The sequence below is a fragment of the Leucopleurus acutus genome (genome assembly GCF_964270905.1).
Source record: "Leucopleurus acutus genome assembly, chromosome: 5".
Taxonomy (NCBI): Eukaryota; Metazoa; Chordata; class Mammalia; order Artiodactyla; family Delphinidae; genus Leucopleurus; species Leucopleurus acutus.
The window spans coordinates 11,789,347-11,860,309 of NC_139147.1; the positions used below are offsets into that span (position 1 = coordinate 11,789,347).

General features: G+C 45.3%; 2 protein-coding genes and 1 pseudogene across 6 annotated transcripts; 1 reads left to right on the forward strand and 2 right to left on the reverse strand.

The window, feature by feature from the left end:
* Window positions 1–6,057: 6,057 nt before the first annotated feature.
* Window positions 6,058–28,356, reverse strand: IL10RB (interleukin 10 receptor subunit beta). Of its 3 annotated transcripts, none has more exons than XM_082840321.1 (7): window positions 28,228–28,356; window positions 26,837–26,960; window positions 23,535–23,692; window positions 22,123–22,223; window positions 18,194–18,341; window positions 13,409–13,566; window positions 6,058–6,908 (listed from the first exon to the last, which is right to left on the reverse strand). In XM_082840321.1, the coding sequence occupies exons 1-7, from the start codon at window positions 28,274–28,276 to the stop codon at window positions 6,627–6,629; spliced, it is 1,020 nt and encodes a 339-aa protein (XP_082696447.1). In that variant the 5' UTR covers window positions 28,277–28,356; the 3' UTR covers window positions 6,058–6,626. The 3 variants fall into 3 exon arrangements, with proteins under 3 accessions (XP_082696447.1, XP_082696445.1, XP_082696446.1); XM_082840319.1 differs by having other exon boundaries at window positions 22,123–22,289; XM_082840320.1 differs by lacking the exon at window positions 28,228–28,356 and adding an exon at window positions 27,334–27,433 and having other exon boundaries at window positions 22,123–22,289.
* Window positions 28,357–28,998: 642 nt separating this feature from the next.
* Window positions 28,999–55,326, reverse strand: IFNAR2 (interferon alpha and beta receptor subunit 2). 2 transcript variants are annotated; one of them, XM_082840317.1, is made up of 9 exons: window positions 55,093–55,326; window positions 48,932–49,023; window positions 47,419–47,460; window positions 45,892–46,015; window positions 44,369–44,541; window positions 42,179–42,339; window positions 40,613–40,781; window positions 35,112–35,242; window positions 29,000–30,617 (listed from the first exon to the last, which is right to left on the reverse strand). In XM_082840317.1, the coding sequence occupies exons 2-9, from the start codon at window positions 48,984–48,986 to the stop codon at window positions 29,910–29,912; spliced, it is 1,563 nt and encodes a 520-aa protein (XP_082696443.1). In that variant the 5' UTR covers window positions 48,987–49,023; window positions 55,093–55,326; the 3' UTR covers window positions 29,000–29,909. The 2 variants fall into 2 exon arrangements, with proteins under 2 accessions (XP_082696444.1, XP_082696443.1); XM_082840318.1 differs by lacking the exons at window positions 45,892–46,015; window positions 55,093–55,326 and having other exon boundaries at window positions 28,999–30,617; window positions 48,932–49,014.
* Window positions 55,327–57,788: 2,462 nt separating this feature from the next.
* Window positions 57,789–58,660, forward strand: LOC309962009 (mortality factor 4-like protein 1; annotated as a pseudogene). The gene has a single exon. The product of its transcript is annotated as a mortality factor 4-like protein 1 (transcript).
* The last annotated feature ends 12,303 nt before the right edge of the window (window positions 58,661–70,963 follow it).

A 70,963-nucleotide genomic window follows, 5' to 3' on the forward strand; every position in this document is an offset into this window, starting at 1 on the left:
GTGTCTTTAGATCTGAAGTGAGTTTCTTTCAGGCAGCGTATAGATGGATCTTATTTTTGTATTTGTTCAGCCACTCTATGTCTTTTGATTGGAGCAGTAAGTCCATTTACATTTAAAGTAATTATTGATAGCTATGTACTTAGTGCCATTTTGTTAATTGTTTTCTGGTTGTTTTTGTAGTTCTTTTTTGTTCCTTTCTTCTTTTGCTCTCTTCCCTTGTGATTTGATGACTATCTTTAGTGTTGTGTTTGCATTTCATTCTCTTTTTTTCTGTGGGTATCTATTAAAGATTTTTGGTTTGTGGTTACCATAAGGATATATATAAAATTATTTTAATTTGATGCTCTGTTAAATTAGAATACACACCAAACCCTGCATTTTCACTCCCTTCTCCCCTGTTTAATGTATTTGACCTCAAATTGCATCTTTTTGTTTTGTGTATCCCTTAACTATTTATTGTGGATATAGATGGTTTTAATACTTTTTTTCTTTTAACCTCCTACTAGCTTTATAAGTGGTTGATCTACTATCTTTACTGTATATTTGCCTTTACCAATGAGATTTTTCTTTTTATAATTTTTATATTTCTAGCTGTGGCCTTTTCTTCTCTGCTTAGAGAAGTCCCTTTAACATTTCTTATAAAGCCAGTTTAGTGGTGCTGAACTCTTTTAGTTTTACTTGTCTATAAAACTCATTATCTTTCCTTCAAATCTGAATAATATCCTTGCCAAGTACAGTATTCTTGGCTGTAGGTTTTTTCCTTTCATCACTTTAAATATACCATGCTACTTCCTTCTGGCCAGCAAAGTTTCTGCTGAAAGTCAGCTGATAGCCGTATCAGAGTTGTTTTATATGTAACTAGTTGCTTTTCCCCTGCTGCTTTTAAGATTCTCTCTTTATTTTGCCATTTTACTTACAGTGTGTCTTGGTGTGGACCTCTTTGAGTTCATCTTGTTTGGGACTCTGTATGCCTCTTAGACCTGGATGTCTGTTTCCTTTCCCAGGTTAGGGAATTTTTCAGCTACTATTTCTTCAAATAAGTTCTCTTCCCCTTTCTTCTTATCTTTTCCTTCTGGGACCTTTAATATGCAAATGTTAATATGCTTGATGTTGTCCCAGAGGTCTCTTAAACTATCTTAATTAAAAAATTCTTTTTCTTCTTTTTTGTTCTGTTCAGCTTGGGTTATTCCCACTACTCTTACTTCCAGTTTGCTGATCCATTCCTCTGTATAATCTAATCTACTGTTGATTTCTTCTAGTGTATTTTTTATTTCAGTTACTGTGTTCCTCAGCTCTGTTTGGTTCTTCTTTATATTTTCTAACTCTTTGTTAAAATTCTCACTGTGTTCACTCATTCTTCTCCAGATTTTTTTTTTTAATATTTATTTATTTGGCTGTGCCAGGACTTAGTTACAGCATGTGGGATCTTTGTTGCCAAATGGGGGATCTTTAGTTGCAGCATGTGGGATCTTTTAGTTGTGGCATGCAGACTCTTAGTTGCAGCATGCAGGATCTAGTTCCCCAACCAGGGATCAAACCCGGGCCCCCTGCACTGGGAATGAAGAGTCTTAACCACTGGACCACCAGGGAAGTCCTCCAGAGTTTGTTGATCATCTTTATGATCATTACCTTGAAATCTTTATTGGGATTGCTTATTTCCACTTTGCTTATTTATTCTTCTAGGTTTTTTTTTTTAAATAAATTTATTTATTTATTTTTAGCTGTGTTGGGTCTTTGTTTCTGTGCGAGGGCTTTCTCTAGTTGCGGAGAGCAGGGGCCACTCTTCATTGCAGTGTGCAGGGCCTCTCACTATAGTGGCCTTTCTTGTTGCAGAGCACAGGCTCCAGATGCACAGGCTCAGTAGTTGTGGCTCACGGGCCTAGTTGCTCCGCGGCATGTGGGATCTTCCCAGACCAGGGCTCGAACCCATTTCCCCTGCATTAACAGGCAGATTTTTCAACCACTGCACCACCAGGGAAGCCCCTTTTTTTTAATTTTTAAAAATTTTATTTATTTTTAATTTAATTTTTAAATTTTAATATTTTTTATTGGAGTATAGTTGCTTTACAATGTTGTGTTAGTTTCTGCTGTATAGCAAAGTGAATCAGCTATACATATACATATAGCCCTTCTTTTCTGGATTTCCTTCCCATTTAAGTCACCACGGAACACCAAGTAGAGTTCCCTGTGCTATACAGTTGGTTCTCATTAGTTATCTATTTTATACATAGTAGTGTATATATGTTAATCTCAATCTCCCAATCCATCCCACCCTCCATTCCCCCCCTTCTCCCGCTTGGTATCCATACATTTGTTCTCTATGTCTGCGTCTCTATTTCTGCTTTGCAAATAAGTTCATCTATACCATTTTTCTAGATCCCACATATATGCGTTAATATATATTTGTTTTTCTCTTTCTGACTTAACTTCACTCTGTATGACAGTCTCTACGTCCATCCATGTCTCTGCAAATGGCACAATTTCATTCCTTTTTATGGCAGAGTAATATTCCATTGTGTATATGTACCACATCTTCTTTATCCATTCCTTTGTTGATGTACATTTAAGTTGCTTCCATGTCCTGGCTATTGTTGAATATTGTAACTAGTGCTTCAATGAACATCGGGTGCATGTATCTTTTTGAATTATGGTTTTCTCAGGGTATATGCCCGGAGTGGGATTGCTGGGTCATATGGTAGTTCTATTTTTAGTTTCTTAAGGAACCTCCATACTGTTCTCCATAGTGGCTGTATCAATTTACATTCCCACCAACAGTATAGGAGGGTTCCCTTTTCTCTACACCCTCTCCAGCATTTATTGTTTATAGATTTTTTGTTTTTTGGCAGTACGCAGGCCTCTCACTGCTGCGGCCTCTCCCGTTGCGGAGCACAGGCTCCGGACACACAGGCCCAGCGGCCATGGCTCACGGGCCCAGCCACTCCGCGGCATGTGGGATCTTCCCGGACTGGGGCATGAACCTGTGTCCCCTGCATCGGCAGGCGGACTCTCAACCACTGTGCCACCAGGGAAGCCCAATGCTGAAGTTTTATTTGACCATCCAGAAAGTGTGATTTGGGGCTACAAACCTAGTTTTGAGATTGTAACTTCTCAGGAAAGATACTATCTTGCCTCTCCACTCAGAAATAAAACCGAAACCAAAAAGGTTCGCTTGTAGTCCCTGGCGAGGGTGTGTAGTAGGCTGAATAATGACCCTCAAAAGTACCAGGTCCTAGTCTCTGGCATCTGTGAATATGACCTTATTTGGGAAAAGGGTCTTTGCAGATGCGATTAAATTAAGGATCTTGAGTTGGGTAAGTGATCCCGGATAATTATCTGTGGGGGCCTTAAATGCAATCACAAGTGTCTCTATCAGAGAGAGGCAGAGGGAGACACACATACAGAGGAAGAGCAGGTGATATGATTATGGGACAGAGATCAGAGTGAGGCTGCCGCAAGCCAAGGAATGCCGGCATTTGGATGAGGCGGGAACAGGTTGTCCCGTAGAAACTCTGAAGACTTTTTCGACGCATTAAATTCAGCCTAGTGTTACTGATTTTGGACTTCTGAAGTCCAGAACTGTGAGAGAATAAGTTTCTGTTGCTTTAAGTCACAAATTTTGTGACACGTTATTATGGCAGCCACAGGAAACTGATATAAGGGTGGGATGGGATTCACTTATTCCTGGTTCACCTTCTACAGGGTAGCGGACGCTCGTTGGGATATCAGATTTATGGGGAGGCCTCCTTTACGCCCCACCTTGAGTGAGCCCAGAGCTTTGTCTTCCGTCTCCTGAGTCCTTGTGAGGGGCTGACATCTACAGGGTTTGTCAAATGCCCTCAAGGTGAAAGGTGGTACTTGACAAACTTCTCTAGGTTTCGGCCTCTGAATATTCCTTCCTTCCTTGCTAGGAAACATCTGAAGTGTTGTTTTTTTAAACATAACATCCAGCATTTTAGTTGACTTCATCTGAGGGTCAGGGAAATTGCCATCCTGCAGGACAAGGAAGTCTAGATGTAGTTCCCTAAGACTGCTGACATCGTGGGGGCCAAATGGTAGACATGTCTCCTTCTTATTCATCGTGCAGAGACATGAGCAGATTTCATCATTAAAGAGGCGATCAAGAGACACACGGAGTCATGAGGAGGATAGAATACGAGGGAGACCTCAGCAAACATCCATCAGTGGTGGGAGTTGGGGATGTATGCCGCGGGAGCGGGGGAGGCACTCAGACAGTGGACAGTGCATCTCTCAGTGTGGCTAGAGACCCTGGTGGCTGAGATGCCTCTGATTCCACTCCCACAACACAAAATATGGGGCGGGCCAGGGCAGCACCTCGGGTCAGCTCCCGGCCCTGGAGGGCCTGTGCCTTTCCTCGCCCCCGTCCTAGCCGCACCGTGTCTCCCACTCTTGGTAGGAGGTTGTTACACCTGCAGTCTCCAGCTAGTCATTCTCAGGCTTCAGCTGGTCCCCCGAAGGCCTCCAGGATCTCCCAGCCCTGGGGGACAGGTGTTGCTAAAAATCCCTCTGCTGGGGAATCATGCAGAGATGTGATGACTCACTCCTGTCTTACTCCTGTGCCCGCCTGGGTGGGCTTTTAGGACTGGGAGATCCACATCCACTCTGTTTTGCTTTTGGAGGCCTGCTCGGGGTTTTAGTTTGCAACCACTGGAAACTGACTCTGGCTGATAGAAGCAGGAAGCGAGTGTCTCAACCTGATCTTGGGGAGCTCACAGCATCTCAGGAAGGGTTGGAGGAAGAGCCTCGGGAGGACGCAGGCAGGAACAATGTCCAAATCAGACCTAGTCTGTGGCTGATGCTAGTTCCCCCTGGCTACTGGATGCTTCTACCAGAACCCCTGCCTCTACTGCTGCCCTGCACCCACCTCCCCATCTTCCAACTGAAAGCTGGGCTGGAGCCCCGGTTGTGTGCCTATAGTCCAGCAGCAAGGGGGCTGGAAAAGAGCAGGTGGCATTTTGAGCCCTTAAAAAGGGCTGGAGGGGCTTCCCTGGCGGCACAGTGGTTGGGAGTCCGCCTGCCGATGCAGGGGACGCGGGTTCGTGCCCCAGTCTGGGAGGATCCCACATGCCACGGAGCGGCTGGGCCCGTGAGCCATGGCCGCTGAGCCTGCGCGTCCGGAGCCTGTGCTCCGCAACAGGAGAGGCCGCAGCAGTGAGAGGCCCGCGTACCGCCAAAAAAAAGGCTGGAAATGGGCAGGTGGCATTTTGAGTCCCTTCACACTTGCGAAGATGGAGATTCCTCAAACATATGAAGAGGGGTTTAGGCAGGGACTGGATGAATAACGGGGTATCTCCTTTCCTTCTCTCCCAAGTCAGGTGCATCTACACGTGTACAACTTGACAGCCCTCCCGTCACACCTCCTTCAGGGAGGAAGAGCTGAACTGCGGAAGAGAATTAATTTCTCCCTTGTCATAAGACTAGCCCCAGATTACAATCAGGGGCGCTAAGAACCCAAAACATGGTGATCTCTCCTTCACATTATTGAAAGAAATTTAAAAATACTGAATGGGTCAACAAACTTCTGACCTTTTCCCCCATGTTGTCTCTTTTAAAAAATGTCAAATTATTTCAAATAGCGGTTTTTCTATTCTGGGGACTTTTGATGAATCTGCTTTATTTGTCTGCTAGGACATTTGTTGCTGACCGAGGTTTGTGAAGTCAGTCACACCCATGAGATTATGTAGCTGGTAAGGCCAGCTACCGTTTATTGAGTGACTGCTATGTGCTGGCACTGGGGTGGGCATTTTTCACCAAGTGTCACTAATCCTTACATCCCCAGGTACAGATGAGGAAACTGAGAGGTTACAGGCTAATAAGTGTCCGAGGTAGAATTCAAAGCCCAGGGCCTTCTATTCTCTGAAGCTTCCCAGATGCTGTCGGGCCCCTGCGCCTGGCACAGTCCCTGGCTGACAGCAGGCAGGGACTGAGGAACACCCGCTGAATCAATGAACATTAAAGATGGCACACGAGAGCCTGGTTGACTCTGACAATCACACAGATGTAGTGTCATTAAACGAACGCACACGGATTAAACGGAGAATAAGACTTTAATTGAGCACCAGCATTATATACATAAAATGTGTCCGCATAGAAAAATAAATCCAGTCGAAGTGTCCCTGAGAATCCACAAAGTCTGTGCTCTGTACATGTACAGTGTTTGCTGACGGTTACTTTTGAGTCGAGGCCATTTTTCACATCAGTCTATCGGCACTCTGGTCAGGTTTTACAGCATCTTGGTTTTTATTCCTCATTTTAAATATTTTTGTTTCTCACCATTTAACACTTGTTTTTCGTTTTGTTTGTTGGGCCGTGTGGCTTGTGGGATCTTAGTTCCCCAACCAGGGATTGAACCCAGGCCCCAGCAGTGAGAGTATCGAATCCTAACTACTGGACCACCAGGCAATTCCCTGGAACTTTTTTATATTGAGTGAGCACATGAGGCTGAAAATCACACCTTCAGTGGCTAACTATTTTTTCAAATCATTAAGGCCTTTATAAGGTGGCTAGTTCCCAAGATGGAGTATTTGTGCCAAGTAAGCCTTTAAAATCCAGCTCCTTGGTGGTGTGGACGTTGTCCCAGTGTCTGAGGTTCTCAATCTGGGGGTTACTCAGCTGGTCTCAGCCCTTGTTTGTCGGTTGCTCTGATCACCCTCAGAGGCAGGCGTGAGAAGGAGGGGGTCGCTGTGCCCGGCTGAGTGTGTTTCCTCCTTGGAGGCCAGCTCAGAGGACCCCTGCCCAGACAAGGTCCTAAGGCTGCAGCCCGCCCCAAGGTTCGGCTTGTGGCTTTCACACACTTCTGTGATGACGCTCAGTTTGTCAAAAACTTCATTCTCGTCAGACAGTGGGAAGGAGAAAAAGAGAAGTGTGCTGTGATGAGGGTGGTTCAGAAACTGCAAGAGAAAAAAAAGAGTTACTTATCAAATTTCCCCATTTCTTTTTCTGGGCTCACAGTTCTATACAGAACTCCTGGCTGGAAAACGCTGTTTTAAAAATGGGACAATTACCATATGATCCAGCAATTCCACTTCTGGGTATACACCCATAAGAACTGAAAGCAGGGCCTCAGCTCTCTCTCTCTCTCTCTCTCTCTCTCTCTCTCTATATATATATATATATATATATATATATACCCGTCTTCAGAGCAACATTATTCACAATAGACAAAGATGGAAGCGGTCCAAGGGCCCATCCATGGAGGACTGGATAAACAGAACGTGGTCTAGCCATACAACAGAATATTTTCTGCCTCAAAATGTAACGAAGCTGATACATGTTACAACATGGGTGAACCTTACGCTAAGTGAAATATGCCAGACAGAAAAGGACAAATGGTGCGTGATTCCACTTACACGCGGTACCTAGACTAGGCAAATTCACAGACAGAAAGTGATGGTGGTGGCCGGGGCCAGGGGCAGAAGGGAGATGGGGAGGTTTGTTTATCGGATACAGTTTCTGCCTTGCAAGATGAACGGAGTCCTGTGACTGGAAGGTGGTGATGGTCGCACAACAATGTTAATGTACTTAATACCGCTGAACTGGACGCTTAAAAGTGGGTCAGGTGGTAAATTGTATGTTATGTGTATTTTACCACAATTTAGAAAATGCGACAATAAACCCGCATCTCATTTGCTGAGTGATCACAGGTCCCCCTCTGAGAGCTCCTCTTGTAAACCCAGAGGGAGAATTAGGATGGTCCCAGAGCTGTGGGGCTGATGCCACCTGGGCATCCGTGCCTCTAGGAAGCTGGGATGCTGTGAGCACGGCGTAGATGTGTCTTGGAATAACAGCTAGTCTCCTGTGCGTCCTCAGGCTGAGCTGGGGGCCCTCTTTGGTGCTCCCCAGCAGCCTGTGTGTCCCTCTGTTTCAGCCAGCTCCGTGGCGTCCAGTGTGGCAGCCACCAGCCACTTGAAACCTGGCCGGTCTGGATCTACGTGTGCTGGAGGTGTAAAACACATACCTGATTTTGAAGACTTCGTATGAAAAAGAGAATGTAAATATTTCAACAATTGAAAAAAATAATTGAGTGCATACTGAAATGATATTTGGGATATATTGGGTTGCATAAAATGTATTATTAATATTAATTTCCTCTGTTCCTTTTTACTTTAAAAATAACTGTGGCTACTAGCAAATTTAAAATCTATGTGCTTTGTTTCCATCTAGCCCGTTTTACGAATGATGACTCATGGTGTGTCCCTTCCAGCAGACGGGCTAGTTACAGACAGGAACCAGAGTCTAATCGTCCTTGTCGCTCCAACACTTCAACCGTGAAGATGCCCATGTACGTTTCCTGAAATATCTGCCGAGCGCACATTCTCCGCTTTTCATCCTTGTAGGTTCACCGAGGCTCTTAAATCTTCAGGACGAGGTGCAGAAACATTCCTTAAAGCGTGGCATTCATTTTTAACTTCTTCCCCTCAGTTGGTTCCACCTTTAAGGGATCAGTTAAGCCTTCTGAAAGTAACTTCCATACCTCAGCCCTGGGAGATGACTTAACCTAAATTCTACCCTCCCCCACCCCCACCAGCCAACCGAAGGGAAAGGCAGGGGTCAGGAATTTCGCCCAGGTCCGTTGTGCAAAGGCGGTAGCTGCGGAGAGGAGGGACCTCCCCAAAGGCTCGGGTCCAGTAGAGCCACGGGAACACACTGGAAGCTACCCCTGACTCTCCTGGGAGACAGGAGAGGAGAGGACAAAGCAAGACGCGCTAAATGTCAAGAAAGCGAAGAGCAGGCTGGTGGCAGGCTCAGAGTATCCGCGGTGGGTAAACCTCCCTATGGCTTTTTCAGCTAAACGTCTCCATCCCCAGCAAATCTCCCTCAACTCAAAATTAGCCTCTGGGCCAGGGTTAATGAATTCTCTGCATTTTGAGTCAAACTGGAGAATTTCATGATCTGAGGACCCTGATCTGCTCATGGGTTCCTGGTGCTTCCTTCGCCCTCACTCCGCTGGCCCCTCTCCAGCCTCCCCCGCCCACCCATATTTCTCACTGGCCCACAGTCAAGCCTGCCAAGTCTTCCAGCCTGGGAGGCCAGAGCTCCTGCCATCTGACCCCTTAATTAAACTTGCCTCTGGCTTCGGTTCGCCTGGTCCCACACTGTCCCATCTGTCCTTTCCTGTCTGATGAGCCCCTCTGATGGTGAAGCCAGAAGCAAAAAGCAGGTACACAGTTTGGCTTCCTCTCGGCTCCCCACGTACAGAGCACCTCCTACGCTGAGCGAAGGGCCCGCCCGTGTGTCCTTCCTGCTGCGAACAGGCTTCTCAGAAGTGCACCTCTAGAAGATGCGCGTCTCATCCTGCTGCTGCTGCAGTCTCGCTGGCACTCTCGTTAGGAGGTTCTGGCCGCTCTGAGTCTCTTGCCTACAGTCACGCGGTCCACATTCTATCCATGTCAGGAGCTGTGCTGCCCACACTTGTTCACTGGAGCTGAAACAGCTCCCAGCCAAGTCCCTGTCCAGGAACTGCCCTCCGCAGAAGGGAGCTGCCTTGTACGAGTCCTTCCCAGGGGCAGCCCGGACAATGGACTGGCTGGTGTGGGAACAAAGGCCCGACGTCAGCTACCACGACAACACATTAACAGGCCCAGGAAAGCAAGAAGTGGCAAGGCCTCCCTAAGAGACGCACTCCAGAGGGTGGGGGAGTCACCCTGTGAAGAGTCAGGGGCCTGTCACATCAGTTTTAGGGATCCCACGGAATAGGGAATGCCAGGACATCCTCTCCAAAGGAAGGGACCGTTATTGTGTCTTACCCGCCACCCCTGCCAGGGAAGCAAGATGCGAGGTGGGCCTCTGGGTTCTGGGGGGGCAGCACATTCCACACCAGGAATATGGCTCCTGGTGTGAGTGATACAGAAGGCTGCCGGCTCTGAGGGGGGCCTGGAGCAGGAAAGGGCCCCCAAGAGGGTACGGGCTTTGGAGCAAGCCGTCCTAGCCACACCTCACGCCGGCTGATGCTGGGGTACGGAGGCCTGGCCTCACCTCCCAGTGACATCTCAGCTGAACCCAGTGAACATGAAGAGGCCGTGAGACCCGGCAGATCCTTGGAGGGTCTGCGGTGGGAAAAGAGGCTGAGTGGAGTTTATGGCAAATCCCAAGAGGAGCGTCACTGTGTGGCCACTACAGTTCTGAGGCCAGGCTGGCCACCTGCAGCCGAGAATTATACGCTGTTTGAAAACAGCTCCGGGAGTATTGGCCATGGGGACTTGGGAGAGACAGAGCCTTGGGCCACAGGACACCAGGTGACCGTGCCACCTAGAAGTGACCCTCACGAGGCCTGTCAGACCCACCAGGTCCTGAGGTGGGGTCAGAGGGCACGCGTGCAGGCGGCCCGGCCTCCCCTGCATCTACCCCTGCTGCACCAGTACATCTGCCTCTGTTCACACCATGACCGCGCCGGGGGATGGGTCCTCATGACCAGGAGAAGCGGGAAGAGGTCAAACGTGGCTCACAGGGAGGTCAGCGTGGCACACGGGCACAAACCAAAGATGGCCCACAGCTGCACTGGAGCCCCAACTGGGGGCCCTGATGGCAGTGGGGGGGAAGCTCCCAATAGGCAGAGCTCCGGGCCGTGCATCTGGTCATCCCCTTTGTGTGGAAAGAAAAGTGGTCCAAGATCAGGTACTCATGGAATCCGAGGCAGGGGCCGACGGCGAGGCTGGTGGTCAGGGGCCAGAGGAAGGGAGACTGGAAGGCCAGCACAAGGGAGTCCGGAAAGAGGCGCGTGGATGGACTGTGGGAGCAGCTCCAGGTGGGGAGGTCTCTGGACCACATATGAACTCCGAGACCCAGAGCGGGGCCCTCTGCCAGTGGAGCTCTGTCAGGCCTCAGCAGTGCCAGCCACGGCCCTGCAGGATAGGGACAGCCGATCATTCCCGAAACAGGTGTCAACTCCAGCCAGAGTACACTGGTGCCCCTTCCAGAGTCCATGCCTCAGAATGTGACTTTATTTGGAGATAGGTCTTTACAGAGGTACTCAAGTTAAGGGAGCTCATTAGGGTGGGCCCTGATCTGATCTAAGGAGATCTGGACACAGATGGGAGAACGCCATGTGGCGATGAAGGTGAGATGGGGGGGCGCTTCTACAAACTAAGGAACCAGAGGTTGCCAGCAGCCACCAGCAGCCTGGGGAACGACCGGGAACGGCTTTTCCCTCACAGCCCTTGAAAGGAACTGACCCTGCTGACACCTGCATCTTGGGCTTCCAGCTTCCAGGAACTTGAGACAATACGTGTCTGCGGTTTAAGCCGCCTAGCGTGTGGTAATTCTGTTATGGTGGCCCGTGCTGACTGACACAGACCTCACATTACATCATGTCAGGCCATGGGACCCCATGACAGCAGAGGAGGCCAGGAGTGCAATACCCTGATGGTATCGCATGCGGGGCCACCCACCCAGCGTCTGCCAGCCTGGAAGGACGACGGCTGGCCCGCTGAAGGTACGGGGGGAGGGGGGGACTGGGAGTGGTACCAGCTTGGAGACGGTGCCCTGTGAGGACCGGCCATCGTCCTCCAGCACTGGGCACGCACTGAGAATCAATGACAGTGTGTGATAGTGTGTCCCCAAGAAGTAGAGTACAGGGGCTCAGGGACCAAGGGGTAGAAGTAGGAGTGGCCCTGCCTGCCATCACTCCCGCTGACCCACTTGGGGAACTGGTATCCACGCAATCTTAGGCTCTGTGAGCTCAGAGCAGGGGTCAGCAGGCTATGGCCAGGGGCCGAAAGCGGGTTTCTTTGTACGGCTCAGGAGTTAGGCACGGTTTTAGAGTTGTAAGTGACGCCATTTAAGTGGTTACGTAAGTATCTACATAATATCTCAATCTTGGTCTCAAAGCCTAAAACAGTTACTATCCCAGTGGGGGACGTTTCCACCAGGAGACACAGTAGGGATCCCATCGAACTTTAAGTGATAGCTGCCACCTCGTCATGCCAGGATCCTTGTGCCGAGAAACTAGCCAGCAAGGAAAGGAGTCGCCACACGGGTCATAAGGAGGAGAAAAGGCTGCTGCTACGTGATGGGAGCACCCAGCTGGGTGATGGGGCATCTCATGGTATTGGGACTTCCCCTGCCCAATTCTGACGGCAAGTGGATAAGCACAAGTGCCCAGATCCCTGGTGTCCTGTGACCAGGGGCTCAGTCCTCGCAGAGCGGAGGGTCTGAGTCACCCCATCAGGTCAGTAGCCTATGTCAGCAGCGGCTGGTCAGGGGAGAGGGGCCTCTAGAAGGGAGAGCCGAGCAGCGGGTGTTACTTGTGCCCGTGGGACCAGCTGCAGTGATGGGGCTGGACCCTGTTCCGTTAACCTTCCTCTTGTAAGCTAAGAGATCGACTTAGCTCCTCGAGAAGCTGCGCCCGTGGGCCCCGGTGGTTTATGGGGTGGGCTGGAGTGGACGCTGCAATGCGCCACCCAGATGCCCTTCAGGAAGGAGGAACTTGCTCCCCTGGCTGCTGGGAGTGGGGCTGCCTCCCCACTGAGCGTCTCCCCCAAGGTTCCCGGGGCTGAAGGAGCTGCCACATCTAGTTACACCTCCTTCCTGGGGGCACCCACACCCAGCCCAAGGGTAATGTGGGCCCGCGGGCCCTCTAGCCTCAGCCCTGGACATCTCTACCACAGCCCCTTCAGGACTGGCATCGTATCCCTCATCCCATCCTGCTGCCCTCTCTCCCGCAGAGGTGTTACTCACAAGGCTAGCTCCACTAAGACTTCTGAATGCAAATCTCCATTTTAGAGTCTGTTTCCTGGGGAATGAGACCAAAGACAGGATCATTTGGGGCTGAGCCTGGCACATTTTCATTTCTAAGTGTGAGAGTACAGGCAGGATGATTTCATTTCTTTAGGTCACTTCCGTCCTACAGTCTCTATCCAGGTACATCCTTTCTTCTTCCCAAACCTTTTGAAAACAGCTTTCTTGAAAAAAAAAAAAATTGCTTTCCTAAAGTCTCGGACACACGTCCCGTAATTCCAGTCGCTCTCAGATGCCCCACAGCTGGAACCGCTCTTGCCCCTCCCCCCATCCTCTGCCCATGGCTGTTCGCGGGCACTCAGCCTACAGTTTTCCCTCTCTCATCTTTTCTGCTCCGAGCTCTGCTTTATCTCTTCCTGTCCCAGGACCATCACCTTTGCTCCCTGATGACTTGGGGCTCGGGGAAGGGAAGGTCGGAGAAGGAACAACGTCCAGGTTGGAGGACGGGATTCGGAAAACAAACCTTTACCCCCTCCCGTAGGGCGGTTCCATGAGCTCAGACTTCCCTGGAGTGGCACCAGGGATGGCACCAGCGTGCAAGGCGCGTGTCATTCTCCAGGAAACCACGCTGTGCTGAGTTAGGCGGCCCTGACTTAGAAGGACAACTTCTGGTCAGCGTTTCCGAATCCACACCTGGCTCCATCCTGCTACCTACCTCTTTCAGGTGCTGTGGAAGAGAATTCCTCGGGGGGATGGCATGCTTGGCCTTCCTGTAAACGCACCGCAGCAAGACGAAGCAGCCAGTGAGCGTCAGGAGGGCGGTGCACACCGAGGCTCCCAGGACCCCGGCCACGATCCAGGTGGGGGCGATTTCTGCAGGGACAACGGGCTGGGTCATGTTCTTGTCAGGCACAGATTGGCTGACAGTGACCGAAACACTATTTTCACCATCACAATCCAATGGTAACCCCTGACCGTTGGGGGGACCCACACGTTTGTCTCGGAAGGCGTGAGGAGGAAACCCAGCAGCTGTTCGAGGATCCAGAGGTTTTCAAGTCTCACCCTTTCCTGTCTTCCTCCAAGCTGGGTTTCTGGCATGATTGCTGGTACACACACAAAAGCAGCGGCCGCAAGAACTCTGACCCACTTTACCTACTCACAGGGTAGCAATCAGCTCCCTGGTGGGGATAAAGCTCTTCTGCCTTGAAGCAGAAAACACGACTCCCTGGGCCCCAGAGCCCCGGTGAAACACACGCGCTACAGCGTTCTGAACTGAGAACTGCACAGATGACCCCACCTGATGCCCTGCACTCAGAGACCTCCCCCAACAGTGTGGTCGCCAGCAGCCCAAGGCTGAGCTCTGGGACCGCCCAGCACCCCCTTGAGCTCCTCTCTGGAAAAACTCAAGGCTACCAAAGGAATTCACCTTTGTTCTGCCAACTCTTGACCTTCCTTTCTTAGTGCATTTTCACAAAAAGCTCGGGACTGTAAATCTTTCCTCTGTCCCTTTGGGACCTACATGTATCTCCTACAACCAAGGAGCGTCTTTCTCAAGGACCTGAAGGCCATTTCTTTGAAATGTCATCATCGGGAAGGAGCGAGCCCCCGTCTAAGAGTTCCAGTGGGACCTACCCTGGCATGGTTGGTGACACGATGATGAACCCCTGGGGGACAGTGCCTGGGTCTCCTTGGGTCTCCAACCCAGACATTTGAGCATCTTAGACAAGGACATTCCACAGGCACACCTGGTTGATGGTGACAAAATTCAAAGGATGCTTTTGTGACTCACCAAGAGGGGGAAATGGGGAAGGAGAGCAGACACTGTTTTACACAGGCTGTGAATTGTGGGAGAATCTAGTGATCAACACCCTCTATATAAGGCTCTCTAACTTGTTTCAGTCTGTCTGATCATGCTGTCAGGTGGACTCCCTTTCTGTTTCACAGGGAAATCGTGCCTTTGCTTACCTATGGGATTAATCTGTAGGCAGTGGGCTTAGATATTACTTCCTTCCTGTCATTTACTAGCTGAGCAACTTTCGGCAAGTTACTTCACCTCTCTGGACCTTCATCTTCTGTCTCTGAAAGGGGAGAAGAGCCTTTCAATGCTCTCATTGAAAACTTGTGAGGTTTAAATGAGAGAACTATGTTTAAAAAAACCTAAAATGATGTTTGACAAAAGCAGATTTTCAGTGGGCTATACTTTTCCTTTCCTTTTTTTAAAAAAATTATTTATTTATTTATTTTTGGCTGCGTTGGGTCTTCGTTGCTGCACGCGGGTTTTCTCTAGTTGCGATGAGCGGGGGCTACTCTTCCTTGCGGTGCGCAGGCTTCTCATTGCGGTGGTTTCTCTTGCTGCGGAGCACGGGCTCTAGGCACTCGGGCTTCAGTAGTTGTGGCACGTGGGCTCAGTAGTTGTGGCACGTGGGTTCAGTAGTTGTGGCACGCGGGCTCTAGAGCACAGGCTCAGTAGTTGTGGCACATGGGCTTAGTTGCTCCGTGGCATGTGAGATCTTCCCGGACCAGGGACCGAACCTGTGTCCCCTGCATTGGCAGGCGGATTCTTAACCACTGAGCCACCAGGGAAGCCCTACTTTTCCTTTTCTTTTAAAAAATGTTTGGGGGCTTCCCTGGTGGCGCAGTGGTTGAGAGTCCGCCTGCCGATGCAGGGGACACAGGTTCGTGCCCTGGTCCGGGAGGATCCCCCATGCTGCGGAGCGGCTGGGCCCGTGAGCCATGGCCGCTGGGCCTGTGCGTCTGGAGCCTGTGCTCCGCAACGGGAGAGGCCACGACAGTGAGAGGCCCGCGTACCGAAAAGAAAAAAAAAAAGAAAAGTTTGGATTTTGTCAGTTAATAGGTGATCACTTAAGAGTCACGAAATATTTGAAATAGTTCTCTTTTCGGTAAAAGTGTGTGCCTCATGCCATGTTTCATGACATAAACCTTAAGGAATATTTAAATGCATGATTTTAATAACGTCTTTATTAATAACGGTAATGACATTGAACCCATATTGTGGGCTCACCCTGTGCCTGGCGCTGTCCTGGGTGACACCCTTTGATTCCCCTCATTTTGCAGACGAGGCGGCCAAGGCATCAGGCAGTTCAGGATGCGCCCCACACCACTCATTACGTTGGAGTTCACAGCAGGGAAGGACGGGACGCAGGACAACCGGGCATGTACTCAGGCTTGGGGAAAGCAGTTGGCAGGTGTTTAGAGGAAAGAGGGGTGATTCCAAGGTCAGGGATTCTAGGGATTCAAGCTGGATGAGGATCCCCAAAGCACAGAATTCTGATTCAAGCACAAATGATTCATGAAAGGAATAAAAAGATAAGCTCTCGTTATTTAACGGTGCTGTTGAGAGGCTTAGCCATGGCAGGAGGAACACAGGCAGGTCGACTCAGCCTCAGATAGAGGCGTGGCACTGGACAGGGAACTACAGAAAAAGAAAGGAGACTGACAGAGAATTCCCTCCAGAGAGACAGCAAGACTTTCCATCTTCTATATGGCTCTGCATTCCTGAGAAAATGTGCTTAATATGATTGGAGAACAGCTTCGGATGGCACTGAAAAGATCACGTGCCTGGGTGAGGTGAAAGATTCCTAGATTCAGGCAAGTAATTCGTGCATTTACAAAACGAAGGGAAAAAACCCAACAACAAGATTCAGGAAACTCCAGGCTGGAAAGCTGGATGTGATATCCAGAAAAAAATACAGACATTCTGGAATGGATGGTTAAGTGGCTAATTACAAATACTTAAGAAAGATAAGGACAATCACAAAAAATAATGACATGAGGCCACCGAGAAGAAATTGGCTCAAAGCGGCTGCCTTTCCTGTTTTTGGATAGGGTTACTTGTTGGTAAATTACGGCACATTATGGGCTGTTTTTTCCCAAGCTGTTTTCCTTGGAATGCTCATCCTCAAAAAAGATGTTGAAAGATCAAATATGCTAAAAATGCTAATATATAGGGTGACTTTTCTGAGAGAGAAATGCGGCGTACCATCATTTCCAAGCACATCTGACTACCGGGCTCTTGTTTTGAGAAATATCCCATAACCACTCATGGGACACGGTTGTGACAGTTGCGGCACTTGGCACTGGGTGTCAATTTCAGGTCATATTTGCCAAAGTCTTACATGGTGACTTTGTGGACAGTAAAACCAAATAGCTTACATAATAGTCCACTAGATTCAGATGGATTGGTGACCAGTAAGCAACTAGTTAGGCGGTCTAGAGGGAGGTATATCCTAGACACACCAACAGTTTAAACAACGAACTGGTAAGGATCCTGAACCTCCTACCAGCAAATCAGTTGATGAGACAAAGCAAAACAGGGAGAGAAATATGTTCAATGGCAAAAACCAACATTCACGAAGAACTTGATAAGCTGAAATGATGAATCACTGTGGCGGCAGCACTGCAATTGCCTCAGAATGGCAGTGACACAGAAGATGAAAAGTTTTACTCTCTCTCTGGAGGGAATTCTTCATTACGCTCCTTTGTACTTCTGTAGCCCCCAGATCAGCACCTTGCTTCCAGGAGGGCCTCCGTAAATGAAAATGGTCAGGAGCAGACCTGCATGTATGCATCCTTTTGTGGTCTGAGCTGGCGGAACCTCTGGACATCTTTAAGTGACAAAAAGGCCCCAAAGGGCCTGACGTTTGTACACAGACATCTAGGCCACAAGTTTTTATCATTCTGTACGCCAATGCAATGCATCCGTACAAAATTACTCAGTGTCTAGGCCAACTGGTACCCTCCCCCTCCCTCTTTTCCTCCTTCCCTTCCTCCTTCCCCATGTTTTTTTTTTTTTTAAGAAACACCAAGCGTGGAGGCACTCTGCTAGACACTGCGGTACACATCATATGTGGGGGACTGTGTTGAGGTCCTGAATTCACGAGGAACCCTAAAACCAGCTTGCTGAGGACAGTGAAGGGGTTTCCAAACTCTTCCCATCACGTGCCTGAAGGAACTGGAGATGCGCAGCCTCGGAAGGAAAGGCTTCTGGCGGGGGGTGTCAGGGCTCGACCTTGGCTGGGTGGGCTTGGGAGGACTGAGACTTGCTTCAGGGAGCCCAAGAGGACAGAACGAGCACACTGGAGGCGGACGCGTGGAGGGAGACCTCAGCTCCCCGGACGGAAGGATCTCCCATCCATCCCTTTGGTCTAGGAGTGAACGAGCTGCCTCAGAAGGTGGGGTCTCCTTCCCAGCATGAGGCGGTCAGTCGCGGCTGAACTGGGTGGGAGTTTGAGCTGGATGACGATCTCTAAGGAGCCTTCCGGCCCTCACACTCCCGGGGAGTCTCTAAAGCTACTTAAGATGCTCAGAGGAGGGACTTCCCTGGAGGTCCAGGGGTTAGGACTCTGTGCTTCCACTTTAGGGGGCGTGGGTTTGATCCCTGGTCGGGGGGCTAATATCCCACAAGCTGCATGGTGCCCTCCCTTCAGGAAAAAGATGCTCAGAGGAGACAGAACTGTAGACGGTGCATCTCGAGACTCACCGTCAGCGGTTGTTTGCTCACAGACAGGCTCACTCCACTCCCCGGTTTTGTTCCGATCAGGAAGAAACCCTCGAACTTGAACACAGTAAGTTGTCTGTGACTCAAGATTTCGGAGGACCTCGAAGTCATACTGACCAGTAACTGGAAACTAGTAACAGAGACAAAAATAAGAACATGCCTCAGCAGTGAAGGGACATCATCTATTCTCCCCCGCCTCCCCGCCCCACTTACTCGTTATAATCTTTCCTTCAGGCTCAAAATAGGAGGATGAAGGAAGCAGGCGCTCCACCTGGGTCATCTCAGGGGCCCCGGAGACCATTCTGAGGTCGGGGTGGGCAGGGCAAGGACTGACCATGGTCCTGCCAAACCACCTCATGCCCTGAATTCTCCAGTTGAAATGACACACAAGCCATCCCACTTCCTTTTTTAAAAAAAATAAACCAGTTGTATGGGTTGAATTTCGCCCCTCCCAAATTCGATGTTGAAGTCCTAACCCCTAGTACCTTCAAAAGTGACTTGGTTGGATAGAGGGTCTTTGTGGATGTAATCAACATAAATGAGGTCATTAGCGTGGGCCCCAATCCAATACGACTGGTGTCCTTATAACGAGAAAATTTAGACACACAGAATGCCACGTAAGGATGAGGCAGGGATTGGGGTGATGCCTCTATATACTAAGGACCCAAAGATTGCCAGCACCCACCAGAAGCTGGGCGAGAGGCCTGGAACAGATCCTTCCTCATGGTCCTTAGAAGGAACCAATCCTGCTGACACTTTGATCTTGGACTTCCAGCCTCTAGAACCTTGAGACAATACATTTCTGTTGTTTCATCCACCCAGTTTACAGTACTTTGTTAAAGCAGCCCTGGCAAATGAACACACCGGTCATCTACAGTAAGACTCAGTGTGATTTTCTAAGTCCAGAGCATGTTCCTGACAAGGCTGCCTGGGGGTCTCCCCTGAATCACTTCTCCATTCACGAACCTGAGCTGCCCGCCCCCAAGCGGCTCGACTCCCCTCGAGGGCACGCCCCTCAGCCTAACTCTGGTGGGGGCGTCCCAGACTCATCTTAGTTTAATTTAAATATATCATAATTGATGATGTATTTCTGAATTTGAGAAACCAAAATAGTTTACAGCAAAATCAAGGGAATTCAAAGAGTACATACTGCCTGTATTTCCAGCATGGTTACAATTTCCTCACCGAAGGGCCTTATGAAAAATCTGTTACGTGAATAGGAGCTGCAATAGAAAGTGAGCACAGACTCTGTTTTTACTTTAGTAATTGGTTACTTTTCTTTGGGGGCTGGGCCTGCTGACAGCTTGATTCCTTTATTGTATAAGAAGCTAAGCTCACTGAAGGCGAGAATTGGATTTTACCAATAGAAAACATGAAGAGTACAGTATAACTTCTAATCATTAAAAGCAGAAATAAAAACAAAAAACCCCTGGCTTTCATTTCCAGGAACCCAATATTTCTAAAACCTTACAATGCATTTTTTTCAAGGCTAAACTCAGAGGTTGACACGTCAGAAGCATACATGGAAGAGGGTGGCACGGATGTGAGGGCTTTTCTAGCCTTTTTTCGCTTCTGGGCAACTTCTGATTTTTTCCCACTTTCTCCCATCAGGAAGAAAGAATTTCTAAAAGCTTTTAATGCTCTTAGCTCGGCGACCTAATATGGCACTCTCTCAGAGACACCTGCATTCTAAAGGGGAACCATTTAATCTTATTTCTTTCAGGCTGCTGTACCTGAAAGAACCTGGTATTGTACCAGTCAATACCAATGACTGGGTGGTTTATCAACATTTACTTCCCACGGTTTTGGAGGCTGGGAAGTCCAAGGTCAAGGCACTGGCAGATCTGGTGTCTGAGGAGGGCCTGCTTCCTGGTCCATAGCTGGGTCTTCTCAGGAGTCCTCACATGGTGGAAGGGGCAAGGGAGCTCTCTGGGGCCTCCTTTATAAGGGCACTAATCCCATTCACGAGGGCTCCACCTTTATGACCTAATCACCTCTCAAAGGCTCCGCGTCCTACTACCATCACATTCGGGATTAGGTTTCAAAGTATGAATTTGCAGGGGAGTGTGGGTGGGGTGGGGAGAGGGGGAAGGGAACACAAACGCTGAGTCTACAGCACGTATAAACCGGTAAAGGTGACCCTGCAGGCACAGTGAGGGAGGCACTGGGGAGCAGGCAGCCTTTCCAACACTCCGTGTGTCACACCAAAGTCTTCCACACTGCAGGCAGAGTGAAGGCACAAATATGTAACCATATGCCTGTCCTGAGGGCATATTCTAGGTAAGAAGCTAGAGAGATAAACTGGGTTTTGAATTTCATGCCTGGGGCAGGAGGCACTCAGGCCTGGTAACTGTGGAATCTGATCCTTAATCACAGTAGGCTGCAACCTCCAGGAGTCACCTTCGTACCCCAGACTTTGGCAGGGACACTTGCATTTGATGTGACCATAAAACTTTCTGTGTTGCTTCCTAGGCACACAAATCCTGGGGCCTTGACTATAAGCAAAATCATCTACTCTGTGAAGAAGGCAGATGCCCTGCGTCAGTTAACGAAGCATTTCTAAAAACTGAAGTATAGTTGATATACAATATCTTACTGGTTTCAGGTGTGCAACATAGTGATCTGACATTTATATACGTTACGAATTGATCACAACAGAGCATTTTTGGGGGAGGGAGATTAACTTGAGATTTTTGGGGGGCTACATAGTATGTAGATATAAATTTAATTACATCATTCTTCAGACAATATGCATGGGTGACCCTTTCTTCCCAAACGCTTGAGAATCAGTGATAAAATCAACATTTAATGCAGAGGAGATAACATACGCATAACTTAACTTACATAAAATATACGTAAGTTAGTTTAGGACCACAGATGGCATTCAACTCAGAAGCACTAAGTGTAAGAGTTGAACAAAGATGAATGAAAATAGTCTTGACACGTCTACACAAGGGCACGGGAACCTCACGTATTGACCATACCCAGTGTTCAGGTAATGGGACAAGCTTACTTTTTTCATTATGTCATTAAATTCCTCAACAATCCTATAAAGTAGGTTATTATCCCCACTTTATTAATGAAGTGGATTATATGCTCATTTTGCAGACCTGAGAAGCTGAGGTCAAGAATGTGACTAGAGTCACACAATGGCAGGGGCAACGTTCCAACAGGATCTTTCCACTCCCAGCCCATGTTGTGAAAGGCACTGTCCCTGGAAGAGGAGGAAAGCAATGGGGAAAAGTGGGGTCAGTCCAGTAAAATGTGACACCCACCATTCATCCAGGGCTGGGACTGCCCTGGACACGGACTTGACTATTCTGTGGTGTACTGGGGCCTCATGCCATGCAACAGTAGACATTCACTGATCACCTGACTCTGCTGACTCCAAGTTCCACCAGCCAACAGCTGAGTCAGCTCTGCCTTCTTAGGCAACTTCCCTTTGGGGAGAGAAAGGCCTGAGCTCCTGCACCAGCACCCAGAAGTCTGCTCTGTGCATTGCCCTTGTGGAATGGGAAGCATGACCTGACATACCGGCCATCCCCCACAATGGGAAGCTTCTGGAGCTCAAAGGACCAGGCCTGAGATCCTCTGGACCAGTGGTCCCCAACCTTTTTGGTACCAGGCACCGGTTTCGTGGAAGACAATTTTTCCAAGGACCAGGGGCAGGGGGGTGGTTTTGGGATGATTTATTTATTGTGCAGTTCATTTCTATTATTGTGCAGTTTATTTCTATTATTATTACATCAGCTCCACCTCAGATCATCAGGCATTAGATCCTGGGGCTGGTCCCCAACAGACCCCTGCTCTGGACCATAAGGTGCTGCCACCTGGCAAAGCCTCCCTCCGACCGACATTGAGCAAAGGAGAGGGAGCTTACATCTGCAATGCATGTGATTCGCCGTGCTTACCTTTGCGTCTGAGCCATTTTTCCAATATTGCACATGATAAGTCCATGAGTTATAAATATTCCTCATGCTCCATGTTTCAGGTTCATTCTTAATTTTCGGGGCTAAGAAACGCATATGTAAAGAATTAGCAAGTGCTTCTACTTGGATTCTGGGAGGTCCGATAATGGCTAAGTATGAGAACAAAGCAAAATGACAATCAAAATTCACATGTTAAAAACATCAACATTTACTTTTCGTAACTGGGCAGACCAACTGGGCTACTGAAGTACTCTGCCCTGTGATACACTGCTGAGGTGATGCTGACAGACGTGGCTAAGGAGGATTCTTGGATTTTGTTTCTTAAAAAAAAAAAAATCTATTAATCTTTGCCTTCATTAATCAGGTTTAGTCCATTTATGTTTACTGTGATTTGATATATTTGTAATTATTCCAACTACATTACTTTGTGTTTTCTGTAAAGAGTCCCATTTTTTTTTTTTTTAATTCCTCTCCTCTTTTTTTCTTTCTGTTGGGTTGAATCTTCTTTATTTCCATTGTTGGGTTGGAAGCAACAGATGGTATTTCTATTTTTAGTGTTGAACCTATATAATTAAACCACTTTCCAGCAAATACATTTTCCAACAAAGTCTGAAACTAGATCTTCCCAGACCAGGGCTTGAACCCATGTCCCCTGCATTGGCAGGCGGATTCTTAACCACTGCGCCACCAGGGAAGTCCTGGGCAATCCTTCTAATGCATCTCTCGATCTGCTCTTTGGAGGGCTGCACTTGAGTTCTGTTCATGAGATTCTTCTCCTCCTTATTCTCTCAATTGCTATCTGGTGGTTTAATTAGTTTTCAATTCCTGATGTTCTAATGATGTTCATTTTATGACCTCTGGTGGGTCCCCATGACCTTCCAGCTCTAACCCGGGAATATTTGTTTCAATGCCGACCAGCCAGCCTGACCCAACCCATCTGCCGTCAGCTGTATCCGTCCCTCTGTCCTTCATTCTGGGCCAGCTGGTCCTTCTGTCTCTACACCTGCCTCAAATCAGTCTTTATTCTTCTGCTGATTGCATCACATTTCTTTAAGTCATGATTCCAAACTGACTTCCTCCTCCAAAATTCAACACACAAATCCTTCTAGTTTTTCTCATTAACAGCGCTGGCTCCAACTCGTTTTTACCCTCGAGGCATTAAAGTCATCAAATTTATATTTAATTATCTTATTGCTTTATGCCTATCCTGTCCTATCTCTCCCACAAACTTCTTTAAGGCCACAGCCCTTTTTATTACATTCCCTGAGCTCCTTGTGCAAGGCCATCCACTTGGTGGGCACTCAAAGAACTCCTGCTGACGGGCCAACCAAGGGGGAAATGAAATCAAGGCAAGATGATGACATAACAACAAAATCAAAACCAAGATGGCTTACTGTCATCCACAGGACAGAAGGTGATGTTTATCCAGTCTGAATGCTCGTCTTCAAACTGAGCCCTGACCCTCAAGGTGTGGTCGCCATACTTGGAAAGACTTGAGAAATCACATTCCGTCAAGGCAGTACTTGTGCATATATCTTGGAATCTCCTATAACTACAAAATCAGAAGAAATCATGAGAGTTCTAACCTCAGTCGCTCTGAGGCTGACTGATGCTTTATTCTTCTGCGACCAAAGGATAATGGAGGATAACGTGAGGAGAATAAAGCAAATTCTTTACTGTCAATTTCAAAGAATACTAGGTATCGTTCACACGAGCATTTTCCAAACTGTGCTCCATGGAACCTTAATGATCCTTGAGGTATCATAAGACATTTCAAAAACAGTCCATCCCACAGTCAAACAATCTGGGGCAAAAACTGGGTGAGACATGAACAGGTGTCTGTCTTCACAACAGAACTGCTCAGAGACTTTCATATCCTAGTAAAACGTGTCTTTCCAAAAAGGGGTTGAGTATTCAACATATTTGACCAAGGAAGCTGCCTTCTTTAACTATGTGTTTCTGAAACTTGTGGGGCATGGTTTGTGAAATGTTGATATTCACAGATTAGCCAAAATAAGTGTATCATAATGATTTCAAATAATGTCTTGTAAGTGACTATTGTTCAGTTACGCTGGAAAAATTATAAAATTCGTTGACCTCAGATCTCCAGCCCTGGCACCAACCCCTGAAGGGAGGGTGGCAGAAACATGAAGTGGGAGGAAAGGAATGTCTGAGAATACCTACCAGGTACGTGTAACTTAACCTCACAACAGCCAAAGGAGCTATAATTAGCTCCGCCTGAGGTAAGGAAATCCAGGCTCTGGTCTTGCAAAAAGTAGGAATCTTGTCTGACTGGCACCTTCCTGTCTTTGTGCCAAAACCAATCTGGCTACCCTAAGAGGTAATAATGAAGATGACGGTGATAACAATAATAACAGCCAACACTTGTCAAGCACGTAGGTGTCAGGTGGGGCACTGATTTCGCAGTATTATCTCACTGAATTTTCACAACCCCAGGAGGGCGGAAGTGACATCACTCCTATTTTATAGGTGAGGCCCAGGTGTAGAGAGCCTAAGACGCTCCCCCATGGGACTTGGGTCTGCTTGACTTCAGAGCCCATTGCCTCAGGCACCACTCCACAGTCCACGGCACTCTTAGGAGGCAGAGATAATTGGGCTTATGCTATTTCACTGTCTGCTTTTTTCACTTAATAGACCACAAACATTTCTCTAATCAATCAAGTCTCCGTGGCTGCCTAACATCCCATCGTTGGGGAAATCCAAGGGTCATTTCATGAAGGAGGTTTTCTCACATGCGGCCATTTCTTTCCATGCATTTAAACTAATGCATGAATTGGGTGGAACACAGAGTATTGCAAGAGTTGTTCTGCAATAACTTCCGTTTCACTAGGTCATTTTTATTGCACCTACAGATATTTTTCTTCCCATTAAGTAGCTAATAGGATCTATTCCCCATATTTACATCTAAATGTTTTAGATGTTTCCATATTCAAATCACCAAGCCATCCTCTGAAGTTCCCTCCACCACCGGCCAGCCCTACCCAATGTACACATACAACAAGAATTTGTACTGTGCAACTGCTCAGGTTAAATGCTAATCAAACCTTTTCCAGAGCCACAGAAGGGTAATCAGATTTTTCAGGATCAAATTTCTTCCACACCCAGCACGTGTTTTGTTTTCCCCAGCACAGGCCATGCTTGGTCTGCAAGTCTATGCTGAGGAGACCTGGAACCCAGGTATCCATTCTTGGTTATTGGGAGCTCTCATCTAAAAGACAAACACCTAAAACCAAACGCCTCTACTCCAATGGCAAAGAAGCAAAGAACAGAACAACAAGAAATAAGCCACAGGGGAGAGGGACAGACAGAGAGGGAAGCTCATTTTCCACAGTGAAATCCCTAGAGCTGTCAAGACAGAGTGGAGAAAACACAGATGAAATTATAAAACCAGTCAGTGCTAGAAAATACACCGCAGGAGAAAAATAAATCTCAGAATGATGCTTATTAATTAAGTCCTTGGGGAAACTGACAAAACTGGAATATGGACTTAAAGGACTGTATCACTGGTGAAGCTACCAAATCTTGATAACTGTACCGCAGCGATGTGAAAGGTTATCCTTGCTCTCATGACGTACACAATGAAATATTAAGGGGCAAAAGCAAGAAAATGTGGCGAGCCTTAAAAATTGGTGAATATAGGCTCTTTGGAAGTTCTTTGTATTATACTTGAAATTTTGAAATGTCTTGTTACCTGGGAATTATTTCGAACTAAAAAGTTTAAAAAAAATGTAAACGAGGATTATCTTATTCATCTTTCTCCTTCTTCTCTGACTTAGCAGGCCTTGGATATGTTTGTAAAATAAAGGCCGGGTGGGAGGAGTGTGGGATCCGTGGCATCTGAGACCCCCAATTCCTCCCTCCTCGCTGAAGGAGCTGTCTGCCTTTGACGAAGTTTCTGAGTCACACGGGAAGCAGGTGTGCAGCTCACTGGCCTTTGGCTTCCTGTTGCTGTCTGCACCTGGCACAAAGGTGCGTCATCTGCACTCCAGCCTGTGGTGTACAGTGGCAGGCTGCCAAGGGAGGGCTGGCGACAGGCTGGGCAGGTCCTGGGAGGTCAGAACACCACTGAGGCAATCGTGGTTGGCGATACCCTTCCTTCATAAGCGTCTGCCCAGCAGCTGTCTTACATTCAATTTCAGAGTAACTGAGTGCTCACTATGCAAATGACCTGCACCCCCCCCAGTACTGGGGTGTGCAGTTTATAACCTACTGGAGGGGGTCGGCGGTAAGCGAGCAAGGGGCTTCCTGCCTGCTTTGAATACCTCAGTTTTCTTGGATGGCTTCCACTGTTGACTTCTCGCAATACTACTCTAATAACTGGAAGATGGTCACCACGGGCATTTGTCTCTTAGAAAACATTCATAGTGACAAGCCCGATATGTTTGCATTGCGGTAGGCTGCCACTGTGGCCGATGACACTCGCCATCTACATGATAAAATGTCTGTCACACCATGAACCATCACAAGAAAAAGGAAAAAGGAGTTTACTTGTCTGTTTTCAGAGAACAGCGCTTTCACAAGAATTTCTGGGACAGAAAGAAGAAGGCCAGGAGAGAGGCTCCCCCTGGGCTGTCAAGGTCACTGGGGTGACAGCAGTCAGACTCTCTCCTTGGTCTGGCCCAGTGACCAGCCCAGCCAAAGCCACCATCCTCTGACAAGAGCACCCCAGACTTACCTTTGGTACTGAGCTGTGAAAGTCAGGTTCCCCTTGGGAAAAGCAGGCGACTCCCACCGTAGAATGTTCCTGAAATTAACTGAATTCATTCTGACATTTTCAGGAGGTGGCACCATTCCTAATGCTGTAAAAATAAAGGGGAAAAAGTTGGCAACTCTCTTCCTCTAAAAGGCTGTCCAAGAAAATAACTATATCCCATACTCAGGTCTTCCCTATGGCTCCAAGTCTTCAAATGGGCATGTGGGTGAAGGAGAGACATGCTTTAGCTGTGCTGAGGAGTCTAGATTGTATCTGAAGAGAAGAAATTGCTAAGGGGAGGAGGATAGTAAGAGTGAAGTGGGGATGGCTGAGGGTGACCTGGATTTGGGTGGTGGTAGAAAGGTGTGAAGGGGTGGGTAGATGGATTTTAGGTATATTTCCAGAGGCATAAAATCTAGGTTTCCTAATACATTTGGTGTGAAGAAGTAGATGTTAATATCCACTCCTGGCTTAAGTACCTGATGGCCTGACTGGAGCTGGGGACAGGGAAATCAGGAGTCCCAGTGGAGAATTTGCATTAGGTTTGAGATGTGAAGGATACGTAAGTCGGTATATCAGAGACAGCTGGATGAATGAGTCTGGGGCACAGAATATAGATCTGGGCTAGAGACAGAAATAGTTGTTAAACGTTTTAATAGAAAACGCCAAACATACACAAAAGTACAGAGAAGAGTATATTAAACCGCCACCGGCCCCATCACCCAACTAATGCCAACAGATATAAATTTGAGAGTCCTGAGCCCATAGCTGGTATTTAATGCTAGAGTTCTGCTGATACCCCCCAAAAGGGATACTGTAGGGGAAGGAGAGAAGAGGACTCGGGCATGAACTTGGCTGTATGGAGATCTGGTAGAGGGGGAGGATCCCAAATAGAAACAGGCTGGTTGGTAGGAGGGAAACCGGAGAGCAAGGTACCCTGGAAGGCCAGGGATGAGTTCATCAGAAAGGAAGGAGGGATCCATAGTGCTGTTTGAACCTCGGCTAGCAATTTAGAGCGGGACAGGAAGGGTTTCACTGGATTTAGAACTCAGAAACAATAGAGCTGCAGAGTTGAGGGGCAGAATTCAGATCTTGGGGTGCTGGGGACTTAGTGGGAGGCCCTGACGGCCCGCCCAGGCACTTAGTCACTTTGAGTGCGCCTCTGGGGTCCGCTCAGGGGTCGTCTTTGGGGCCATCGCTGCCCGACGTCGTAGCCAAGCCTCCTGGTTCCCGAGCGCACCTCGGGTCGGGACGCAGCGCCAAGGCGGGGCCGGGTCTCCGCGCAGGCAGCCCGGCTTGGGAAGCGCGCTGGGCGCGCGATTGAGCCGACACTCCGGAGAATGCCTGGCGTCCCCTCCCCGCAGACCCCTCACCTGACACCAGGAGGCAGCCGCCCAGCCAGCTCCGGAGGCTCTGCGCCATGGTCGCGCATGGAGCCCGGGAGGGCGCTCGGGGGGCCGCGGGCAGCCACCGGGCACCGGGGTACGCGCCCCTACGCCCGCTTCCGCGCCAGCGTAGGGAGCTCTGGTGCCCCCGCCCCGAGGCTGCTTCCGGGAACCGGCGGGGCGGGGCGACGCGAAGCCCCGCCCCTGCCTCGGACCCCGCCCCCGCGCGCCAGTCTCTAGAGGCCGTTGTCACCCGATTGGCAGATTGGCAGGGGCAGGTGCAGAGGTGGAAGGGCACTATCCTCCTCCAGGTGAGTGGAAAACGGATTGTAAAACATACTGCAAAACTGTGCGTGCCGTGTCCCTATTACCTTAAATGCATGCTTTGAAAGGAGTCGCAAGTTAAATAAATACACTCCAACGCCAACCCAGAGGTGATATCTGGATGGTGGTGGTTTACACCATGCAGTATTCCCCAAGTTTTCTCCAGAGAACAGGCACGGCCTCTGTAACCCCTCTCCCCGCAAATAAACTGATTTTAAAGCACTCCATTAGCAAATCCAGTTTGAGAGGGTCTTCTTTACCGTAACTCCCCCCTCCCCCCAGGGATAAGCAACAACACAAAGCCAAGTCATTTCTTTGTCAATAATCGTTTCTCTCACAACACTGCTGAGTAAGGCCTAATTTCCTCTTTTTCAGCTCTGCAGTGGTGAGGTTGGAAAACCCAGAGCAGGGTAAGTACCAGGGGGTGTAAGACACTGCCTGACGTCTGTCGCTAAAACACCTCACATGAACTTGAACGCAGGGAGGGAGAATGTGCCTTTGGCCCCCATAGGCCACTGCACAGAGTTGGAGGGAGTTTTGTGCAACCTAGAGATGCCAGCAGAACCACACATCCGCTGCACATATATCCTGTCTAATAAGAAACAACTCTGAAGACATTCCCAAATTTATATTAAAAAGCGTGTTTTCTTTTTTACCAATCTCCAACCATTGTACAAAATTAAATCTTAAAATATGACACAGAGATCCTGTCCCTCTCCCTTATGCAAATGTTTCTGTATTAGTCACCCGGCCCACACTTGGTGTGTCTGTCTTCCTCACTCAGATTGAGGAGGGTTGTGCAAGGGGCTGAGAGTTGAATTTTCAAGAGTGTAGGCGACAGAATATCATCAGGGAGGTGCCCAAGACTTGGCTGGACCTTCCCTACTTCTAACCCAACCCGAAGCCTGTGCTTCTGTTTCCTGGTGTGTGCCACTCCTTTCTCTCCCGCAGCCCAGCCTCCCTCCTCTTTTTCTGCTGCTTTCCAGCTCTTCCCTGGAGCCTTTGGTAAACAATGCTGACTGCTCCTGCTATAAACCCTGCTCTTTACTCTGGGGAACATGATGCAGAAACATTAGACATCCATGAGAATAAAGGGAATGGGCAGGGCCTTTTCCCTTCAAAGCAAATCACTTTGAACTGGTAAACAACACACTGAATGATACCAGAATACTCTGTTTCCCACCTCCCCTTCCCCCAGACTGGGAATTTGCACAGATGATGTCACCAGTCTCCTAATCTTTCCGTCGGAGAACACTTGGAGACCCCAAACGAGCAAGTGCGGGTGCTGGGAGGGACAGCACCGGAGGTAGCAGGTGTCCAAGTTAATTAAATATTTCTTGATTCATTCATCTCATTACATAACCATCCCCCATGTCAACATCCGATTCGGAAGTGTCACTTTCATCAGAAGGAGAATCTTCAGGCCACGGATACTCCGCAGAGGGGCCGGGGAAGGGCAGCTGTGTCCCTTCTCCACTGGCCACCACAAGAAGGTTCGATTCTGTCTCGTCGGGGTCCTCTAGCACAGCTGTCTCTTCTGGACCAGATGGTAACATTGGAGTGACTTCTGAGTCGTCGTTGTCCTCAAGGGCCCTCACGCACACAGAGTTCAAATCCACATTGAAGACAATTCTGTCCCCAGACCCCTCCGTGGGGCTGCTGTCCTCCTCGGAAAAGGGGTCCTGCAGCAGGTTCCCTCTCCCCTGGTAGCCCCTACTTGTGCATTCCGACTGCCAGGGGCTGGGCCCTGGTGCCGTCAGGGCCTCAGCATCAGCCTCGGGCTCGGGCAGGTCACGCTCCTCAGTAGCCGGGTCACTGCAGTCCTCCAAGGTGGCCGAGGACACAGAGGCGGGCCACAGCCTGCCCGTTAGTCCGTGCGTGGTGTAACCACCTGCGTTTATTTGGGGGGCTGCTTCATCATCGCTGTCACTTTCATCATCATAATTATAATTCCACACTTTCTTCTTTCTGTTGATGTGAATGAGCTCCACGGTAGCCACTTTTTCCAACGGAGGCAGCTCGGGAAATACCCAGACTGACAATTTATTAAAATTCTTTAAAAAAAAACAACAACAGAGGGGATCAATTCTGAGTGTTTGTTCTTTACTTTTTGACATCATAAAACTTAATGAGGTTAACTACACAGTGATGGGGAAGGCGGTAATGAGGACGATGACAAAAGCAACGACAACAATGGCTAATGGTTACATAGTGTTTACTATTTGCAGGGCACTGCTTTTAGTAATCTACACACGTTATCATTCATTTTACCCTCACAACCGCTCTATGAAGTAGGCTTACTATTCTTATCCCCACTTTACAGATGAGAAAATGAGGCAGAGAGGTTAAGAAACTTGCCCAAGTTTCACAAGTTTCAGGAATACTAAGTGGTGGAGGCTGGGTTTCAAACTAGGAGGTTGCCTGCAGCAGAGACTGGCCCACGCCTTCCTACTGCCATTTCCTCGCTGCTTCTTGCTTATCAGGGGAATCTATCCATTTAGCCTGGATAGATTTCAGCCCTGGATTGCTGACATTCTTAAGGGTATCAAGGAACTGTGAGTAAGGAGAGATTCTAGGGAGCCGATTCCACTGGGGTCAAAGCCCTCTGCACTGGAGGACCTTAAAGAGGCAGGTGACCCCTAAAGGGTCAGAGATGAGAAGAGCAGGGAGACTGCAGCTTGCTCTGAACCAGCACCTCCAGGACACAGAAGGTGAGGTGGGCTAAGGAGACTGGCTACAGTGGGGTCATGCTGAGGAGGGTGGTCACGAGATTCCTTTCACAGACCTGGAATCATCAATGACATCCTCCTCCTCTCTATTCTCTTGCTCAGGCTGCCCAATTTGACAAGCCTACTCTTCCCTGACTCTCTCCAGACCTAGCCTTGGGATGAATTGTTCCATTGGGTTGCTCATCATTTTTCTTATTGATTTATGGGGGTTCTATATATAATCTATAATCTAGATGCCAATTATTTGTCGATTATCTATGCTATATGTAATTTCCCCCAGTCTCTGGTTTAACATTCTACTCTCTTTATGATAACATTTGATGGAAAGAAGTTCTCAATTTTAATGTAAGAAGATGTATCACTTTTCTTTCTTCATGGTTTCTGCTGAATCTTCCTTGCCCCAAAGTGAAAATCTCCTTTACTGCCTTCTAAAACTTTTAACAGTTTTGCCTTTCACATTACAGTCTTTAATAAGCCTGAAATTGATGTTTGTGTATGGTGTGAGGTAGGGATCCAATTTCATTTCCCCCCATATAGGTAACATTTACTGACCTGTCAATCCTTTCCCCATTGCAATTCCTACTTGTCATTAGTCATGTTTCCACATAGGTGGGTCTGTCTCTGGGATCTCCATTTGACTAGATCTTTGATAATGCTTCTCAATAAGGTTAGATAATTTTCTCCACAATGGGCTTATGACATCTTCTGTTAGATATCTTCCTTGTTTTTAAAATATTTTTATTACCATTGTAATGGTATTATAAAAATGGTATGTTTTCATTTAAATCGCATTATTCCATTTAACTGTATGATTCCAAGTTCAAAACCAGGTAAAACTAATCTATGCTGTTAGTAATCAGGAAAGTGGTTATCCTGGAAATGGGCAGTGACTAATAGGTAGGAGAGACTACTGGGGAAGCTGGTCATGTTTTTTTTCTTGATCTGGGTGTGAGTTATGTGGGTACATTGAGTTTGTGAAAATTCACAGAGCTTTTTGCTATGGTTTGTGTACTTAATTTCTTGGATGTTGAAAAGCAACTTATATAAAACTTATATAAACTTATAAAACTTATAAACTTATAAAAACTTATATATATAACATATATATATATAAGTTATATATATAACTTATAAACTTATAAACTTATAAAAACTTATATAAAAATATATTTGTTTTCTAAGTGATTGTTGCTAATGTATAAAAATGCAAGCATTTTTATATTGATTATTTTGTGTGTAACACATTGCTAAACTTATTAGTCCTAATACTTCGTCTCTCGATTCTGAATTTCTTACTTAGCCAGTCATATCATCTATAAATTATCATTGTCTCTTCCCCCATTTTTCAGACTTTAAGCTCCATAAGGGCACATTTTTTGTTTGCTTTATTCACATCTAAATCCCCAGCACCTATAACATGTAGACACACAGTAAATACACAACACGTATTTGTTAAATGCAAAAGAGGAGAAGGAGGGGGAGGGGAGGAGGATGGAAGAGAGAGAAAAGACGATGTTTAAAATTTTTAATATCTGTTCTTGATTAAACATACATACACAAACATACTAGACCTAGGGTGTTCTGTTTTACTATTGCTAGAGTCTTTACTTAAACACAGAGTAACAATTTTTAATGGAGAAATACCAGGCGGACACAAGATAACAATACCTCCCGTCATTACTTGGGGTTAACACAATAACAGGTATAAATATAATTGGCGTATAATTTGGGTGCATTTTAAGGATGGGAAGAGCCCCAGGGAGACCTGGGAGGAGGGTTAGTAATGAGTTTAGGTAATTCAGGCAGATTACCCAGGAGGTGATGGGTGTGGTGCTAGGGGCCTTTAAATCTCAAGGCTGCATGAGAAATATGAATGGGAGTGGGATTTACCTAAGACCTCAAGGCCAAAGCAGTACTTGGCCAACGGAAGAGTTGGAGTAAAGGCTGAGAGTAAACTTGCAACTGAACACTAACATAAAAGATTCAAAATATACATTGTTAAAGATACAAAGATAAAAGTTACACTGATAGATAAAAACCAACCATTCTTGCAATACAGGGATCACAGTATGGATGAAATCCAACACAGAGCAATTTCCTTCTCATAAGCTACAACCAAATGCCACCTAGGTTCAAATACTAATTGTAAGTAAAACCTCCCAAAGCACCCCTCCCCCCAAACAATCCCTCCCCCAACCCAACCTGAATAAGAACAAGAGAAAGAAGCGTACATCATCCATAACAAAGAATGAAATAATGCCATTTGCAAAAACTTGAATGGACCTAGAGTTTATCATATTAGGTGAAGAAAGAGAGAAAGACAAATATCATATGCTATCACTTATTTGTGGAATCTAAAAAAAATGATTCAAATGCACTTATTTACAAAACAGAAATAGATTCATAGACATAGAAAACAAACTTATGTTTACCAAAAGGGAAAAGGGACAGGGGTGGGAAGAGATAAATTAGGAATTTGGGATTAACATAAACATACTACTATGTATAATGTAGGTAAACAACCAGGACCTACTGTATAGCACAGGGAACTACAGTCAATATCTTGTAATAACCTATAATGGAAAAGAATTTGAAAAAGAATATGTATATATTCTTCCTGTACACTTGAATCACTTTCTGTATACTTGAAACTAACACAACGTTGTAAATAAACTATACTTCAATTAAAAAAATTTTAAAGAAACAAAAGAATTAGAAAATAAAAAGCCTACACTTTTATCACCTGTGGAGGGATATTTATTTGTGGCTGTTAAAAAAATTAGAAGAAGAGGGCTTCCTTGGTGGCGCAGTGGTTGAGAGTCCGCCTGCTGATGCAGGGGACACGGGTTCGTGCCCCAGTCCAGGAAGATCCCACATGCCGCGGAGCGGCTGGGCCCGTGAGCCATGGCCACTGAGCCTGCGCATCCGGAGCCTGTGCTCCACAACGGGAGAGGCCACAACAGTGAGAGGCCCGCGTATCGCAAAAAAAAAAAAAAAAAAAGAAGAAGAAGAAGGTGAATGAGTTCAAACATAGAAAAATAAGATATTTCTGATAATTTTCTAATGTAGAAGGAAAGTGACACGATAGGGAAAATGAAAAATGATGGGCAAAGTGCTTGAGTCAAAGCACATGAGGAGGCTTTAGAAATATGTAAGATCAATACCCAGACTTGGCTGAGTGCTAAAGGCTCTGAGCAGGAAGAATATGCCTCGGGAAGCAGAGAGAAAATATGAAGACAGAATGGCTGGTTTCACTAACAATGAACACAAATGAGAGCAACTCTGGGGGACAGTTATACTGTGATAAATGAACAAAAGTAGAAAAAATGATTAATGCCAGCAGAGCTTTGGAGAAAGGTGTCCATCTCTATGTTGACACTAGCATTATAAATTAATCCTTTATATTTTTATATAAGATAAATTCACTTTGTGTATCTATTCCATGGAAGTAATCCAAACTAAAAAGACAACCTGTATAAAAATGTTCATTGCATTGTTCATAATGGCCAAAGACAGACATTGAAAGGAAAAGAAATCAATCCAAATGCCCTACAGTTGAGAAGTGATTAAGGGAAAAAGGAGACGTTAATAACAATGGAAAACTATGTTGATTATTGAAAATCATATGTGGACAAAGTATAAAAAGAAAGCAGAAAATTCAAAATAGAGGTTTATAGGGATGGAAAGGAATCCAGAGTAATAAAACACCTTGATGTTTTGAGACAATGGGGTTTTCTTCTGTGTAAATATTTAAGCATATAATGAAAATTCTTAAGTTAAAATGAAAAATAAAGACAGGAATTAAAAAAAAATACCTACCAAAACTTTGGGGAAATTATTTCTTACGCATATGTAACCGATCCGTTTCAGCATCATTACAGTGCTTATGACGACAGCAGCCACTGAAAACAGAGTAATTATTCCTCCTATTGTGGCAGATTCTGATGACTCTGTTGATGAAAATTAAATGGCTTTATTTCAAAATAAATCCAATGAACAACTGCGGTTGGGAATAAATGTACATTGATCTGGCGGTGGAGGGGTTTATCAAGGGGGCAAAAGTTGGAAAAACTATTGTTAAATACCAAAGAATGGAAAGTAATCCAAGTACACATTTTAAAAAATTGATAAAAATTCAGTTTCTAAAAGTAAAATTTCTTCCAGTAGATAATTATGTTCTATAACTGCACTGTCCAATATGGCAGCCACTAGCCACATGTGACCATTCAAGTGTAAATTATCAAAATTAAAAAAAAAAAACTTTCTGAGTCATACTAGTCAGGTCTCCAATGCTGAATAGGCATAGTTAGCAGGCACGGCAGGCAGGGAGGAGTGGAAAAGGGGAGTTTTTCTGAAGAGAACAACTGCGTCACCCTGAAGCTGGACTTTGGCCACGCCAGGAGCCTAGAACTTGCTTTGTCCTGTTAGGAGTTCTCCTTTAGTTTCCTGTCAACATTACTTTTGGAAAATCTCAATTTTCTGAATGAAAATACCTTTCTTCCATAAGTCCAACTGGACTGAGAAGAAATCAATAGTTACATAACTAAGGCTCTCTTAAATTTCCAGAAAGACTTTTCTTAATATTAATCCTAGAGCCACAGCCTCAGGCAAAACAAATACAGGAGAGGAAAAAGTAAAGATGGCTCAGATATTTTTAAAGTCTTTCAAAAGGTTAAAGAATGAACAGAAAGAAACTCAGGGAAGGTCTGCTCCCTCAGATGGCAGAAGATTCACAAACCCCTTTCATTCCCATCAAGAATGAATGGGTCATCTTCAAAAAATCTACAAACAAGACATGCTGGAGAGGGTGTGGAGAAAAGGGAACCCTCATTTACTGTTGATGGGAATGTAAATTGGTAAGACCATTATGGAGAACACTATGGTGGTTCCTTACAAAACTAAAAACAGAGTTACCATATGATCCAGGAATCCCACTCCTGGGCATTTATCCAGAGAAAACCATGATTAGAAAAGACACATGCACCCAATGTCCATTGCAGCACTATTTACAATAGCCAGGACATGGAAGTAACCTAAATGTCCATCAACAGACGAATGGATAAAGAAGATGTGGTACATATATACAATGGGATATTACTCAACCAAAAGAAAAAGAACAAAATAATGCCATTTGCAGCAACATGGATGGGTCTAGAGCTTGTCATACTGAATGAAGTAAGTCAGGGAGAGGAAGACAAATACCATATGCCTTTATGTAGAATCTAAAAAAATGGTACAAATGAACTTATTTACGAAACAGAAACAGAGTCACAGATGTAAGAAAGAAACTCATGGTTACTGGAGGGAAAGGGGGGGAATAAACTGGGAGATTGGGATTGACATATACACACTACTGTATATAAAACAGATAACTAGTGAGGACCTACTGTATAGCACAGTGAACTCTACTCAATACTCTGTAATGACCTATATTGGAAATGAATCTAAAAAAGGGTGGATATGTGGATATGTATAACTGATTCACCTTGCTGTACACCCGAAACTAACACAACATTGTAAATCAACTATATTCCAATAAAAAAGAAGAATGAGTGAAGGCATGTCATATCAATGGCAGTTCTACAATCAGATCTAGCCATAAAGGCACACCTTTATAATACAAAATTCTTACACGTATAGAGCTTACATTCCTGAAGAGGATTCTGTGAACCAAAGTGATTTCTTTGGAGAAGCAATGATGTCATGGAATTCTGACCCATGGGTCCACCCCTCCTCCTGCCTCCACCCTCTACCTGAAATTGCCCCCCTCTCTGCACCCTTTCTGCTTAATTTTTCTCTGTAGTACTTACCATCACTTGACACACACTATATTTTATTTTTTAATCTTGTTTCTCTGTCTCCCAATATAAGATGTATAAGCTCAGGAATTTTTGTCTGTTTTGTTCACTGCTGTATCCCCAATATCTAGAAAAGAATCTGGCACCTAGTAGACCCCTGATAAATATTTGCCAAATGGGGAATTCCTGGTGGTCCAGTGGTTGGAACTCCGCGCTTGTAATGCAGGGGGCACGGGTTCTATCTCTGGTCGGGGAACAGAGATCCCGCAAGCTGTGCATGCATGTGGCACGGCCAAAAAAATTTTTTTTTTGTCAAATGGATAAGCACAGCTTTCCCTCAGGACCTTACTGAAAAAACCCAACCAATTAGTTTAATGTTTGACAAAGGGGAGACATTCCTCCAGCTCTCTGGACTAAATTCCCCCATATCAATACTGCCTTAAGATACCAGTGTTCACCACTGAGTCCCAGTAAGTTAACTCTGATCCCAGGTCATCCTTCAAGAATTCCCCACCTGAGTTTGGCTAGTTGAGGGTGGCTCACACGGCCAGTTTGGATAGTGAGAGGGGCCACGTTATATGAACCTACTTGGTTCCTGAAGTTTCAGACGAGAATTGGGACATGAAATATTTGGATAGTGAGGCATACCTGTACGTTAACTGTCTCACGTAATGATAAAAATAATGGAGGTTGACAATATGCAAGATGATGTGTTCACACCAAGGAAACATGAAGTGATGGGACTGCATGCTGCTGCATGACCATTTCTTAGTGGGTGAAACAGAGAAAAGTCGGGGAGAAACTGAACCATCACAGAACAAGGATATCAACTTCCAAAGAAGCAGTGCCTTTAGTCAGGCTTGGATTCACCTAAGTGCAGACTGAGTTTCAGCAAACCACTGTCTGTCATGCCATATTACTGGGTTTTTTATTGCTGTGATATTGTGATTTATAATAAGAAGTACATATTTAGTCTTTGTCCCCAGTTCTGAAACCCTTAGAATTTCCTAAGTGATTACAGCAAAGAAAGTGAAAGGAGCATTTTTTGTTATTCATAACAAGCCCCTCTCAACCTCACTTGGTTTACATTAAGGAGATGATTTTTGGAAAGTCCCAGAGGATGGGCACTGGTTGCCAGGTGAACCGACCCTGTGATTTAGAGAGTTGGAACTTTCAGCCCCACCCCTTGACCTTTGGGGAGGGGAGAAGTGGGAGGTTGAAGTAATTGCCAATGGCCAAGGATTTAATCTGTCATGTCTACATAAACCTCCTTCAAAACCCTAAATGATGGGGTTTGGAGAACTTCCAAACCTTGCCCTATGCATCTCTTCCTTCTGGCTCTTCCTGAGTTGCAACCTTTTATAATAAACAGGAATCTAGTAAGTAAACTGTTTTCCTGACTTCTGTGAGCCATTCTAGCAAATTATCAAAGCCAAGGAGAGGATTGTGGGAATCTCCGATTTATAGCTTGTTGGTCAGAGTCCACGTGACAACGTGAACCTGCGACTGGCGTTTAAGTGGGGGAGGGGCAGCCTTGTGGGACTGAGCCCTTAACTTGTGGGATCTGAGGCTTTCTCCAAGCAGATGGTGTTAGAATTGAGTTAAATTGTATGACGATGAGCTGATGTGGAAGAAGTGTTTGGTGTGGGAAAAAGCCCCCCACAGATTTGTAGTACAGAAGTATTCTGTTGAGCAGAGGAGAAATAATTTCTTCATTCAATTGGTTTCACAGTTCTGTTTGTTTATAAGATCATGGTATAGTAATAATAATAATAATAATAATAATAATACCTGGCCTTTGTCCCTGGTTCTTGGCACAGAATTTCAAAAACCCCTGGAATTTCCTCAGTGATAGAGTGCCTTTTAGGGACCATATCTGAGTTTATGTTAATGAGCTGAACTTCTGGAAATTCTGGTCCCACCCCTGACCTCTAGGGAGGGGAGAGGGGCTGGAGATTGAGTTAATCACAAATGGCCGATGATTTAATTAACCATACCTACGTAATGAACCCAATAAAAACTCTGGACAGTGAGGCTTGGGGAAATTCTGGTTGGTGAACATATCAAAGTATAGGGAGGGTGGTGTATCCCGTCTCTGCAAGAACAGAAGCTCCTGCCCTTGCAGCCTTCCAGACTATGTACCTCTTCATCTGGCTGCTCATTTGTATTTTCTATAATAAAATGGTAAGAGTAAGCATAGTGTTTTCCTGAGTTCTACGAGTCATTCTAGCGAACTATTAAATCTGGGAAACTCTGAATCTGTCGCCAGGTTGGACAGAAGTGTGGGTAGCCTGGGGACCTAGGACTTGTATGGCAAGTTGTAGGACTTGTAGGACTTGCTGGCATCTATAGCGAAGGCAGCCTTGTGGGACTGAGCCCCTTAACCTGTGGGGCATGCGCTAACTCCCTGTAGTATCAGAAATGAATCGAATCTCTGGACACTTGGCTGATGTTGAGAATTGGTGTTAGAACACAGATATGTTCATTTGTTTGGGGTTTACATTTTTGTAGGCATGAAGAATCTATATGCAGTTTTAGGTGTGCCCATAGGTAACTGACGTTATATAAATTATTGAAGCTAAAGTCATGAAATAAAATTGGCCTGTGTATCATTCCTTTAAAATTAGCCTGTGTAACACTTGATTCTGAGGAATACTAGAGAACAAAATCACACGGCCTGGAGTTACAGCAAACACCAGGCACCCTGATGTGTCAGGCACTGGTTAGTGAAGCTCACTTCAGACACAAGCCATAGCACTTACAGTCACTTCCTTATAAATCTCGTCTTATTTTATGTTTACTCTGGTAGATCAGAGCATTAAAGAAACGCTCACTGCGGTTGGGAAACCAGAAAGGCTTCTTTGTGGGGGAGATTTTCACTTTTGGCAAAACTGTTGGAGACCTAGTGACTTCCCGAGAAAATAATCAGCAGTGGATGTTCCTAAGCCTGAAGGACTGTTCTCCCTGCAAATTCCTCCATTCGAAGGAAGGTTCGGGGAGCATGCTGTCTACTGTTCTGATGCTTTGGTCACAGAAGGGCTTTCAGCATTCAGCAGTGACTATCTCATCCACACTGGCAGGTTTCTCTTTCATCTATGAGCTACAGCCAACCTTCCTGAGAGCCAGGCCACATATATGAACCTGACCACATCCATCATTCTACCCTTTGATACCTCTGCAGGCAGTTGCTTCGGCAACCCAGCCTCCTCCAGCACTTGGCTTGAATAACGGCCTGGCTAAGGGCACACAGAACTGAACTTGATCCTGACTCCCTGAAATAAAAGCATTTCCACTTCAGGAGGATTTCTGATGTTACAAAGGAAGATACCTGATGGTCCCCATGGTATGGCAACATAAAAGTGACTTCACCACATGGTAGAGACTGACTGACAGAAAACATCTCTGTGATGTGCCCTGGTTGGAAGAAATGCCTGTGCTGCTCCACGACTTTCAGATTCTTTTCTTGAAACAGGTTTTCCCTCAGAGTAAAAGCAAAACATGAATTTTCAAAAACTGTCGTACCTGATTCCCATCCAGGTTGGAAGAGGGTACATTTTAAGGGAGATCTATTTATTTTTCTCGGATGTTTAGGCTCGAAATAAACAGATACACAGTAGTTTGTTTTTGGAATTAACTTGTCGATGACATAAATGAAATTTTCAGTGACGTTTCCATTTATTGGGGGTTTATGCTATAAAAATAAACAAAAACATCAGTAAGACTTTAAGTGAGAATTTCATTTAGACGCAAGCCTTAAGAGAGTCTTTAGAGATTTGTCTTCAAATCTTAAACAGGGATAGAAATATCATAGGCTTGGCAAGAAAAAGTATTTTATAAGTTACTTGGGGCAAGCAATTTATCACAAAACTACATGTACGTGTATACACACACATACATGCACACGCACACACACAGGCACACATACATTTTTAAACCATGAAATCTAGTCTAGCAACTTCCTTTTACAAATGAGGAGGAAAAAGTCCCAATGAGGAATAAAGGTCTCCATGATGTCATGTTTGCAGTAAGATAATCTTGCAAAAATAAGAAAATAAGATGATCCTATTTCATTAATGATACGTGTCTATACTTCAGAAACTGCGTTTATACATATTAACTCATTTGATTATCAAAAGAGTCTGCAAAGCAGGCATTATTCCCATTCTCCAGGTGAGGAAACTGCAGCTCAGAGTGGTTAAGTAACCTCCTCAAGGCCACACAGCTTATCTGTGGCAGAACTGAGGCTGATGTCTAGTTTCCCTGTCTTCTCCTTAAAAACACTTTGCCTCTTCTTCCCCAGCTACTTCTGTTCCATTTTGGAATTAAAGAGATGATCTGAAGGTTCTTTCCTGAAGAATAACTTTTGTATAATGTTTTATAGTTTTCAAAGTACATCCTTACCAGTAGTTTTATAAATGAGGATTTCCACCAGCTCAAATACAGCCTTCTATAATAATATTTTTCTGCAAGTTTATATTTGAAAGGAGGAGGAATTATTTTTGAACACCCCGCCCCCGTAGCAAACTAAAAGCTCATGCCTGGAAAACAAGCAATGAGGAAGAAAAAGGACAGAAACCACAAGTGTCATCGTGAGAGGGCTGTCCTCGAAGGGAAACTGCAAACCGACAGTGGAGAGTCAGAACCTCTGGGTTGCATACCTGGCATAGTCGTGGTCATCGTGTGATCTTAAGTCGGCAACGTTTGCTGCCTGTTTCACCGGAAGCTCCCTCCCACTGTGACGCGTAGGCGTAGTCCCTGCTCCTCTCGTGCTCATGAGATTCCGTCCACTCTCATCTCCTCCCCCAGACATTGCTCCCTGCCCTGCACGCCCCGGAACATGCCTTCTTCACATGAACATGCTGTCATTTCTTCCATCTTAAAGAGTCCCTCCCTCGACCTCACTTTTTCCTCCAGCTACCACAGCATCTCTCTCCTTCCCTTTATAGAGAAACTACGGAGACCTCTTTCCTGAAGTCAGACCACACAGAAGCCTAGACCCTTCAGTTTTAATTGTTCAAATCATTACAGATTTTTTTTTTTTGGGGGCAATGTATTCATTGCCAACTCAGTACTGTTTTGACCACTTACCTTCTTAACGGTCCCCCCTGATTGTTCTTCAATTAATGCTAAGTAAAACTGTAATTCTTCCTCATTTAGTATCTTGGGAGCGACAGACTGAAATTTCACATTGACACTGATGTGGTCTGTAAAACCAACAATCTCAAACTCTGGTGGGTCCAAAGGCAGTGCTTAGAAAACAAAACAAACCCCAAGGTCAGTCAATAAACAGCATAACCGTAATGATACCATTGTCATGATACAACCATACCTCCTAACAACTGTCTTTTAATTCCCCATGGCCCTCGTTGAGGTGTGGGTTATATATTCTTTTTATTGGTGAAAAACTGAGAACAATAAAAGTGAAGTGATTTGTTCACTATTACCACAAGAAATGGAACACAGATTTGGGGATGAAAGTCAGTATTTCCCCAATGTTCAGGTTGTATTCTAAACACAAGAGTGAAAATGACTTCTTCTCATATAATAATAACACATAAACATTGCAGAAATATCAGAAAATACAGATAGGATTGTCTCTGAATGTGGTTAATCCTCTTTTGTCCATGCTGTACGTGTGTAAATATAGCTACACATATAAAAACTGAACGAGTGTACACACACACACACACACACACACACACACACACACACACATCTAAACTAAAATTAAGTCCTTCTTACACTGTTTTGCATGGTATATGTTTTCACTTAATTTATTTCATAAACATATTAATGTATGTTTATCTACATCATTACCTGGCAAACTAGGGCCCGTGAGTTAGATTCTGCACAGCCTGCAGGTTTGGAATGGTTGTTATTTTTGAAAGGGTTGTGAACAAATGAAGGATATGTGACAGAGACCATACATGGCCCACAAAGCCCAAAGTGTTTCTTCTCTGGCCCTTTATAGAAAGTCACTGACCCTGATTCTTCATCATAGTTTTTCACAGCTAATTCTATTCCACTGAGCGGCTGTCCCATGATTTAACTAATTCACTCTTTTGAACATTTAGATTGGCTCTAAGTTTTCTGAATAGAATCTATACATCAATGAGTATAGATTATAGCTCTAATTCTTCGAGCTCAATCTTTGCATTTGGCTGTAATCATTTCTTTAGGACAAATTATTAGAGGAATTTTGGATTAGAGCAGGCACATGTTAAGCTTTTCAATACGTACTGCCAAATGCCTTCAGAAAGGCTGGCAAAGCGCGCTCCCGGCATTTCCTCTAAATCTGGGTATTTACATACTTTTAATATTTACCATTTTGAGTCTTGAAAAATGAGATCTCATTACTCTTTTAATATACATTCTTTAATGGTCTGAGTACCATGTTCTATAAGTTGGGCTATTTCTTTTCTCTGTGGACATACACAAACAGGCAAGTCCACAATTCCAGAGAATCTCATAAGTATCTAAGTTTGCCACAGCAGGATTCAGTTGTCATCTGAATACGTGCTTTGCTAAGCACATATATGAGAGTATACACCTACACAGCCTTTAACAGGACCCTGAAGTTGAATCTTTCTCTTGGAAACAGGCTGCAGATCAGGACACTGAAGAAGTGATGGAGTCTGGCTGAGAGCCACTGCCAGCTGCTCTGTAGCTGTTAACACAAGTGCCAATGGGAGCTGACTCCAGTTGTAGGGAAAGAAAGAGAGGGCAGACCCGCTCTTGGGATCCAGTCTTCTCTGAGTCTGGGCCCCGCGTGTGCACACACCTGGGCGTTCACACGTGCAAGAGCTACTGGGCTCTGATCTGGGGCAGGGGCTGAAGTATCAGGAAAACATTGACCCAAGGAGTTGTGACAGCTCTTACAGGCCATCCGAACTCCGTTCCCCGCTTCCTGTCGGGCTGTGAAACAACGCAAAACGTAGCAGCTTCTATACACCAGAAATGAACACAACATTGTAAATCAACTCTACTTCAATAAAAAATAAATTCAAAAGAAAAACTGCAGCTACTACTGCCTGAATGCCTGCCTCGTACAGGCATGGATGCAAAGGACAGGTTAGCATTCCACTTTTTGGAGAAGAAAACGGAGGCTCAGAGAAGAAAAGTCACCACTCCACGGTTACAGAGTTGGAAGTAGCAGGGCCAGGAGGTGAACCTTAGCCCTGCATCTAAAACACCTCTGTAGAACTTCCAACTTCATGGCAAAGCACAAAACGATGATCTTGGTGATGATGATGAAGATAATAAACAAGATTGACTCACTGTCCATTGCCAGGAAGAAAGAGCCCATACAACTGACCAGCTCTGCGTTCCCTCTGAATCCAACCACTTTGGGGATGTACATCTCTGTCATGTTTACCCACACATCTGTTAGGTCACAGAATGATCTTGTGATATTTGTACAGTCCCCAACGATCTTCATATCTTCCTGTTTACTTTGAAAGGCAAAGAAATGGTAAAAGAAAACTTTAGCATTTACGTGACAAGAAACCATTAACTGCAAGCCCCACTTCCACATTCTCATCTAGCTCTGCTCAAATGTCCCTGCGTTGTCATCTGCCCTCACCACCTTATTCCAAATGGCACATCTTACCCTGTGCCCCCCACCCCTCTCTCTTGATTCCTCTTTCCTGTCTCTACTTTTCTTCATACCATTTGCCACCGCCTGCCCCGTTATATCTTTGTTTACTGATATCTCTGCCTACTTTCAGAATGTCTGCTCCAAGAGAGCAGGGATTTTGGTTCATGGTTTGACCCCTGGCATGTAGTAGGTGCTCAGTAAATATTTGCTGTATGAAAGAACGAGCAAATGTTGGGCGTTCATGGCAGAGGCCCCAGATTTCCCGGCCCCTACAGGACAATCATGAATGCCCCTCGCTGAGAACCCCTCTCTCTCTGGCTGAGGACCACATGGTCCAGTCCTAAGTCAGCCTGTGCTATATGGGGACAACACAGACATCTGCTCTCTTAAGCTTCAGAAAGGTAGGTGGGTGATACATGTGACTGCCTAACACAGGGAGAAACTTAACGACTTTAGCAGGTACCAAAGAGAAACCCACAAGAGGCCCTCCAGTGGGTCAGTCAGCAGCAGCAAAGAGCTATAAGCCAAATAAACAGCCAACAAAAGGACACCCCGAAGGGCTACTGGATCAAAGTAATGGCTTAGGAGGGTGATTGTTAGACGTGGGAAGAAGAGAGCCAAAGAGGGCTCCATCCATTAGGTCATGAGTCCCTCAGCAACCCCTAAGTAGGAAGATTAGCACAGAGAGGCTGCACTCTGCGTGGGTTAGTGACCAAGCCAGACTTTGGACCTGGGCCTGTCTTAGTCTGGACCAGGCAGCTTTCTGATGTGCCACATGCCTCCCTGAGTAAAGGAAAGTAAACACAACCCATCAATATGGTCACCAGATCTTTGGACTTCTGTCCTCAGAAAATGCGGCACTTTTCAACACCCAGACTTACTGAGTTAGAGAAATAATTGTGACAAACAGACACAATAATTATTTTGCTTCTGAGGCTTTGACATGTAGAAATCAGCTTTGGTTCTAAATGCAAGCTTTGTCAAAAATAACTTTGGGTTGTTCAAGTATTCAGTGTAATTAAAAATGGATGGGTCTTTTGTCTTTAGACTTTTAAAGCTCTGATTAAAAAAATGAAATTGAGAAGGGGCGAAAGAGGGGGAGAGAGAGAAAAGCTCTATCACAAGTAAGATCACCTCTTCCCCACTCCCCACATTATAGAAAGATAATATATTTAGCAAGAGAAAAATGAAATGTCAAACCAACCTCATGATGGTGTACCATAATGTATAGTGAGTTGGTACAATTGAATGGTTTTTTAATTCCCATGATAAGACTGACTGCAAATTTCGTAATGTCATCTTTAAAGTGCAAGATTCATCTGAAAAATCTAAAGGGAACAAGAGGAGAAAAAAAAAAAGAAACAGATTGCAATTTGGAGCCCAGCGTTGTACCTCGGCCACTGTTCAAACTGTCCCTTGGGATCTGGAGCCCGACGCTTCTATCAGAGAAGCCCTCCCAAGAGCCCTGGGATCTTGGAAACACAGAAGGAACTGGTTTGGCTGGACACGATAATCTATTAATACGATTAATAGATAAGCAACACGTTGTCAGGGTGGACAAGCTTAGGAAACAGGAACTCAGCACTTGTAAACAGAATTTGGGCTCACCCAATTGTCACTGACTCTCAGTGGCTGTTTGGATCAAAACAACCTATGTCATCCTGGGCCACCCCATCCTCTCAAGTCAACCCTCAACCCCTGCTCCAGTCCCCCTAAGTAGCTTGGCCCATGGCAAGCTTGCCCTCCTCTGAATTCCCCATCACAGAGAGGAGAGGGAGAATGTGTGTCCAGATTGAATCTTCCATTTCATCCCCAAGCCTATGCTGAAGTATTGATAGGTGCTATGAACAAACCCATTTTACAGACTGTGAAATTGAGAAGTTGAGTTATGTAATGTTAGGTAGCTGGGAAGTGGCAGCAGCAAAGGAGACTTCACAGGTACATTTGTCAAACCCTGCCTTATACGGTTAAAGTTTCCTGTGGTTAGGACCTGGGCCTTGGCTTTTTGGTTTCTAAATCTTCATCCCCCAGGACTCATCACAAGGCTGGATACATATTTAATGCATAGTGATGTTCTGTGGACAGGTTTATATGTAGGTAAGAAATTTAGTTTAAAAAAATGTGTTTTCCCTTATCTGGTACCAGGTACCAGGTAACAGGTGGAAGAATGCAAATTAATGGGAAATTATTTCTGGATGATTTTTTGTTTGGTACAGTCTGTGTCTCCTCATTCTTCTATTAGTGAGAATATTAAGAGGTGAATATTCTTTTAAGGGGTTTAAAGATTAACTCTAGTGTTAATTTCTTATAATTGTTTTATGAGACAAATGTGAAAACCAGTATTGGCTAAATTCTCCTTTAACAGGGAAAGTTTTTTTTTTTTTTTTTGTGGTACGCGGGCCTCTCACTGCCGTGGCCTCTCCCGCTGCGGAGCACAGGCTCCGGACGCGCAGGCTCAGCGGCCATGGCTCACGGGCCCAGCCGCTCCGCGGCATGTGGGATCTTCCCGGACCTGGGCATGAACCTGCGTCCCCTGCATCGGCAGGCGGACTCTCAACCACTGCGCCACCAGGGAAGCCCAGGGGGAAAGTATCTGAGGAAAAAGATTCAAACAAAATGGCAACAGATCTGGGATCAGGAATCATATTTCCCACACTTTTGACTTCTAAATGGTCACTCCAACACTCTGACCCTTACACAAAATTTTGTCAAGCCAAGAAAAATCTCTTACCAGGCAAAACATACGAAATACCAAACATGAGGCTGATGTGCACTGGGAAGAAGAAAAACATGTTAGACAAGCAACAACACTTTCACCAGGTTCAATTTACGATTGCTACTCTGAGTCTGGGATTCTTCCTCACAGATGTATTTATATTGGATTGAGACTTTTCTTGCGCTAAAGAAAAAAAGCTCAAGTAAACGGCTCTTTTTTTGCGGTACGCGGGCCTCTCACTGTTGTGGCCTCTCCCCTTGCGGAGCACAGGCTCCGGACGCGCAGGCTCAGCGGCCATGGCTCACGGGCCCAGCCGCTCTGCGGCATGTGAGATCTTCCCGGACCGGGGCACGAACCCGTGTCCCCTACATCGGCAGGCGGACTCTCAACCACTGCGCCACCAGGGAAGCCCAAGTAAACGGTTCTTAGAGAGATGACTTTGGTATCAGCAGCTCGTTGTCTAAGGATGTTTCGTCCTGACCGGATCCAAAGTAAGATGTTTGGGAGCTGATCCTAGTCATGAGGGTTGGCTGGTTGAGGGACTGTCCTGAGAAGCAGTCATCTGTCTGGAACAATTCTCAGAATATGAATAAGCATGTTGCTAATTAAAGGATTTCCAAGGTAAAGATATTTACCAGGGTTGGTGGAAGAAGAAAGGTCTTGGCGATGGGAAGCGGGGATTCTCATTTGTTTCCTGGATGTCACCACAACTTGGCGAGTCGGGGGGCGGGTTAGGGGCATTTTTAGTAGGTGGGGAAACAAGGCTGTCATATACTCTCCAATGCATGGCACTTGTCTGGGGAGAAGTGACCAACTCATGGCTACCTTACTGATAAACTATGGAACAGATGACACAGTGATACTGAAATAGAATCAAAAGAATGGTAAAGAAAAGGCACACATGAATAGGGCTATGGAAAAAGAAATCAATAATAAACGAAGTGTGGAAACCAAAGTTCAGGGATGACTTTTTGGTTTTGTGTTGAGGAGGGAGATAAGGCGTCTGGCCTCTTTCCAAAGTAGGAATAGAGTGATAAACTCCACCCTGGATTAGAATGAGGGTATTAAGGGAAATTACTCTTCAAATTACAGTGAGGCTAACCCCGTTCATTATTGAGCCTTAAGTTAATTATTATTTGTTTGTTTTCCTAAAACAACAGTAGGGCAGAAACCCATTGTGAATCAAACCATTAACGGTTGTTTCCTATCTACATTCCAATTGGCTCTTTTTTTTTTAACATCTTTATTGGGGCATAATTGCTTTACAATGGTGTGTTAGTTTCTGCTTTATAACAAAGTGAATCAGTTATACATATACATATGTTCCCATATCTCTTCCCTTTTGCATCTCCCTCCCTCCCACCCTCCCTATCCCACCCCTCCAGGCGGTCACAAAGCACCGAGCTGATATCCCTGTGCTATGCGGCTGCGCTGCGCAGCTGATACTGGATCCTCAAGGCAGGGAAATCAATTGGCTACTCCCTAACAGGGTCCCTGGCAATGGGGCTATGAGAAAAGTAACACTTACCCATGGGATACAAATTAAGTGGTCCAACTGCTGAGACATTCTGGCTCAAAACCATCTTTGTTATTTTATATGTCCTTTCTTTACTTTCACATCTGAAAAGCAATCAATATTAGGTGACCAAAATTCTGAAGTGTCTAATTAAACTGCAAAGATAACGGGCAAAGACAAGACAATGAAAGATCAGCAGGAGATTCCTGATTCCAGGCCCGTCTGGGAGCTGGACCATTTACCCCATTACACGAGCAGCTTTACCTCAGCTTCTGGGACCAATTCCCTACCTAGGCAGGTAGAAATTTTAAATTTAACTTTTGAACAGATAACATAGTCATTTGGTTCCAAAATTTTAAACATACAAAAAAGTAAATAGTGAAAAGTCTTGCTTCCTTCAGAAAACTATTTTTATTTGTTTTTTTGGTGAGTTCTTCAGAATATCTTCATGCATAAGCAAAAACAAACATGTACTCTTATCCCCCCCCCCAGCCCTTTTTTTTTACACAGAGATAGCATATACATTCCCTGTCCAATTCCTGCTTTTTCTACTTAAAAATATATTTGGGAGATCTTTCTACATCAGCACCAAAGAGAATTTCCTTGTGTTTTTAAATAGTTGCATAGTCTACTCTCTGGACATACCATGATTTATATAATCAGTCCCCACGACGAACATCTGAGTGGCTCCCAACTGTTTCTGCAATGGATAATCTTGGAAATGCCTTATTCTGCACATGTCAAGTCTAAGTGTGAGAAAGACTCCAGAAGTAGGATTGCTAGGCCAGAGGGTGTATCAGTCAGGGTCCTAGCAGGAAACAGCACATTCAAGTTAGGATAATTTGAGGAAGATTTTAATCAAGGGACTATTTACAAATGTGTGAGCCTGATGCAGGCCAACCATAAGGAAGAGTGTAGTATCTGAAACTAACAACAGCAGGGGTTCTTATCATCCTGGGCTTGAGGCGCAGGGGGAAGATATCAACACTGGAATTTGGAAGGAGAGAATCCTGTGTGAGGAGCTAGGATGTAAGCCGACCCTAGGTGACTGTGCAGCGAGGGGGCTGAGGGATAAACGTTCCTCACTGTCTTCTCTTACCTGGGGCTCCCCATTGGCTGAACCCAATCAGAAGTCACAGGACAAGGCTGCGGGCAGCTGTACCCATACAAGACAGGACCCCAGGGCACAGTAAAGGGTGGGCAAGGTGGAGGCTGGGTTTGCAGGGGCAGACAGAAGAGACCTGGCACAAAGGGGCCGTTTGTAATTTTTCCTGCTTTTTTTTGGCCGCACGGCGTGTGGCTTGTGGGATCTTAGTTCCCCGACCAGGAATCGAACCCGTGCCCTCTGCAATGAAAGCGCAGAGTCCTAACCACTGGACCACCAGGGAAGTCCCTGCATTTGTAATTTTGATCGAAACAGTCACACTCTCGCCACTTGTGGCTGTAACAATGTACACAACTGCCTGCGACGTGTGAGAATTTCTGCTTCCCCACAAAGGAAGTGCTTGTGGGGATGGGTAGTGATTATGATCATGATACCCATCAAGCTCTTGGATTTCTAAAAATTAAATTCATAAATGCAAAGTTGTCTTCGGACTAATATTCATTTTGTATTTCTCTTATTCTGGGTAAGATTGAGCATGTTTTCATATATGGAAGAGCTATTTCCTTTCTTGTTAACTGTCTGTATCTTTGTCCATTTTTCTATTGAGCTGTTGCTTTTTTTTCTTATTGGTTCGAAGGAGCTTTTAAAGTATGAGGGAAACTGGCCCTTTGTGATATGAATCACGTCTTTTTTAATTGTTCTCTGCCGTTGTCACTTTTCTCTGTCACTTGTCCTTTGATTTGCCTGTGCTATCTGTGTTTTTTTAATTATTTTTTTTATTTTTTATTTTTATCTGTGTTTTTTAAACCATGCAGAAACTTCTGGGTTCTATGCTTTCAGATTTAAAGGTAGTTTCTTTCTTAGCACCTGCATTTTGAGTTACAGCTAGAAAGTCTTCCTCCCTCCAAGGTGAGAAAGGAATTCTTCAAACATTTTAAGGAACCCCCCATTGGTCTCATTCCTTCTCCCCCTCGGAGCTTTTGTCTCCCTCCATCCAAACAACTGGGTATTCTTCAGTCCCCCAAAACACGGAGGCAGCATCAAGCCCCGAGTCAAAATGAAAATGGGAGCATGCCTTGAAGTAGCAAACTCAAGGAGCAAACCAGACTCAGGAAGGTAGCAAGGAGGAAGAGCGGGTCCCCCCAGGCACACAGCCAGCTCAAGAAGCACTCTCTCATGCACAGGGATACTCAGGGCCAGTGCCACTCCCCACAGGTGCACACATGCACTTGCACCTGAAGGATGCTGGGAACCCTCTCCTGTTGCCACCCAGCACACCAGCCTGGGATGGGCTTGGGAAAATCAAACCCTTGGGAAAATCCTTTCCAAGGATCTGCTATCCCAATCCACGGCGTGCTGGTGACGCTGAAGTGTCTTTAAACCTCCGCTCCTGGCCACGCTATGTACCTGAATCAAGGCTGACCTAGAAACTTCACCCGCGATGGACCAGCTAGCCACGCCCTGGGTGAGGCGGGCCGGGGGCAGCTTCCAGTCTGCCTGGCCTACCCTCCCTGTACACATGCCAGGTGGACATCAGTGCAACATGGGAGTCTCCCACTGGATGCAACCCAGCTGCTGCCCCCATGAAGAGTGTCAGCAGTCAAGGGGTGTAGAGAGAGAGGCCAGGCAGGGTCCCCATCCTGCAGAGAAGGGGCGAGTAAGACCCAAGTGTGAACTGAGACTCCAAGCCTGCCGTGTGTTCCATTGTCCCACCAGATTTCACTAACAAAACACAAGTTCAAAGATAAAATGATTAAGAATTTCAAGACAACCACAGGAGTGCAATCAACCAAGTGTGGGACTCTTCTGCATGCAGGGTCCCTGGGGACTGAAGCCGGCCCTGGCTACAGTGATGAGAGTAACGAGAGCTTCAGGAAGCCTGATCTGGTTGGAGTCCGGGAGAGTTTTAAGGAGCTTCATGAACAAATCCAGGCAGGATGCCAAGATGGGAAATTAGATTTTCCAAGCAAGCAAGCATCTAGTACCAGAAGCCTAACTGGAAGTGGAGTATGAGTCACCAGGAACAAAGAGAGGGAAGAGGCGTCCCCTGGCCCAGCGCAGGAGAGCGGGACTTCTAATTGTGTAGTAGTGTGTGTGTACTTCCCAGCTGCTGAAGACAGGGAAGGTTTTGCAGATGCAGAACAAAGGCAAAGATGTGATACCATCAGAACAAAACAGAGGACCCAGAGGCCACAAGACAGATGACCAGATAACAAGGGAGTCACACGCAAAGTGGCATTCTACAACCCTGGTGCGCCCATCACCTAGGGAACGTCCACAACCGTGCAGGCCCTCTGCTCAGGAGTAATGATGGGAGATGACATCACATCTCACAAAGATATCTCTGTGGATGTTCTGAAGGGATACAGTATTATGGGATAAGTTGAGGTGCCTGGATAGCTCATGGGTGGTAGGTGGCAATTTTGACTTGGAATCTTTTGGATTTCTCTAGAAAACCCTGGGTGAGACCTGATCGCGTGCTAGTCAGCAGGACCTTTTAATGTGTTTCTAGCTTGAATTCAAGTCTGCTGTTTCGTGTGCTGTGAAATGCCAGTTGTAATTCGGTGATTCTTCACTTGGATTAAACGCTCACGTTCGCACTTAGATCTGGCTTTTGCACAATATAAAGGAGAATGGTGAGATTCATGCTAGTAATTAAATTTATGTTTTTTTACTTAGAATGATCTTCAATAGAAAAAAAAAGGGCAAGTTGAGAGACACCATTGAAGAAAAGAAAAAGCTTTATATTTTAGTACCTTTGGTGGTACTTTTTCCTACTTTTTAATCCAATGGGACCCTGCGTTTTAATTTTGCTCTGGGCCTTGCAAATTCTGCCACCAGCCCAGCCTGTAGTTCACTGCTGCCTGACAAGAAACCAAAGGCTTAGGTTGAATTCAAGGCTGCCACCAGCCTTTCCAGTGTTCCCACTACTGTCCCACACAAGTGCGGAGCTCTGGGCAACACATCACATCCTGCTCTGACACTCCCATCACCACCCACCCTGCCCCCTCCCCGACTCCCCACCCAGCAATCCTTGCCATTGCTACCCAAACAAAAAACTATCCATTTTTAAGGCCCAGCTCAAAGAGATGCAACCTGGGCAAAGTGATTCTTCTCTGAATTTCAACTCCTCCTAAACAGACAGACAGACAGACAGACAACCCTCACGGAACTTGCTGCCCCCTATTCTCCTGGTAGAGAGCAGAATGCTGTCTTTTCTCCTACCCAGCACAGCCTGACATCTTGCGCATCTTTGCTAATCAACGAAGGAATGGATTCAGAAAGACTCTACAAATAAAACTACATACTTTTTCTCCTGGAAATTAAAAAATATATACAAAAAAAAGCACAAAGAAGAAAGTAACAATCATCTTTATTTTTACCACCAAGCACCAACCACTGTTTACATCTTGGCATATTTGTTTCTAGTTTATGTCTTGTTTTGGTAAAAATACTTCTACACGCTCATTAAAAAAATTAAAAATAATGTATAAAAGTAAAATCCCAGCATCCTGATATTTCCGTCATTAACAGAATCAGTGAACAGGTGAACAGAATCCCAGAGATCTTTCTGTGCATAGACACACACAATTAGGTGAACAGAATCCCAGAGATCTTTCTGTGCATAGACACACACAACACACACACTCACACAGATGTTTCTGTCTAAATTTAATTTTACTTGGAAAAAAACTGAAGCAAAAGCTGAAGAAATTGTTGACATTTAAATGATTTCCATAAGAAAGAATAGCTCCCTAAAATATCCCTCTAAAGTTAAAGAAAATTACAAGACATCAGGAAGTTGGAATATGATCTGTTCACAGCATTCTAACTGTTCGACCCTGTTTACTGATCCAGGCTTTCAAACAAGAGAACTAGGACTTCCTTGGTGGTGCAGTGGTTGGGAATCAAGTCATTTCCTGCGACAAACTGGTCAAACCTTATCACAGATGCGCATATTACCAGGAAACATTTTCTTTAGAGCAAATTTTGCTATGGCCTTGCTTCCACCCCTTTCGTCTCCAAGCCAGAACGGTAGGGTGGAGGATACTTTGAAACCTGTCCAAGATGCGGGACAAGCGACGGAAGGCCTGTTGGTCTCAGCTGCCGGGGTCAGTTAGTGTGACACCTGGGGGAGGGGGGGACTCCAGCCCTCTCGCTGGCTGCACCTGCCTCTGCACCTCCCACCTCGTTCTGCTCAGTTTCTAAGACTTTTTGCCAAACAAAAGCCAGGAAATCAAACAAACATTAAAAGAGAGAGACAGACAGACAGACGGGACATCTAGAGTTTCTCAAAGCCATCGCTAGCCACACAAGTGAGTTGATGGATCCAATAAATTGGGTTTAACTGGTTTCTTTGGTCAGGGTTGAAACGCGAGCGTCGACTCGCACCCGGTTCCTCATTCCTTCCCGACCCTGGAGGGGGACCCACTCCTGTCCCCGCGACGCTGTCCCATCGCCCCGTCCTCCCTCCAGCTTCCAAGCGATGGGTCTGAAAGGACATAGGACACTCCAGCTCCGGTGGCCCCTCCGTGACCCTCTTTCGCCCGGGAACAAGGGATGGCTAAAGTCAGTTTGCTCTCTTGGAGGGCGTGCGGAAAACCCCGGACCGGAGACCCGAGCCGGTAACCCAGTTTTGCAAGGCGCTGTGGATCGAGAGGCGTTTTACTTTTGAACTTGACAGTGGCTCTCATCTCGCAGCGGCCCGCACCCTCGGTGTGGCAGGTGGTGGAGCCGCAGGGCTGGGCGCGTGAAGACGGCTCCCAGGAGGGGCGATGAGCGCGGGACGGCCGGCCAGGGCCGAGGGCAGCGCGGCCGCGGGGGCCCGTCAGTGGACCCACTCCAACGACCCGCCGGGTCGCGGGGGGCGTGGGCAGGGGGCGGCCCCCGGGAGAAGGGCGGCGGCAAACCACCCCCACCCCGGCCCGGAGCGTCCGCGGGAGCCCGTGGAGTCCGGGTCGGGGGAGAGACAGGAATCTGGAGAGGGATTCCGGGAAGCGGCTGCGGGGAGGCGGCGTTCGCCCGGTCCCCGCCCCCTGTCCCCGCAACCCCAGTAGCCCCACGTTACCTCGGCTGTTTGGCCTCGCCGTTGTCCTCGGGGTGCCAGCCTCGGGCGCACCCTCCGCAGCCGGGTTCCGCCACCACCCCTCCGCACCCCTGGTCGGCGCTCGCGACCAGGATGCGCGCGGCTGGCGGCCCCTTCGGCAGTGACGGCTGTCGTAGGGCAAAGGCGAGAGAAGTGGCGGGGTGGTGGCCCTCAACCTCCGCTCCGAGGATGCCCCGGATAGGTCCTCGGGGTCTCCTCCCCGAGAGGTGGAGCAAGTCTTTAGTGCGGGTGCGCGCGCCGAGCGCCGGCCCCCAGCGGAAAGCTCGGGCCCGGGCGGGGCGGGGACACCAGATCTTGGTAATTTACCCAGATTTATTAAGACGGCGCCTTCCGCCGCCACCCCTCTTCCATGTAAGCTCCACTGGGGAAGAGAGAAAGGATTTTGGCTGTTGTGTTTACAGCAGGGCTGGAACAGTGCCTGTCACTTAGAACAATACCTAGCACATTTAATCTACTCAATAAAAATGTGTTGAATGAATGAATGAACGAAAGACCGAACGGTCTCTCTCCTGCACCACCCCCTCTTTACTAGTTCCACAAATTGCTCAGATCATAATTCTCCAATCAATAAAACAGGGATAAAAATAGCTATCATTGAGTCGTAAAAGCTTGGTATAGTTCCAGGCTCAAGCAGAACTTTGTAAACATGGTAAATATTGGCTCCCTCCCCCTTCTCTGTGGGTGTTTCCTCTGTGCTCCTGGTTGCCCAGTCCTCCACCGATCAACGTCTTTGGGGGTAGGTAGAGAGGAAAGACAGTCCCTCATTATTTTGTTTACCTATCATTTATATCCCATCAATTTCCAAAATAGAACATGAGGTAGCTTTCAGTAAAATGTATGTAAATTAAAAAAAAATTATTTCTATTTATGTTTTGGCCGTGCCCAGGGGCATGCCAGATGCAGGATGCTAGTACCCCAACCATGGTTGGAACCGTGCCCCCAGAAATGGAAGGGCGGATTCGTAACCACTGGACCGCCAGGGAAGTCCCAAATGTATGTATATTTTAAACATTAAAGCTACTGAAATATACATGTTAAAATCCTTTTGAAGGAGGAGAAGAAAAAGAAAAACAACTAACCATCTAGGTAATTCTAATTGAGAATTCAGTTTCACTTTCAGTTTTCTGACAAGGAAGGAGTACGATGTTTCACACTTTTTGTAGATGTTAAAAAAGAACATTTTCATCCATCAAATTAACTAACATTGGCTGTTGCCCCTCTGTACGAAAGGCACAGAGACGATCATAAGAGGATGTCAGACTGCTTCACATGTTACTCTTACTCTTCATTCAAGAGGAACAGAGTTCCCACCAGTCCCATAAAACTCGACGGGAACTCATCATGGGGCCTTGGTCCTCACAAAAGACATTCAACATTGAAAATATTTTCAGCAGCAGTTTAAGAGAAGATGCAGAAATAGTCTCTGAAAGTGGAGGAAAGCCAATTCAAAATTGCATGTACCTTTTTATAAAGACATATGCACATATTACAACTAAAAATATATCAAAATGTTAACTATGACTAATTGAAGATTGGGTGATTATATATGATTATTTTTTTCTTTTTACTTTCTAAATTTTCTAGGTAAAAATTTTTACTTATACAATCAGGGAAAAGATTCGCTTAAAAACAAATGCTGGACTTCCCTGGTGGCACAGAGGTTAAGAATCCACCTGCCAATGCAGGGGACATGGGTTCGAGCCCTGGTCCAGGAAGATCCCACATGCCGTGGAGCAACTAAGCCCGTGTGCCACAACTACTGAGCCTGTGCTCTAGAGCCTGTGTGCCACGACTACTGAGCCCACGTGCCACAACTACTGAAGCCCACGTGCCTAGAGCCCATGCTCCGCAGCAAGAGAAACCACCGCAATGAGAAGCCTGTGCACCTCAACAAAGAGTAGTCCCCGCTCTCTGCAACTAGAGAAAACCCACGTGCAGCAACAAAGACCCAACACAGCCGAAAGTTAAAAAACAAAAACAAAAACAAAAAACAAATGCTGTCCACCCCAAGATGTAAAGAGTTTAGTATTTGTCACTCCACTCTTCACAAGAGAAAAGCTGAACCAATGGTAAAATCAACTCTTCTTAGATCCATTAGTGAATGGAGGTCACAGGGCAAACTGCAGCCCCCAAAACTGGAGAGAGGGGCAAATGCAGAGAATCAGTAGACAAGGAGCAGAAGCCTCAGAAAACAGGAAAACAAACCGTGCTTGACTTACTGCTGGAGGCTGAGCATGGACTAGCTTGAGAGTTAAAAACTCCTGGGGCGGGGCGGGGGGGCCTTCCCTGATGGCGCAGTGGTTGAGAGTCTGCCTGCCGATGCAGGACACAAGGGTTCGTGCCCCGGTCCGATTAGATGCCGCGGAGCGGCTGGGCCCGTGAACCATGGCCGCTGAGCCTGCCGCGTCCGCCTGTGCTCCGCAACAAACTCCTGGGGAAAAATCGGCCCGGATGTAGAGCTGGAGGTGCCTGAAGGCGTGTCTGACGCGGAGCTGGGCGGGGTAGAGAGCAGGGGACAGTAGTCGTCGGGATGGTGGGAGAAGGAGGAGGGGGCGGCAATCACTTAAAATTGGTGCCGAAGCAGGACCGGAAGCCTAAATTCCAGGAGGATGAGAGAGTGCTGTGCTTACGTGGACCTCTTCTTTATGAAGCAAAGTGTGTATAGGTGGCCATAAAGGGTAAACAGGTGAAATACTTTATACATTACAGTGGTTGGAATAAAAATCGAGATGAATGGGTTCCAGAAAGCGGAGTACTCAAATACGCGGACACCAATTTGCAGAAACAACAAGAACTTCAAAAAGCCAGCCAGGAGCAGTATGCAGAGGGGAAGATGAGAGGGGCTGCCCCTGGAAAGGAGACTTCTGGTCTGCAACAGAAAAGTGTTGACGTGAAAACAAAAAAGAACCAACAGAAAACACCTGGAAATGGAGATGGTGGTAGCACCAGTGAGACACCTCAGCCTCCTACAAGAAAAGGGCCCGAGGAGACCCGATTGTTGAAAATGAGGAAATATTCATGAACAGAGTTGAAGTTAAAGATTCCTGAAGAACTAAAACCATGGCTTGTTGATGACTAGGACTTAATTACCCGGCAAAAACAGCTCTTTTATCTTCCTGCCAAGAAGAATGTGGATTCCATTCTAGAGGATTTTGCAAATTATGAGAAATCTCGAGGAAACACAGATAATGAGTATGCTGTTAATGAAACTGTGGCAGGGATAAAGGAATACTTCAGTGCAATGTTGGGCACCCAGCTACTCTACAAATTTGAGAGACCACAGTATGCTGAAGTTCTCGCAGATCACCCCGATATGCCTACGTCCCCGGTGTACAGAGTGCCACATCTACTGAGATTATTTGTACGTATCGGAGCAATGTTGGCCTATACACCTCTGGATGAGAAGAGCCTTGCTGTATTACTGAATTATCTTCATGATTTCCTAAAATACCTGGCAAAGAACTCTGCAACTTTGTTTAGTGCCACTGATTATGAAGTGGCTTCTGAATACCATCGGAAAGCTGTGTGAGGTGCTTATACTCACTCTTGTTTGGATCTCTGTAAACACATTTTTGTTTCTTAGTGCTTCTCTTGTACAAATGATGCACTTTGGAAATGTTACTGTATAACAGAAGTGATGTTTGTTTTCTGTTTGATTTTAAACAGCAAATAAAAGGGGTTACAGCTCCTTTTTTCTTTTCTTTTCTTTTCTTTTTTTTCATTTCAAAGTTGCTACCAGTGTATTCAATGATGGACAACAGAGAGACGTACTGTAGAGTGTTTTATTGCTTAGTTGACAAAGCTGCTTTTGAATGCTGGTGGTTTTATTCCTTTGACACTACACACTTTATAATATGTTAATACTATATGACAAAATGCTAGTTCCTAGTGCCTAAGGTTCAATTCAGTGTGTATAACTGAACACACTCACCCGTTTGTGCTCCCCCTTTTTTTTATGGTGCTGACAGTAAAGACCCCGTCCTTTGCAAGTCCTCTATGTTGTTCCTTAGGCATTTTATCTTTGCTCAGATTGTCAGAGAATGGTGGCTTGTTTCATGGTTTTCGTATTTGTGTCTAATGCACATTTTAACATGATAGACGCCATACATTGTGTAGCTACCGTTTTCTGGAAAAGTCAATCTTTTAGAAATTGTTTTTCAGAACTTCAATAAATTTTTTCTCTAAATTTCAACAAAACAAAACAAAACAAACCTCCAAAACTCCTGGGGACCCAGTCTTAGCGGGGTCCTCCTACTTTCTTGAGCTTTTCACACAGGTGCCCCACCAGAAGGAAGAGAAAGTTTCCTTCCCGTTTAGACACAGGGAGGTGAAAAGTAACCATCTGAAATACACTGAGAGTGTTCTGTTTAAAAAAAAAAAAAGCCTGCTTTCAAGGGGAATTATTTTAGCCAAGTCTACTGTGACCCAGCTCAAAGGCGATTAGACAACTCAGCCCCCTCAAACCTTCCTGTCATAAGGGGAGGAAAAACAGAGGGACAGAGGCTAAGAAACTCCTCTGAGGGTCACAGTCCAGAGGTTCAGGCTCATTAAAAAGAAAAAACAAACCCTGAAATTTAATTTTAAGATTATTGAAAGTTTCCCCTCCACAAAGCCTTCCACCACACCCATAAGACTCCAGTGGATTACAACTCTATTTAAGAGAGAGTTTCTAGGGAAACCCAGAGACAACAAGGAAGACAAAAAATGAAGATACTGGAAGAAATCAAAGCCTCTGACACCTACAGGGGCAGCAAGCATTAAACACAGACTAACTCTTAACCAGATAAACATGACACTTCATAGTAAAAGATTATTTATCTCAGCTCCTGTTATCTGATACATCATGTCCAACTTTCTACAAAAAGTATAAGAAAAAAAAGCAGGAAAAACACAATCTGAAGAGACAGAGTAAGCTTGAGAACAAGATTAAGATGTGACAGAGAATCTGGAATTATCAGACTAGGTGAATACATGACATCATGCCTTCATCAAAACCCATAGAACTGCATAACATAAACAGTGAATTCTATTCTACAAACTATTACAGCATTTGGTTAATATTAATGTATCAATATTGGCTCATCAATTGTTACAGAGGTACCACACTAGCCTAAGATGTTAAAGATAGGGGAAACTGTGTGGAGGAGAAGAGGCCTGTGGGAAATCTCTGTACTATATGCTCTATTTTCCCATAACTAAAGTCTACTATATTTTTAAAAATACACATTTGTTCATTCATTCAGAAATATTCATTGAGTACCCACCCATGCCAAGCACTCTTGTAGGTTTTGGAGTGAGTAGAGTATATGACACAAGCCAAGTTCCTGCTGTCCTCTGGAGCTTATGTTCCAGTGGGTGGGGAGATTGGGGTGATAGTGGTACAAACTATAAATAAACAAGATAACTGCAGAGTGACATGAAGACAAAACAACAGGTGGTGAGCTGGAGGCTTCCTGGCTGGTCTGGGAGGGCCTTTCTCAGCTGAGGACATCTGGGCTGAGATCTGAGCTATGAGAAGTCTGAGGCCAAGAGTTCCTAGAGGGTGGGGCTACAAAAATAGTTATTAATTACGAAGGAGACCAGAGTAGCTTTACAGTGACAAATACTGGCAGAGGTCATCTTAACCAAGCAATGCAATCAAACACCATCAACGATGGAACAAAGTCAAATTCCACACCACTCAACAGGGAGCAATACCATATCTGTGACACTTCTGTCAAATGTGTGTAAGCAGAGAGAGGGACATTCTCCAAAATCTCTGGCCCTAGTCTCCTAAATTCACGGAGGTTAAGTGACGGTCAAAGTCTGAGGAATCATTCAAGACTAAAGGAAACTAAAGACACATGACAACTAAATGCAATCTGTGACTTTGAGATAGATCCTTTTTTTTTTTTGCCCTGTTTATCTATTTTATACTCATTAGCTTGCATCGGCCAATCCCAAACTCCTAATTTATCCCTAGCTCCAAGCCCCCTCCAACTTTCTCCTTTAGTAACCATAAGCTATGTCTTTAAGCACTTTAAATTTAGTTTCACTATTTGAAAAATATTGTATTATTTTTAAGAACTATCCGTTGATTATATTCTACTTTAAATGTATTAGTTTTTAACCCTTTTATTCCTATTTGCAGTACTTTATTTTTTCTAATTTTTTTTAACATCTTTATTGGAGTATAATTTCTTTACAATGGTGTGTTAGTTTCTGCTTTATAACAAAGTGAATCAGTTATACATATACATATGTTCCCATATCTCTTCCCTCTTGAGTCTCCCTCCCTCCCACCCTCCCTATCCCACCCCTCCAGGCGGTCACAAAGCACCGAGCTGATCTCCCTGTGCTATGCGGCTGCTTCCCACTAGCTATCTACCTTACGTTTGGTAGTGTATATATGTCCATGCCTCTCTCGCGCTTTGTCACAGCTTACCCTTTCCCCTCCCCATAGACCTAGAGTCTGTCATACAGAGTGAAGTAAGTCAGAAAGAGAAAGACAAATACCGTACGGTAACACATATATATAGAATTTAAGGGAAAAAAAATGTCATGAAGAACCTAGGGGTAAGACAGGAATAAAGACACAGACCTACTAGAGAGACGGATCCTTTTAATCAGAGAGGGCATGACCGTGACACTTGAAGAGGGTCAGAGGATTAGACGGTATTCACGTATCAAAGTTGAGTTCCTGATTGTGAGGCTGTATTGTAGTTTATATAGAAGTGTGTTCTTGTTTGTAGGAAATAAACACAAAAGTATTTAGGGGTGACGGAGGCACCAGAAAATGGTTCAGAGATAAAGGGCTCTGTACTGTAGTTCAACTTTTCTGTAAGTTTGTGATTGTTTAAGAGTAAAATTTTATTGAAGATGTACCAAGAAGGAAGCAGCGAGGTAATACAGTTTTGGGTCTTTGTGGAAAGGTATGAGCTGGAATTATACATTTGCGCATCATCAGCATAGAGCTGAAATGTTAAATGATCAGTTGTGTGGGGTCACCTAAAGAACAGATGGAGAAGACAGTTGAGCACCGGCCCCCTGGGTCTCACCAATGTTTAGATGGCCAGGAGGGAAGCAAGGCAAAAAAAAAAACAAGCAAAAAAAAGTCATACGTGGTCAGTGTGGTTGGGAGGAAACCAAGAGACTAGATGTCATGGAAGCTGAGAGAAGAGAATTTCTTGATCACTTCCGTTGAATGTGTTGAGGGATTAAGTAAGACTAACTAGTGACCAGGGCTTTGCCACTCAGAGGCTGCCGGTAATCTTTTTTTTTTTTTTTTTTTTTTGCTGTACGCGGGCCTCTCACTGTTGTGGCCTCTCCCGTTGCGGAGCACAGGCTCTGGACGCGCAGGCTCAGCGGCCATGGCTCACGGGCCCAGCCGCTCCGCGGCATGTGGGATCTTCCTGGACAGGGGCATGAACCCGTGTCCCCTGCATCGGCAGGCGGACTCTCAAACTCTGTGCCACCAGGGAAGCCCTATCGGTAATCTCTTGATAAGAGCTGTCTCAGTGGAGCCCAGTTAGAGAAGAGGCTGGATAATGGCTACCAAAGATGTCTACATCATGACCCCCAGAATCTGTGACTATGTTTACTTATGTGGTAAAAGGGATTTTGCAGATGTGATTAAAGATCTTGAGAAGGGCAGATTATCTTGGATTATTTGGGTGGGCTCAGGGTAATAATGAGGCCTATTTAAAAGGGAGGCAGGAGGATCAGAGTCAGAGAAAGAAGATGTGAGAACAGAAGGAGAGGCCAGACATTGGAAGATGCTGTCCTTGAAGACGGAAGATAGGAGCCGTGAGCCAGTGGATGCTGGTGGCCTGCAGAAGCTAGAAAAGGCAAGGACATGGACCTTCCCCTATAGTCTCCAGAAGACACAGCCCTGCTGTCATCTTGATTTTAGGGCTGACCTCAAAAACTGTAAGATAATAAATTTGTTTTAAGAGGCTGAGATTGTACTAATTTCTTATAGCAGCAGTAGGAAACCAACACAAGGAGAGAGGGTTAGGAACAAAGATGGGAGGTGAGAAAGGAGAGGAAACAACTTTGAAGAAGTTTTGTTGTGACAGTGAGCAGAGGAAAGGGGTGGGAGCCAGGGTGGGCCATGGGTATTCATGGGTCATTGAGTATTTTTAATTTTTAATTAATAGACTTAATTTTCTTTTTCTTTTTTTGCGGTACGCGGGCCTCTCACCATTGTGGCCTCTCCCGTTGCAGAGCACAGGCTCCGGATGTGCAGGCTCAGCAGCCATGGCTCACGGGCCCAGCCACTCTGCGGCATGTGGGATCTTCCCGGACCGGGGCACGAACCCGTGTCCCCTGCACCGGCAGGCGAACTCTCAACCACCGCGCCACCAGGGAAGCCCTAATAGACTTAATTTTTAAAGGCAGTTTTAGATTTATAGAAAAATTGCGTGGAAAGTACAGAGAGTTCCCATCTTACCCCTCCCTCCAGTTTCCTCTATTAATATCTTGTAATAGTGTGGTACATTGGTTACAATTGCTGAGCCAATGTGGATATATTGTTATTAACTAAAGTGCCTGGTTTACATTAGGGTTCACTCTTCATGCTGTACATTCTAGGAGTTTTAACAAATGTATAATGTCATGTACTCACCATCACAGTATCACACAGAGTTAGTTTCTAAAAATGCCCTGTGCTGCATCTGTTTGTTCCTCATTTTCTCCTCCTTAGCCCCTGGCAACCACTGATCTTTTTACTATTTCCATACTTCTGCTTTTTCTAGCATGACATACAGTTGGAATAATACAGTACATAGACATTTCAGACTGGCTTCTTTCCCTTAGCAATATTCAGTTAAGGTTTCTCCATGTCTTTTTGTAACTTGATAGTACCTTTCTTCTTAGTGCTGAGTAATATTCCATTGTACGGATGTACGACAATTCGTTTATCCATTCATCTATTGAAAGACATTTTGGTTGCTTCCAGGTTTGGGCCATTATGAATAAAGCTGCTATAAACATCCATGTTGGACTTCCCTGGTGGCGCAGTGATTAAGAATCCGCCTGCCAATGCAGGGGACACGGGTTCAATCACTGGTCCGGGAAGATCCCACATGCCGCGGAGCAATGAAGCTGGTGCACCATGACTACTGAGCCTGCGAGCCACAACTAGTGAGCCCACGTGCCACAACTACTGAAGCCTGCACACCCAGAGCCCGTGCTCCGCGACAAGAGAAGCCACCACAATGAGAAACCCGCACACCGTAACGAAGAGTAGCCCCCGCTCGCCGCAACTAGAGAAAGACCGCACACAGCAACGAAGACCCAATACGGCCAAACATAAATAAATTAATTAATTAAAAAAACATCCATGTGCAGGTTTTTGTGTGAACGTTTTCAACTCATGGGTAAATGTCAAAGAGTGCAATTGCTGGATTGTATTTTAAGAGTTATATTTAGTTTTGTAAGAAACTACCGAATGGTCTTCCAAAGTGGCCGCACCATTTTGCATTTCCATCAGCAAGGAATGAGAGTTCTCGCTTCTTCATGTCCTCACCAGCATTTGGTGCTGTCAGTGCTTTGCATTTTAGCCATTCTAATAGGTGTGTAGTGGTATCTCGTTGTTTTAAGGGATGGGTATTTTTAAGATGGGAGATTACTATGCATGTTCACAGTCTATTGAGAATGGTCCTATAGAGAGTGGTAAATTGATAATGGGGAAGAGAGGAGATAAAGGCAAGAGTGAAATTGTTGAGATAAGAGGGGGGAATCCAGGAACACTGGTGGGGCTGGTCTTAGGTAGAGGCGATGTTTTGCCTTTTGTAACAGGAGAAAGGAAGGCAGAGAGAGGGTAGATTTGGAGGCAAAAGATAAGAGAATGCCTGACAACTTTTGCTTTTTGCAGGAAGTTTGTGGCAAGGTCATCTGCTGAAAATAAGTGTGTGGACAATACTCTCGTATATCAAAGACTTCATAATGGGAGGGGACCTGTGAAGGAATTCCTCTGGACTGAAGAGAGTACTCGTAGGGGTTTGACCCTTCCCTTCATAAAATCCACACCCCTACACCTCTCTACTCTCCTGGGGGTGGGGGGAGTTCAGTGGAAAGAACGCCAGATTAGGAGTCCAAGACCTGCCTCTGGTCTCAACTCTGGCATGAACAGCCCATTGGTCAAGTTTACTTCTGAGGTCAGAGGCTTAGCTCTAACTTGCACTTGGTGGCTCCGGGCTAAGATTCTAGGTGCTGTGCTCATGATAAGCTATGAGTTCTCCCTCAAACTTGCATGTGTGACAATGCTGGAGTCAGCTCCTCCCCTGAGTCTCTGACTGAGAAACCCCCAACTGTAGTTTGACCACATTTAGCCTCTCTCTGTGCAGCTGCCCTCCTTAGCCCAGGCAAGTGGAGTGAAGGAGCAGCGAGGAGCTGCTTCTTTCAACTCAGCTGCAAGCTGTCTCTACTAATAGCAGTTCAGGGCATTGCAGCCTTGGCACCTCATGCCCCTGTGAGCGATGAAGAGTGGATGCCCCCAACCTCAACTAAGGGACTAAGCCACAGGCACATGACTCTCTTTCCCCACTTCTGATTCTCAGCATGACTCATTTCCTTCCTCTTCCCCACGCTTTTTAAGCCAGCATTGCCCTCTACCTTGGCTCTACCCATACCCTCACCTTGTGGTGTATGTACCAGGGCCTTGTGGCCACTGCAGTTGAATGCAGTCGAGATCATCCCCCACGCTTGCTTGAGAGATGGGTGCCACCAGGGCTTGAAACGAAAGAAAAAAAGAAATGAGGGGATTTGAGACAACTTTCTCATCTGGAACATGCCTGATAGACCATGTGATTCCTGAGGTCTCTTGAGACTTTGTATTGTGGCAATGAATTAATTTTGCACATACATTGATAAACATCATCTAGTGAGTGACTACGTAAATGTAGGTTGATTTAAAAAAAAAAAACCTAAACCTCATTGTTTTCTCTCGTACCCCAAGTCTCCCAATGGCCCATGACCATCTGTTGGGAGAACTCTGTGCATAGAAAGCTGTTGGATTCCCAGGAGACCCCGCTTTTCTACGGGAGTAGCCCCAAAAGGCAGGTAGCCCATATGAGGCTGGCAAGGGCAGATCAATGTCCTTGGACTCAAACCTAGGCCCCCTTGCATCCCTGGGAAGCAACGACCCAGGGAGAATTCAGTCCGTGTCTACAGAGGGAAAACTGTAAGAAACTCCAAGACAAATGCTGTGAGCCCTCTTGATGGGATTAGTGCCCTCTTAAGAAGAGGGAGAGATGACAGTTTGGGGCAGAGAGAGTTGGAAGTATGGGGGTCATTGAAGAAATTTCCAGGAGGGAATTGGTTCTATGCACCCAGAGTGAAGAAGACTTCGGCTGCAAGGAAGGATTTGGAGACCAGCAGTGTGCCAATGGCCACTGATGCTGTGAGAGCAGATGAGCTGCTACAGAGAGATTAAGGAGTAGGGCCCAGGGATGTGAGGACAGAGCAGCAAGCAACCTCAACATGTACAGAACAGCAGAGGAAGATGAGCCTGTGGATGAGACAGGAAAGGAGGGTCAGGGAGATGACAGAGAAAGCAGGGAGCTGTTGCAGATGCCAAGGGAAAAGGATGCACGGAGGAAGTGGTCCAGGGTCAAAGGGCACCGCAATGTCAGGAGAGTTAAGGGCTGCGCAGTTGCCTGTGACCTGGTGGAGCACACGTGTTGTCCAGTTGGGAGGGCGAAAGCATGGGCTGGGGACTGAGACCAAGAATGTAGGGGGCTTGTTTGCAGGAAGTTTTGCTGGGAAAGCGTGGGAGGGAGCTAGTGTTGCACGTGTGGGGTGTAGGGAGGAGAGCGGTCCTGCTTCATTCTTACCCTTTTTCTTCCGCAAGTGGGAGAGCCCTGAGTGTGTTTAAAGGCTGGTGCAAAGGACCTAGCAGCACTTGGGAGGGGCAGGCAACAGAAAACCAGGAAGCCTGAGGTCTGAGTGGGTGGAAGTGCCAGGCGATCTCCCCAGATATGTTCAGGCGAGGCGTTTCTGAGAACAAATGGTAATTTCTACTTACATTTTGGAAGGTTTCCGGGGTGACGAGTTTGTCCTGAAGAAATCAGTCACTGCCTCTTTGGTGCTATCTGGAAGCCAAGGGCTTCGCCTACCCTAGAGGGAATACACTTTTCAATTCCATAATATGTTCTTTCATTTAAGAAGTACTTTTTTCTTCTTCATTTGTAATTAGACCTCAGGTACACAGAATAGAAATTATTAGTCATAATCCTCAGTACATGACATTCGCTCATCACTGGTCCCTATTTGTCCTGCCTCAGATTAGTTATTTTATTTTATTTTTAGTATTTATTTATTTATCCAGTTGTATTAAGTTCTAATTAACATACAGCACAGTATAAGTTAGTTACTTAAAATAATATAATAACATCTATGAACCCACTTACCCTCTTCCCTCCCCAATCTAGACCCCCTAACAATAACCTACATCTAACTCTTCAGCTTCGTGACCCTCTGCCTCCCCCCAGCTGGGGCATCCAGAATCCAGTCCACCAGCTCGTTCTTTTCTTTTTCTGTATCACTCTGTTGCATCTATATGTAATCCTTTAAAAGCACTTTTAAAATTTGAGTTGTTTGTAATTTAGAGTCTTTTGGGACTATATTTTTTTCATATGATGTTAAATTTCTAAGGCGCGTGCACATTGCTGCAGGTGACCGCGTTCATTCCATTCGAAGCTATAGAATGTTCATCACATGAATAGAGCATTGTGGAAGGCAGAATTCTAAGAGGGCCATGAAGCTTCCTAGGCCCTGGTGTGCACACACATCATTTCATCAAACACTAGGTGCTGCTGTGATGGGATTTGACAGATAGAATTGGGGTCCCAAATCAGATCTTAAGAAAGGGCACTGGACCACTTACATGATCTGGGTCTGGAATCAGAGATAGAAAGCTGCAGTGGAATTTGCAGAAAAAGACTGTCATGTTGTGGAGAGGGCCCTGTGACAGGTGGCTTCTTGAGGCTGAGAACAGCACCTGCTGACAGCCAGCAAGAAAGTGGGGCCTCTGCACTACAACCACTAGGACCTGAATTTTGCCAACAACCAGTGAGCTTGGAAGTGGACACCAGCCTCGGATGAGATGGCTGCCCTGTCCAACGCCTTGATCCAGCCTGGTGAGACCCTGAGCAGAGAACCAAGCCACGGTATGTCCTGACTACTGACCTACAGAACTTTGAGACAGTAAATGGGTATTGTTTTAAGCCACTAAGTTTTTGGTAATTTGTTATGCAGCAGGAGAAAATAAACCCAACCATAATCTATTTCCCCATTTTTCCTTGAGTATTTGTGTTGTTTCCAGGTTTTTATTATTGAGAGAAGTCCTGCTCGAAACACTCTTGTATACTTTTGCTGGTTTTACTGGTGAAAGAGTTTCAAGTATGTTTCTAAAACAGAAACTGTTGATGTGAATTTCTAACTTTAGGAGGACATGCCAAACTTTCCTCCAATGCTCTTACATCAGTTTATACTCCTACCAGCAAATATGCAACTATTTTTGTTTACGTTAGCTTCTATCTCAGTTGCACGTGGTTAGAAGATCTGGTTTGCATGATATCTATTCTTTGCAATTTGTTTAGGGTTTCTCTGTGGCCTAGTATATGATCAGTTTTTGTAAATGTTTCATGTGTGCTTAACAAAATGTTTTCTTTAAGTTTTGGGTGCGTAGCTCTCTCTATTTTTTTTTGTTTTAGATGATTAAATCTTTTACCTTCTTGCAGATTTTTTTGTTGTTGGTTGTTTACTTGACCTATCATTGATTGAGAATGTTGTATTGAAACCTTCCACTGTGAAGGTGGGTATGATCAGTTTCTCCCTATATTTCTATCACTTTTTGCTTCACATATTCTTGGAGAATTATCATTTTTAGAGATCTTCCTCATCCTTAGTAATACTTTTCGATTTATTTTGTAATGTATGACTGACCATAAATCCTGATTTGCCTAAGAAGTCTTGGTTTATTTCTCTTTCCCTGTTGTAATTCTTAATAGTATCTTTTATTCTCAAAGGTATGCCGGTTTATACAATAAATTATATATAGTTACCCTAATTTTAGATGATATTAATATTGCTACAAGAGCTATCTTTTGGCCAGCATTTGCCTGAGATGTCTTCCTCCATGCTTTTGCTTTCAACCTTTGTGTGCTCTTATGTTGTATGTATATCTCTTCATCTCTATTTCAGTTATTTCTGCGCTGATCTTTATTTTTTCCTTCCTTCTGCTAACTCTGGGCTTTATTTGTTCTTCTTTTTCTAGTCCCTTTAGGTATAACGTTAGATTGTGCATTTGAGATTTTTCTTGTTTCTTGAAGTAGGCCTGTATTGTTATGAACTTCCCTTTTAGAACTGTTTTGCTGCATCCCATAGATTTTGGTATGTTGGGTTTCCATTTCTGTTTGTCTCAAGGCATTTTTTGATTTTTCCTTCAATTTCTTCGTTGACCCACTTGTTGTTCAGGAGCCTGTTGTTTAATCTCCACATATTTGTGATTTTTCCAGTTTTTTTCTTATCATTGATTTCTCATTTCATACCATTGTCATTGGAAAAATTGCTTCATATGATTTCAGTCTTCTTAAATTTATTGAGACTTGTTTTGTGGACTAGCATATGATCTATCCTGGAGAATGTTCCATGTGCATTTGAGAATAACGTGCATTCTGCTGCTTTTGGATGGAATGCTCTATATCTATATCTGTATCTATATCTATATATACATAAGTCCATCTGGTCTAAAGTATCATTTAAGGCCAATGCTTTCTTATTGATTTTCTGTCTGGATGATCTATCCATTGATGTAAGTAGGCTATTAAAGTCTGTTACTATTATTGTATTGTTGTCAATTTCTCCCTTTAGGACTGTTAATATTGTCCATATATATTTAGGTGATCCTATGTTGGGTGCATAAATATTTACAAATGTTATATCTTCTTGTTGAATTGGCCCTTTTATTGTTATGTAATGCCCATCTTTGTCTTTTAATATATTCTTTTTCTTTAAGTCTATTTTTCTGATATAAGGATAGCTATCCCAGGTATCTTTTGGTAACCATTTACATGAAACACATCTTCCCTTCACTTTCTGTCCCTTCACTTTCAATCTGTTTGGGTACTTACATCTGAAGTGAGTTTCTTGTAGGCAGAATATAGATGGTCTTGTTTTTTTATCCACTTAGCCACTCTATGTCCTTTGATCGGAGAATATAGTCCATTTATATTTAAAGTAATTGTTGATAGGTAAGTAGTTATTGCCATTGTTTTACTTGTTTTCTGGCTGTTTTGGTAGTTCATTTTTGTTTTTCCTTTTTCTCTTGCTTCTTCCCTTGTGGTCTGATGACTTTCTATGGTGTTATGCTTAGATTCCTTTCCCATTATCTTTTGTGTGCCTACTATAGGTTTTTGCTTTGGGGTTACCATAAGTCTCACATATAGCAGCCTATACATATACAAAAGTCTGTTTTAAGTTGATAGCAAGTTAAGTTTGAATGAATTATAAAACTCTACATTTTTACTCCTACCATCCCAATTTTTATGTTTTTGATGTCACATTGTACACCCTTTTATTTTGTGTATCCCTTAACTAGTTATTGTAGTTATAGTTATTTTTACTACTTTTGACTTTTAACCTTCACACTAGTTTTATAAGTGATTAATCCATTACCTTTACTATATATTTACCTTTACCAGTGTGAGTTTTAATTTCATGTTTTCTCGTTACTAATTAGTGCCCTTTCTTTTCAATTGCTGGTTTAGTGGGATGAACTCCTTTAGCTTTTGTTTGTCTGGAAAACTCTTTGTCTCTCTTTCAATTTTGAATGATAGCCTTGCTGGGT

What these genes read in the sequence shown, in the direction of transcription:
- IL10RB (XM_082840319.1), bottom strand. Translation starts at nt 28,276, where the DNA reads ATGGCGCAGAGCCTCCGGAGCTGGCTGGGCGGCTGCCTCCTGGTGTCA. An exon ending in AAAATGGCTCAGACGCAAAG is followed by an intron (nt 18,342 to 22,122) that starts GTAAGCACGGCG and finishes CTCTGTTACTAG; the next exon opens with TTTCCAGTTACTGGTCAGTA. An exon ending in TGAGCAAACAACCGCTGACG is followed by an intron (nt 13,567 to 18,193) that starts GTGAGTCTCGAG and finishes TTGTCCCTGCAG; the next exon opens with AAATCGCCCCCACCTGGATC.
- IFNAR2 (XM_082840317.1), bottom strand. Translation starts at nt 48,986, where the DNA reads ATGGTTTTGAGCCAGAATGTCTCAGCAGTTGGACCACTTAATTTGTAT. An exon ending in ACTTAATTTGTATCCCATGG is followed by an intron (nt 47,461 to 48,931) that starts GTAAGTGTTACT and finishes TCTTCTTCCCAG; the next exon opens with TGCACATCAGCCTCATGTTT. An exon ending in TTTCTTCCTGGCAATGGACA is followed by an intron (nt 42,340 to 44,368) that starts GTGAGTCAATCT and finishes TTGTTTTCTAAG; the next exon opens with CACTGCCTTTGGACCCACCA.